The following is a 72,089-nucleotide window of genomic DNA, read 5'->3' on the forward strand; positions in this document are numbered from 1 at the left end:
AAGAAAGGAGAATTGTTCAGAGTGGTCCAAAAAGGTATTTCTGTCCTCACCAGGACTAATGAGATAAGAGTCAGAAGAGGAAAATCTGAGATGAGCATCAGGAAGAATTTCCTAACAGTAATGCCTATTATGCAGTAGAATTAACAAATAACTTTGTCCACTTTTATTTTATTTGAGTCTACTTTTGAATGATCTATCTATCCATCATCCAATCCTTTTCTGAAAGAGCTTGCTGACAATCTTTTCCCAAAATGGTAATCATTCTAACTAGGATTCCTGACCAGAAAATGTCTATTGATTTTAAATGTCCAGCTAATGCACGAGTGGCAAGTATTACATTTTGACTTGACTGCCATTTTATGCAAGGACAGCACCTAGATGTTCTGCTCCCAGAGCAAACCAGAAATGAAACTGATTGATTAACACAGTCTGGTCCCAGGCTCCCCTTTATGTGGGTTACACAAGAAGGGAGAGGTTAGAACCAGAGGGTGGCTACAGTCTGTAATACCTGATCTCCCCAGCTCAGCAATAATTCTTATCAGAAGCTAGAGATCCCTGCATCAGTACCAATCGCAGTTTTGGGAAGCCATGAGTGCAAATGACAACCTAAGGAGCCGTTGAGACACAGATGCTGTTTGGAAAAAATCATATCTACTCATATAGACAGCCCAGAAGTACATAAATGTTTCATGGTTTACAGTGTTGAACCTCCTGACAGTTAATGCAGGAAAGGGTAAAGGGCGAGGATTTAAGGTGGGAACAGATGGAAGAATGCATGAGTCAAAGCTCAGAGTTTCCTGTTCCCTGTACTGCTTTAGTCCATGCAGCAGATGATCTGACCCAATAGTCTGATGTATTCATTTGGCATCAGAGCATATAGAACTAGGTACCCACAGCAACAAAACAGCAGACATCATATATATGAAATTTTTTATTTGCCAAATAATTACTAGGCAAAAAAGCCTAGCTTTTAAAATGAGATCATTTAAAATGGAAAAAAAAAAACAGTATAATGCTTAAAGCATTTGGGAGAAGATGGAATACTTATGTTATAAGCCTGAAAACATACATTAGGCTATATAAAATGCATACAAAATTAATCAAATGAGTACATTAATCACTAAGAATAGAATAAATGGATCCAAGAACTGAACATTTATTGAAATGACCTAAGGTAAACAATGCTGTGAAAAGTTTTTGTTGTTTATTTTTCTTTCGTCAGTAGCACAAAGTGTATACAGACATCGGCAAATAACAGTGCTTACTTAAGGTTTTTTGTTGTTTTTAAACTGTGATAGAGAAGTAGAAGGGCAGACAACAGGGTGTTTATCTTCTTAAAAGGATAATTGTAAATCCATTTTATTTTAGATGGCTAATCTGTTTTTATTATGTCAATATTGGCAGGTCAGATAACTACCAAGCTCTTGTTCCTCAGCCATCCGATGGCAAGTAAGGAGCTGGAACATAGCCAGACTTTGTAGTATGGAAGATGAAATACAAAGAAGTCCTGTAACAAGATGTACACTTTCTAGGACATACCTTAGATCCTGGTTAGTTTTTATCAGAAATGGCTCAGGTAAGACCATATGATGTACATAGGTCTATAAAACTAAATATGAAATAAAGAACAAAATTCATATATAATGGCAAAATACCCCAATGTTAAAGGTAGTGCACCTTCTGTTTAGTGAAGGATTTTGAGATTTCTGAATTTGGTTTTCTGTAGAAACAGAATGAAACTGGAAAATTTCAAAATTCCAGGGACTATGGAAATGAGGAGATAGATGGTAGGTAGGTACATAGGTAGGCAGGCAGGTAGGTAGGTAGATAGACTCTCTATGAACAAAATTCATGCAGAATTCATGCTAGGCCTGCAGCCTTGGTCTTAAAATGTTGCCAAAGCTTAATTTTTGGCTTTAAAGCTAAATGCCAGAGATACCTGTTGAAACCAGAAACTTTAACTGCAAAATGTGCAGAATTGAACTTATATGGAAACACAAGCAGCTCTTTTGAACAACTTTCCCAGCTCTACTAAAAATACAAGAATCATGTGGGAAGGATTTTTTACTTCAGAAGGGTAGATTGATATCTACAACTAAATCTATAGGCCCCAAATTCAGATTTTCCCCTTCAACCCATTATTGAAAGCTTAACACTGTCTCAGTCTATAAAGCCAATTCCTCTACTTTGTTTTGAGTCATTCTCCTTTAGTGTGAGGTCCCATTAAAATTAGTGGGGGCACTTGGAGACTACTACTCAGTGTTGGGACAGTGAGGACAGAATTGGGTCCTCACACAGCAGCCATAGAACTTCACCCTCTGCCTGGTGAACTATTTCAGTCTACAGGGCCAATTCATCAGCAGTATGAACAAACAGTGCTGCTGTAAGACATATTGGGGGTAGTTAGTGTAACCAAGTAGGTGTATAAATAAATGGGTGTCTTACATATTGAGGGAACAAAAGAGAGGGGTAGGGAAAAAATGCAGCCATCTCACAGAAGTGTGTAAAATAAAACTCAGGAACAGCAGCTGGATTAGCTAAATCCACTTCTGCTCAGTCATAGAACCAAAACTCTGGGAGGACAAGACCACAATGGTACTTTCAGGTCATTGCTGCCTTCAGAAAAGTGAGAGATTTAGGCCATGTCTACACTACAAAGTCTTGTTGATGTAAGTTACATAGGCATACAGCCCCACAGTTAACATATTGCTTGTGCACATACATGATACACTCCCTACAACCATGCTGAGCATATTCACCAGAAGTGTTTGTGTCAATGCACACTGCAATGCACCATCACTAGGCATCCCATCATTTGGTGCCCTGTTTTTTTTTTGGGTAGCTTTTGCAATGCAATGATGGGGCAGAAATGATTTGGCAGTGGTGGCTGACAGCAAGGGATCAACGTTCTACAATGCAACATCAGGCATGCTAATGAAGTGAGGGGGAAGGGAATGGAGGGAGGAGGCCTCCTTCCTCATTCATTAGCATACCCGATGTTGCCCAGGGCTTCTGGACACTGCTACTGAAGCAATGGTAGTGGCCCAAGGCCTGGGACCTTGAAATTGCCACTAGAGTGCTGTGCAGTATGCTCCAGGTGACTATGAGGGCTGACTGCCCCAGCTCTGCATCCTCAATCCAAAAGACCCCATCCCTTCTGAGCACAGGGCCAGTCCCTCCCACACCTCACTCAGATGCCTGGCAAGTCTGTCGGCCTCCAATGCTCTCCTTTGCATAATAAAGCAGAAGCATGGAGAGGTAACTGGCTTGGGACATGGGGACATCAGTGGATGTGATATACCTTGACGTTAGCAAAGCTTTTGATACTGTCTCCCACAATATTCTTGCCAGCAAGTTAAAGAAGTTATGGATCGGATAAATGGACTGTAAGGTAGATAGAAAGCTGGCTAGATTGCCGGGCACAATGGGTAGTGATCAGCGACTCAATGTTTGGTTGGCAGTCGGTCTCAAGTGGAGTGCCCCAAGGATCGGTTCTAGGACTGGTTTTCTTCAATATCTTTATTAATGGCCTGGATGAGGGGATGGATTGCACCCTCAGCAAGGTTGCAGATGACATTAAGCTAGGGGCCGAAGTAGATACATTGGAGGGCAGGGATGGAGTCCAGAGTGACTTAGACAGATTAGAGGATTGGGCCAAAAGAAATCTGATGAGGTTCAACAACGACAAGTGCAGAATCCTGCACTTGGGACAGAAGAATCCCAAGCGTTGTTACAGGCTGGGGCCTGAATAGCTAAGTAGCAGTTTGGCAGAAAAGGACCTGGGAATTACAGTGGCTGAGAAACTGGATATGAATCAACAGTGTGCCCTTGTAGCCAAGAATGCTAATGGTATATTAGGGAGCATTAGGAGGAGCATTGCCAGCAGATCTAGAGAAGTGATTATTCCCCTTTATTCAGCACTAGTGAAGCCACAGCTGGAATACTGCATCCAGTTCTGGGCCCCCCAACTATTGAAAGTACTGGAGAGGGTCTAGCAGAGGGCAACCAAAATGATTAGGGGTCTGGAGCACTTGCCCTACAAGGAGAGGCTGAGAGATTTGAGCTTATTTAGTCTGCAGAAGAGAAGAGAGAGAGGGGATTTGATAGCAGCTTTCAACTTCCTGAAGGGGGATTCCAAAGAAGATGGAGAAAGGCTGTTCTCAGTAGTGATGGATGGCAGAACAAGAAGAAATGGTCTCAAGTTACAATAGGGGAGGTCTAGGTTGGATATTAGGAAAAACTATTTCACTAGGAGGGTAGTGAAGCACTGGAATTGGTTCCCTAGGGAGGTGGTGGAATCTCCATCTCTAGAGGTTTTTAAGTCTCGGCTTGACAAAGCCCTGGCTGGGATGATTTAGTTGGGATTGGTCCTGCTATGGGCAGGAAGCTGTACTTGATGACCTCCTGAGGTCTCTTCCAGTCCTAGGATTCTATGGCTATGTCTGCACTGTAGCCTTCTTCCGCAAAAACTTATGCAAATGAAGCATAGAGTGGAATATTGCCACGCTTCTTTTGCATAATTAATTAGCAGCCATTTTGCGCAAGAGGCTTTTGTGCCAAAAGGAGCTGTGTAGACGGCTCCTTTTTGCTCAAAACCCACCTCTTGCACAAGAGCCATTCTTCCTCATTTTTTCAGGGAGAACGTCTCTTGCGCAAGAGGGGGTTTTGTGCAAAAGGAGCCGTCTACACAGCTCCTTTTGGTGCAAAAGCCTCTTGCACAAAAATGGCTGCTAATTATGCAAATGAGGTGCAGCAATATTTCACTCCAGACTTCATTTGCATAAGCTTTTGCGGAAGAAGGCTCAGTGTAGACGTAGCCTATGATTCTATGGAGCCTTCACAGCTCTGCACTATTGTCACCAGCATTGCAAACATAGGAAACACTATCCTTTAGTACAGAGGTGGGGAACCTAAGGCGCAGGGGCCAGATGTGGTCCCTGGCTTGCCTGGATCTGGCTCCTGGGTCTCAGGGCTTCTCCTCCCCGGCACTGGGGAGCCCATGCTGGCACTGCAGCCCTCCATGTCCCAACCCACTGATTTTTCTGTGGGTCAGTGGCCACCAACTCAAAAAAGGTTCCTGACCCCTGCTCTAGTATTTACAAAGTCACAGGAACAGCTATGGGGAACACTGTGACTTCCTGGCAGGCAGTTTCCTGTGAGATACAGTGAGAACAATCCAGAGTCATTGATGGGTTTCATAGAGCAGATGCTGGAGTGCACTTCTGCAGCCAAGAAACGAGCATTGACTGGTGGGATCATATCGTTCTGTGGCTTTGTGATGACACAGTGGTTGTAGACCATTCAGCTGCACCAAGCCACCTATCTGTATCTGTGTGAAGAGCTCATCCTAGCCCTCCAACACTGCTCTGTTACATGGAGAGGTTTGCTGACAGTGGAGCAGTGAGTGGCATTCACAAAGAGGAAACTACAATGCTGGATTACTACTGACCCATGGTGAGTCATTTTGAAGTAGAGAAGTCCACTGTGGGGGCACTGTCATGTGCTGGGCAATTAATCATCTCCTGCTACACAGGACTGTGACTCGCAGCAATTTGAAGGACATTGTGGATGAATTTTCAATCACAGTCATCTCAAACTGTGATGACCTCCATCCTCATTTTGCCTGCATGCTGTGGCCAGTGACCCTACACCACTCCCAGAAGTGGCCAGCTGCTGGTACATCTCTGTATGCTCCTGGCAGGGAAGAGGCAGCTCCGCATATGCTGCCTTTACCCCAGGCAGCGCATGGAGACTCACAGCTCCCCGGACCCAAGATGCACAAAGATATGTCAACAGCAGTGCAGCAGGACTAAGAGCTCCCTGCCTGCTCTTCATCCCTCCCCAGAGCACCTTGCCACAGAGTACATCAACAGACAGAGCTCTTTTTCTATGGTTATGCAAGTGCTGGTGTATAAGTGACATCAATATTAGCTGGTCAGGGATGGTGCATAATATTCACCTCTTTAAGAATGCAGGACTGTTCAGAAGGCTACAAGTAGGGAGCCTTTTCCCAACTGGTGGATTACTATTGGTAATGTTGAAATAGTAATGGTCACCCTGAGGGACCTTCTTGCACCACTAGCTCATGAAGCCATACACTGGCCACCTCTACAACAGCAACGAAAGATTCAGTTACAGGCACAGCTGGAGCAGAATGACAGGTAAATGTTCTTTTGATACACTGAAAGGGAGCTAAAACAAGGTCCTGTGACACTGTGGAGACTAAGGCTGTGTCTAGACTGCATTCCTCTGCCGAGAGAAAGATGCAAATCAAGCACTTCGAAGGTGCAAATGAGCCCGGGATTTAAATATCCCGGGCTTCATTTGCATACTCACGTTCCGACGCTGTGCCAATCAGGCTCAGTGTCGAAAGTGAAAGTAAAGTGTAGCCACGGTTCTGCCGACAGTGGGGAGATTTTTTCAGCAGCTCCTGTACTCCTAATTTTTTTAGGTTAATCAAGTCAAGGTGGATGCGGCTCATCTGATGAAGTGGGTTTTATCCACAAAAGCTATTATGCACAAATAAATCTGTTAGTCTTTAAGGTGTCACAGGACTCCGGGTTGTTGCAGATACAAACTAACAGGGCCACCCCTCTGAAAGGGAGCTGACATTGTTTACTCACCAGACTGGATCACAGTGCAAAAAATAATCCAGTGGCTATAACTGCCTCTTGGATCCTGCATAATATTGCCAAGGGGGAACAATTGCTGTAGGGATGGAGGTGGAGTGGCTGAGTGTGAACAGCCACACACAAGCGCTATGAGACAAAGCTCAAGGAGCAAAGAGGCTTTGAAAAAGCACTTTCATGGCAAGCCACAGTCACATGCTGTGGTGTCCTGTGCTCAACCTGGGGTGGCGGTTTGGGGGCCTGTTAGAAACTGTGTGGTGCTGGCTGCACATCTGTGCATATATCAATGGCAGCGAACCTAAGGGTCTGCTGTACATTTATGACTATTACAGTGTTTGGCATTGAGCCAATGGGTAGTGAATGTACAAGACCACTACTTATACTGCCAGCAGGCATCATACACTGTGTGTTGTAAACTAATAGAAACGAATAACTTTTGAAACAAGAAAGTTTTATTCACTTAAGACACCAGCTGCAAAAATAATCAGAAGAAATTAAAAATGCATTTAAACACATTAAAAACATTTAGGAACCTTAATAAATAAACCAGAGGAAGAAAGATTGATGTTCGTTGTAGCCACAGATACATTTAACCATGGTGCTCACAGGTTAGTGCAGCTTAAGCTGTGGCTGTCCATGCTATCTCCTCGTGTGGAGTGGTAGGGTAGATGTGCTGGCTGGGAGGTCATGAGGAATGCTGGCAGGGGTGGGAGGCGGGGACAGGGACTATGCTGAAGTTCTCCACAGACTGCAAGAGGAGTTGAGCCCAGGACTCTTGAATCCACAAGCAACGGAGCCAACAGCCACCACAGGCCCTGGAGCAAGGTGTGGGGTGGGGCTAAGCCCTCAGGTGGAATGGGCAGGCTGGGGCAGCCAGCCCTCAGCCTGGACCACAGTGTGCACCCCTCTCCAGCTCTCAGAGCCACACAGAGTACCCGGGGTCATGCTCCAGCAGGGAATCAAAGAGTCCAGTGCTCCGACCACCACTGCTGCCACAGTAGCACTGGCAGCACCTGGGAGCTCCCTTTGCTTCAGACAAGAGTCTGAAACATCTGCATTTGTGGTGGTGAAGGCCCATTATGTCAGAGGATAAATTTCCATCTGTCTCTCCTTTGCTTTTCTCCTGTCCTCTCTTTCTTCCAGCATCCATCCACCAGGTCTTCTATTCAAGGCTGTATGCAGCACTGGCACAAAACATATCTTCCTGCACCCTCTTTTATCATCTTCTTCTCAGAGTCAACTTAAAAAAGGACTTGTCTAGCAGCCTCTGAAACTTTTTATCTGGGGGCACGTCTAAACTACATTCTTCTTTTGAAAGGATGTAGTTTAGACATAGCCTGGGTCAGTCATTCACATGTGTGGAGAAAGTCCCCCTCAAGGCCATTGTAAAACAAACAGTTACAGATAAACCAAAAAGATAAAACACATGGTCAGTACAGTAGGAATAAAAAGCAAAACTTAAGATTCAGAACTTCATTCCCTTGCTCCGCTAAAGCGTTAAACTGTCCGAGTCAGAACTACAACAATTGCTGCCCATCGCAGGAGAGCCATAGCCTGTCATACCTCAAAGGCTGGTATAGGGGGCTCTGTCTGTGAGGCGGAGCGCTTCCCATATAAGGGCATGTCAATTACTGATCTTCCCCTGCTCGCTACACCCACTGCAGTGAAAGATCAGCCAATAGGCTGACTTGTGGTCAGGCCTGCTCACTCCACCCACTGTGGCAAAATCCAATCTATGGGATGATAAGTCCTCAGGCAATAAAGCAGGCAGGCAAACCCCCCCTGACTGGGGATCGCATCGTGTCAACGCCTGGCCTGATCACCCAGTCACCTTGTACCTCCTGCTCTCGAGTCTGTTTGAGCATACCTCGAGTTGGTCGACCTGAGTGGAGACAGTTTGTGAGCATGTGGCTGGTACTCGTGTTCCTGCTGTCTTCAGAATCGGTATAACCCCTCTCCCCCGCGATTATCCCTATCCCAATTGATTTTTGAGTTCTCCTCATTGCCTATCAAGTAACAGTAGTTTAAGAAACAAAATACAGGACTATGTAGCACTTTAAAGACTAACAAGATGGTTTATTAGATGATGAGCTTTCGTGGGCCAGACCCACTTCCTCAGTGGGTCTGGCCCACGAAAGCTCATCATCTAATAAACCATCTTGTTAGTCTTTAAAGTGCTACATAGTCCTGTATTTTGTTTCAGCTACACCAGACTAACACGGCTACATCTCTATCAGTAGTTTAAGAGTTATTGTGTTAGTTCTTTTAATAGTGGTTGTTAAGGTTCTTAACTGTTCTTTGTGTAATATAGTGTAAATAGTTAGACTTATGAACAACACCAGTGTGAATTCAAGTGTTTCTAACCCCTAGGCAGTTATTGGGAATTATTATGATTTAGAAAAGCCTCAGAGAATTGTTTTATATTGTTTGATGGTTTGTTTGTTTTTCATTCTGATGATTATCTGGCGACCACGCATGTGATTAGGCGCCAGAGTCATCATTAAAATAAAATCAGTTTTCATTTTTTAAACCCCCAGTCGTGGTCCCATTCTTTCCGGCATCCCTTCGAACCTCGTGTATTGTGGGGACTGACATAAACAAGACCTGGTTATTGACACTTTGCTTTGGAGTGCTTGTGCCCAGTGCCACTCTTGGCTCAAGCATTGGTAGGAATGATGTTCCACTGTAAGCTCACGATACCATCTACATGTTCTGTAAGTCTATAAAGTGCTACCAGACTATTTGTTGTTTTTTTTAAGTTTATTAAAAATATTGTTAAGTATAAAACACTGTTAAGTTCCATCACTAGGAAACCAATATCATATCCTCCATCCTCCCCAGGAGTAACTCCACTCATTTCAAGTTGTGTCAGAGGGGCAGGATGGTTCAGCTGTTAGGGTTCTAGCCCAGTACTTGGGTTACCCAACCTCATTTCCCTGCTCCAATAAAGGCTTCCAGTGTGGTCCTGGGAAAGTTGCCCAGTGACTGTGTCCTTCAATTCCCCACCTGTAACATGGGAATAATAATTCTTCCCTACTTCACAGGAGTGTACGATAAGGATCAACACATTAACAACTTGTGACATGCTCAGACAGGGCTGGATTTAGGGGCAGGTGACCCAAATGATCCTGGGGTGCTAGGCTCAAAGAGCGCCAGCCTTGGGATGCTGTGAAGTATTCAGAAGTGTAACAAATGAATGGGGGAAGGACAGGACACTATTCATCTGGGGCACTATTTATTTGGTCTATGGCCAGCCCTGTACTTAGATAGTAAGTTTCTTGGATCTGGACTTCTAATACTCGTGTCATCTGAAGAAGTAGGTTGTGCCCACGCAAGCTCATGATACCATCTACATGTTTTGTTAGTCTTTAAGATGCTACTAGGCTATTTGTTGTTTGTAAAGTTTTTCCTGTTATAGACTAACTCGGCTAGACCCCTGAAGCTGTAGATAATACAGTATGGGGCAGGGGGTGGAGAACAGGGAGGAATACCTGTGTCAAAGAGATAAAATATTTTGCATTCCACTCCGGGATAAATTGTGGCCTTAACTTTTCTTGCAAATTCAAGTTGCAAATTCTTTTCTATTTGCTCAAAGTACTGGCACTAAGCAGACTAAAAAAGCAGTGGGCACTGAACAGATGGATTGAATTAAGAGCAGGTTCAAAGCCAAGTTCAGTCATGTCTGTGAATTGTGAAAAGAAGTATTCATCTCAAAGGCTTTCCTATTTCTTTTTTTTTCCACTCTCTTTCTCTCATCCCTATTTTCTTTCTTGTTTTACAATAAAAATCAATATTTTTACTTAGCTTCAAGACACTCTGTCTTGTTCTTAGGAAAGCAAAAACAAGAAGCTAATAATAACTGCATTTATTTGGAGAAAAATGATGATTTGGAAAATCTCCAAGGAAAAAAAAAACAAAGTTTATTTTCAAACATGCTATAAATGAATAAAGAACCTGTATGTATCTTGTATATGCACTAAATGAAAATGGCACCCATCATCTTAAACTGCTGTAACTAACCCACAGCTATCCACAGTTGTATGATGCTATGGGAACAGGCTACTGCTCAGCAGGTTGGGTGTCAATTGTGGTGCTAAATACTCGAGACCCAAGACTCTGCCTCTTCTCCTGGTTTGTACTTCTGACTGGACTTCTCTCATTCATGAAGGCATCTCATGAACTAAAAACTAGAAAGGGAGCAAGGTCACTTCATGGACTCTGGTCAAGAACCAGGGAGGAGTAGTAAAGATGTGGGTGGAGGTTGGGCAGAAAGTGGCAATTGGCCCTTGTGAGGTGTTTTGCTTTCTTTGGGAAGCAAGAGAAGCATTAAGGGTGTTCGAGGATTACAGGGGGTGAGGTACTTGTTTTGTTGAGAGGAGGAAGAAGGATCTGCATTGGTCTGGAATTTTAGGGAGGGAGAGAAAGCTAAAGAAAAGGTGTCTTGAGTTTTGGGATGTTTTAAGGGTTAGCAAGTAGGGAGACACATTCAAATCTAATAGCTAAATATCTGTTTAAAGCATGAGGAACATGTACACTTTTGAAAAAAATTTAGTTTATAAAGATATCATTCTCGGTAAATCAGAGAGAAATTCAAAGGTGGACACTCATTGCAAGTCAAATTTATCTTCTTCATTCTTGTAATGACTGAAAGAATAATGAAATCTTCATATGTAACCCCTTTCTTTTCAGAGGAACAGGCTCTCTTAAGTAGGGAATTCAAATTAAAAAAAGTTTGATACACTGGTAATATGACCTACTAATGTGGTTTCACATAGTATTGTGTAGTCATGGATTATGGATATCTGTAGGTTGTCATGTTACCTTCCTTGTTTTGTTTAAAGATACAATAAAAAGACAAGAAAATCTTCTCTACCTTTTAAATCATGTTCATGGTGCTGTAGGTTGCCTGCAATTGTAACACAAAAAATAAATTGTTCTTGTTTCTTTTAGATCTTAAATACTAGGAAGAAGGGAAATTTTCCAGTGAAAATTGATGGCTTGTGCACTGGAACACTGGTCACCCTCATTAATCTAGCTAGTGCTATATGCAATGATTTTGAATTCATACTGTGCTGGAAATGTCAGACTTGAAATCATTTCCTTTGGTGCCCTGATGTACCTAAAGTGCCAGCTGCCTTTTATTTTGAGAGTAGGGTTGCAAGACATAAGGTCAGAAACTAGGAAACCATATTATGTGTTGGCAGACACTTGCTCCAACAGGAATACCTTATAATAAGTCTGATGCTAGGCTGTAGTGAGGACAAGCCAGATGGGGGGTTTAAAACTGGACTAGATTCAACTGGGTAGATATAGGAATTGTCATCAGACTAGCCTAGACTGTATAATTAATGTGACTCCTCCCTCCTCTGACATTTTCTTAACTGTGAGCAATAGTTTCAGGGTTATGAAGTAATTACAAGATCTTAGAAGCCCACAAATGTATTATTTATGGAAACAGTGCTGGATTTTAGTTGTTATGCCTTGCAGTTCCATATTTAAAATCCAGTTTTGTACATAAAACAGGGATTTAGTAACTTTATGTCAAATAACACATATTGGCCTTCCCAAAATTACAGCACTTATTCTTTGGGCCCAAGATTAAATTTAAAATAATTGGTCTAGTAAGAAATGAGCCACCCAGTGTCAGACTGGTTCTTTCTCCTTCGTGAACAATATACACACACGTCAAATTTTCCTTACACTTAAAACTCATATATTTGTTTAGCATTAATGTTCATTTCCCTTCTCCTCCACCCCTCACCCCAGTTATTCTTCATAATTGAAAGGTTCTTCATCCAGAACTAATGAATAACTTTTGGAAGATAGCCAATATCAGCAGTTCAAAAAATCATGAGTTAGGCCTAAAAAAAAAAATCACGATTTTGATTTAAAATAATTAGATTTTACAAAATAATAAAGTGGGATTCTTTGTATTTGCTTTCTGACTTTGGAACCTTGAGGATTCTCATTTTCAAGTTTTTCTCTACAGGCAGGAGGACTAGAAATTTTCTTTTTTACAAAGGAAAGCTTTTCTTCTCAAGTATTCACTTTAAAAGCATCAAATATCACCAAAGACTCTCAATAAAATCATGAAGGTTGCTGTACAGCATCCTTTTCTCAAAACGGCTGCCATATGCATTGTTTTCAGTAAGACAGTTCATAAATTTCCTGTAGCTAAGTGGTCATTTTGAGAAAATCTGCTCTCCCGTTATTTTCAAGAGTTATTTTCTTATTTGCTCCATTTTCTTTCTGGATGCCTAAGCTAAGTTGACTGGTTTATAGTTCCCTGGGTTGTTCTTTTTCCCCTTTTGTTAAATAGGAACTATATTCACTCTTTTCCAGTTCTCTGGGATCTCTCCCATCTTCCTCAGTTTTTCAGAGATAATTGTCAATGACTCAAAGATCTCGAGCTAATTCCTTAGGTATTCTAAGATGAGTTCCTTTAGGCCCTGCTGACTTGCAAAGATCTAACTTATCGAAGTAATTCTTAACTTTTCCCTAATTTAGCCTCAGAACCTACTGCACTTTCACTTTGTTTTGCTGTCAAATAATGGATAGATCTTTCAGTGGAAATGAAACAAAAAGGGTATTTAATAGTTTAGCAATTCTTGCATTTTTTTTCTTGTCTTTCCTCATTGAGTAGTGGGTCAACCCTATCCTTGGTCTTCCTCTTGTTTCTCATGTAATTAAATATATAAGTTAATACTCTTTAAGACTTGACCTACACATTTTTAATATGTGTACATTTCCAAAGGTTTCAAGTGAAATTGCCACACTGTTACTACATAGCCAGTGTATATCATTGTGCAACAGACCACATTGGATAAGACTGCTGGAATCCAATACATTATTTTTTCTTAGATTATACAAAGCTATGCTATCTACCTATTCAAAACACATGTTACCATTGGCCATACTTTCAAGCCCATTATTGGCTGATAATGGCAGAAATTAACTGAAATTGCTGGACATGTTATAATTACTATAAAATACCTCAAAAAAATATTTAAAAACCCACAGCTATGGAGCAGAAGAAGTTTCCCAACATATTTGTACATTGTATATTTTAAAAAACAAAACAAAAAAACAAAAACTGACCCAACAACTTTAATATGACACTTCACACATAAATCTGTTCCTGCAAAAAGAGTGAAAGAAGGAACGACACATGTGACTGTCCATACATTACTCACATCACTTAATGAACTATTGGAAGGTACTCAGATACTATGGTAATGAGAATAGAATAGAATAGAATAGAATAGAATAGAATAGAATAGAATAGAATAGAATAGAATAGAATAGACGCAAGCTTCCATTATCAGACTCTATGTTAGCCTCCTATAATGATAGCTGGAAAATTTAGCTTGGGATTACTCATCAACTGAATAATCTGGTAACCCCACCTGATTCCATTTAATTACAAAATTACATCTATTTACTTGAACAATGGAGGATGCCGAGTTCTCTTCCCTTCTTATTTAATTTTAGATGGGAGAGTGATCTGCCCTGGAAAAGAAAGTCTGTTCATCACAGGTACACTACTCGTTTCTTCATTACTAGAAATATTGTTATTGGGGGTGGGATTGGTTTGACAATATGAATGTACCTCATTGGTGAGAAGCAACCAAACTACAGAATTGACACAGAGCAAATAGATTTCTTTTCCCTCATCAAAAAGTACTTCTTTTAGATTATGTGTGCACAAGTGCCTCTACTGAGTGAATTTTCCAACACAGTCTCCGACTATCCTTAGGAAGTAAGGAGGAATCATTTTACAGTGCAATTATTATAGTTAATAAAAACACGGTGAGAAAGTACAATGCAATAAATATTTAAAACTCACCATAATTCCTGCTGGGCATTGAGCTTTACATTATTTATAGGATATATGTTCTAGAAAAAACAAACATCTAAATTAGGGCTGGTAAAATCTCAAAGACATTTAGTGTGCTGAGATGTTTTCTTTTTTACTTTATTGCTTGAAAATGTACTTAAGTTCCTCTTCTCTAAACTCTTGTAATGAGCACCTGCTTCCCAGATTCCACAAGATATATTTTAACTTCTGTATAGAAAAACATCAACCCGTGGGCAAAATTCTACTGTACTTTGTTTGAGGCATATTCAAAGTAGAGCAAATAGGGGCAGCAGCTGAGTGAGGAGGCTTGTCTACACTGGGGAAAATTCTCCAGTAATTCTAACTGGATTTAAAACTGCTCTAAGTAAATTGGGTTTAAACTGGTGGGAGCTAAAGTCTGGATTAATGTAGGAACCAGGCTATGAGCACTCTGACCTAGTGTTTGGAAGCCAGGAACCAAAGCCAGAGTTGGATTATGCCAAACACCAGGCTGAAATCAGGGGCAGGAGTCATACCATCTTTTGAGACTGGTGCAGGAATTAGGGAATAGTTCCAGGGATCAAGCTGCATGCAGAGTCAGAGAGCAGTATCAAGGGTCAAGCAGGAGTCAGGGAACAATGCCAGGGTCAAGCCAGCATCAGAAATTAGGGTCCAAGATAGCAATAGCTGAGGAGTTCATTCAGTTTCTCGGACAATTGTTGTGGCTTTTCCTAACTTTGATAGTGCATCTGTGCCTGCAAGTGGGGCTTAGCGGGCAGAGCCACTGTGGATCACAGTTGCACTGGCACCCTTGCCTTCTGGTTCCAGAGAGCTGTCAGATGGTGGTTGTAGTCTGGGTACTGCCTGGGAATTCACAATCCTTCCCCAGTTAGGTAGCCTGAACTGGTTTGGGACCCATCACAAAGGTATGAATAAAGACATTATGGCTGTGTCTACACTGCACCCCTTTTCCGGAAAAGGGATGCAGATTAGACACTTCGGAATTGCAAATCCCCCGCGGCATTTGCATTTACATGGCTGCCGCTTTTTTCCGGCTTGGGGAAAAGCCGGAGAAAAGCGCCGGTCTAGACGCGATTCTCCGGAAAATAAGCCCTTTTCCGGAGGATTTCTTATTCCTACTTTCAAGTCCCAAATCCTCTTGTACCTGAAGTCAACAGCAGTTTTGCTACTAACTTCCCAAGGAACTGTGTGACCCTAAGGCATTTATAGATAGAGAACAAAACTAAAGAACAAAACCTCTAGCCCACTAAGGACTGATTAGTAAGCAACAAGCATCCAAAATGTGGTAAAATATTTTTAAAAAACCTTTTTATTTAAGCATTTGACATTATTTTGATAGCTCTAGAAATAAAAGCAACATGGCATGTGGAACTCTTTTGTTATTCAGAGAAAATGTGCATCTGGTCTACCAAAGGGTGTGTCTAGACTACTGAGTTTTGTCGACAAAAGTGGACTTTTGTCGACAAAACTATACCTGCGTCTACACTACCGCTGAGTTCTGTCGACATAACGTCGACAGAACTCAGCAGTTTTGTCGACACTGGTAAACCTCATTTTACGAGGCATAACACCTTCTGTCGACAGAAGTTGTTATTGCCTGTAGGGTTGTGTCTAGACTACAGGGTTTTGTCGACAAAGCAGCTTGCTTTGTCGACAGAACTGAATGTGTCTAGATGCTCTATGTCGACAGAAGTTTTATCGACAAATACTGTCGACAAAACTTCTGTCGACAAAACCCTGTAGCCTAGACGTACCCAAACTGTGGAACATGTTTCAGTAATACTGCCATGAAAATTAATCTCTATCAGACCCACTGAATCTGAATTGTTTTCCTTGATATTTGTATTTAACCCTTTTATGGGCATGAAATAAGCAGATATAACTTCATCCACCGCTATAATTTCTGAAACCATCATTAGTAAGATACTTAAGCAATTCCCTGTAGATCAACAGCTTTAGTATGCTGATTTTTAAGAAAATAAATCCTGCTAATATACAGTTAACATGTAGAATGTTTGCCAAGATGTGGAAACCATTTCAAAGTTCTTAAATTAACCATTTTTTGCTTTTTGTTATGATCACTCTGGTTGTACTGTATTAGGAAGGTAATAGTGTAGTCGATTAACCAATAAGCAAAAGCATCCCCGTCCCACCCTTGCCCCGGTAGTAAATTTTTTAGCAGGCTGGCTAGCAGTCCGGCTCAGTGCTGGCTTGTGACGGGTCTGGGACTGCGGTTCTGCATTTAAAGTGTATTACGACCTGGGTGGGCAGGCAGCCTGGCTCAGTTCTGGCTTGTGCTGGGTCTAAGGAACTCAGACACTCTCTTAAACAGGGGTTACTGCCACCCCCCACTGCTGCCCCTTTATCAGAGGCAGCAGCACAGGGGGACAGGCAGCTGGTCCACAAGGAGAGCTGGTTTTTAAACTGGCTCCCCTCATGGACCAGCTGTCGCCTGGCACCCCTCACTGCTGCCTCAGATACAGAGGCAGCAACGTGGAGTGGCAGAGGGTTCCTTGGGAGTGGGGCCCAAGCGCACTGTCTGCTGGCCCCACCCCCGGGGACTATAGAATAGTCAAGTAACCAATAAGAATTCATGAGGTTAATCAACTATTCAGTTAATCAATATTTAACATCCCGATACCATATCTCCTATGCACTACTAATCTGTTTTCAAAGAGGCTTTATAGTCAATACAGCAAGTTGTTCTTCCTCTTGCTTGATGTCTATAGCATGGTTGTTCATGGTCAGATCTCTAATGGGACAAAACAACAACAACAAAAAAGGCCATCTGTCTTTGACAGCTCTTCTGATGACAGTTCTGGTAAAGTATGCTGTTACCATTTGCAGCCAGCTGGCCACTTGTATCATTATATGTTACAAATGCTTCACAGCAAGACAACATAACATAAAATGGCATTTTAAAAAACATCACAGGATGCTCAGACTCTCAAAAGCACCAATATAGAGTACTGTTGGCTATGGTTCTCAAGCCAGCTTGTCCAGATCATATTTACTTATGCAGTCCTCATATTGCTAGATTTGGAAATTGTTCATCTTTTCTGAAATGCAATGGTTCATTTCATGCATAGAATAGCTGTGATGAAGAAAAGAATGGCCTAGCAGACTTTATAATTTGGCTTTAAATACAAATCAAAGGACCATTAGCTCTTAGATCCTGATTCTCTATTTCTAAGTTTCCTGTCTCTTTGTGCATCTTCGCTCCCTCTGTTTCCAGGTTGCTATTATAAAAATACTAGAAGATTTACCCAGCATTACTCAGGGTCCTTAACTAAATAATTTTTCTTTTTTGTCTTCATGTAACTCATTGCTCTGGGGTAGGGATGGGGATGAGGGATTCAGGCTGCCCCAAGGAGAGAGAACTGTCCCAGTCCATTCTCACTGCAGCAGCCTGGGGCCAAGAGAGAAGTCCCTCACCATGGCCACTGCAGCTTCCAGGGGCACATTTGGGGAAGGAATGCTGTCAAGGCTTATTCCCCACTCTAGCATGATAAATGCAGAAGTGGGGGCCCGCAAAAGTACCCCCAAACCTTCTCTTTCCAGGCTTTGGTATAAAATTTCCCCAAAAAATCTTAAAAACCTAGATTTTAGGGATAAAAGTCCACTGCCACCACCCAAGTAAAGATAAGAAACCAGGGAAGAGATCGCTTGGGAAATCTCAGCCCTAAAGTAAAAACCAGGACATAAAAATTAACCAATCCCAGGTTAATAAAAAAAAAGAGAAAGAACTTTTATCATCATCACAGTACTCCTGTTACAAGCATAGTGACTAGATAGAAAAGTCACCAATTAATAAACTCATGGGGAATTCCACCATGGACCAAAACTTAGTTACAAAGGAAGGAAAAAAACCATTTCTAAATGCGCAGACATCAGATTCCCATTCCCAAACCATAAAACAATAAAACCTAATGGATTTATCTAAACTTTATTCTACTTACAGATAGTGAAGAGTCTTTTCTTGGAGACAGACATGATGACTGTCCCCCTCAGTAGCTGGAGAGAAACTGCTTAGGGACAAAGGAGAGAAAAACCCAAAAATTCCATTGTCCCAGTTTGAAATCCCTATCTGCATTTCTATTGGCTGAGCAGATACCTTGCTAGGTAAAGTTAACCCCTTAGGCCCCCGGCTGCTGCCCATCCCTCATGGTCATGACAGATGCACATCCCCCAGCTGTGGCAGGTTAAGGTTCATCTGATTCTGTGCTCCCCCACCAGACTGAGGAATGCAGCAAACGGTGAACTTTCCCCTTGCTCCCTGATGAAGGGGAACAGCCAGCCACATTCCTGTATGAATGGGAGGGGGGCGTCACCTCCCCACACCCACCTTAAAGGGTGCTTGGGAGGTGGGAGGGTTGGCAGTCCTGGATGGGGAGAGGATGGGCCCACAGCCAACCACTTTCATTTGCCTAGTGATTCAGTCTCTTTTCAGTATGGTTTTATGTATCCCTATGCTGATGGAAGAGAGCTTATCGCACAGCCTCCTGCACAACCAAACCCTTGAACAAGTCCTTGAACAAATGGACAGACTGACTCACTCACAGACAAACTCTTTCAAATATATAGTAAATAGGCAAAACTGAATTAAAAGGAGCTATGAACCTATGCATAGCAAAGGAGAAGAGATCCTTTAAAAATAAGAGTTGAGATATTGTTTCAGTCCTTCTAGTTATTACAAATAGAAAACATGCAGGACCACAAGAAAAAAAAATGATGTTTTTGGTTTTCCTATTCATCACTTTGGGACACCACTAGATAAGACACTAATAAAATAGCAAAGAAGTCTACACCAAAATGTGATTTTTACATTGGCCTGAAGGTTGTCAATTAAGCAGGGAACAGCGAAGACCTGGGAAATTTTGTCTGATAATTTCAGGTATGGAAGGAAAATATAAGCAAGTGAATAGGATAGAGTAGGGTGGCCATTAAAAGGGTGATGGTTTGCCAGGGTTAGCATCTGGTAGACCGTCTTTGCTATATTTACCTGTGCCTCCACATTGCAGCTCCCATTGGCCACGGTTCACCATTTATAGAAATAGGAGCAGCAAGAAGTGGCGCAGATGGGGACACCATTTCCCACAGTTCCCATAGGGTGGGAACAGCAATCAGTAGCCAATAGGGGCTGCAATCACCCATACCTGTGAAAGCACAGGTAAATATAGCAGTGGTGGACCACCAGGGGCTAACCTTGGCAGACTGGATCCAGCCAGCAGGTCGGCATTTTCCCACCCGTGGGATAAAGAATGTTGAACTGAAAGAAGAAAATTCAGGAACTTTTTAGTTATCTTTTTGCTACCTCGCTAACTTTCGCTCTTTAATCCTAGTTTAGATGAGGCCGTGGCTGCTAATGGTGTTTGCTACAGTTCAAATTCTTTGATAAGGGGAACATACCATCCACATAAAAACAGGCAACTGAGCACTCTGCATTGAAGAAACTATTATTCTAGAGAAAACACATATGTTCCTTCCCTAAGCAAAAATATAGCAAAACCCAGCCTCCAAAACCTCCTGTAATTTGCCTGTTTCAAGTGGAAGTGCATATTTTTGTTCCAATAGCTGTTTGAGCAGACAACAGAATTCAAGACTGTGGCCTAATTTAGCAGTTTGAGAACAAACATTTGAGGAAAAAAATCCCATTGACTTCAGCAGAGTCAGGATTTGGTTTAAGCAAAATTCCCTTTGAAAACAATTGATTCCCAGCTAGAGCAATGAGCTTTAAGAAAATGAAACTCAGTAAAAATTGCCTCTATCTAAAAAGTAGATATTTTTCCAGGAGGTTGTGGTGAAGTGCAAGGAACTAAGAAGCATATAGCATGCTGATCATTCCCAGGCCAATTAGTTTACCTCTCTCCTATGTGGAGAAAGCTAATTGGAGTAATCAGCTCATCAGGCTGGTGGGCTGGGCAAGCTAACCAGCCAATTAGCCCACCAGCTCAAGATCGATAAATGAGGACAGGAAGGAAACACAATGGACAGGGAAATAGGTCTGGTTGAGCCCAGCCTCACAGAGACATTAAGGAAGAGAGACCTCTGCTCCTCACAGGTGCAAAGAGGTCAGAAAACGGGACATTGTAAATAGTGCCATTTCTTGTGGGTGAGAAGGTGTTGGTGGAGGGCTCCCAAATAAATAGCCTGGTGAATACACAGCCAGCACAGTCTGAGACAGCTTCTGTAGTGCAAAGGAAGCAGGAGTGGAGAGCATCCTGCTACAGAGAGCTATGTGAAAATGGTTTAAAATCCTTTTTAAAAAGGGTGAAAGAAAAGTTTGGAAACAGACATTCCATTAGAGCTATAAATCTGCTACACAACAGGGAAAAGGAGAAGAATGTTCAAGGATCTAATGAGGCTAATGCAGCTATTAATATCAAAGCTGTTGGAAAGAGTAATGAGAATCTGTTTTGTTCAGAAATAAGAAGTTCTGAATGGGAGGCAAACAGATATTCTTAATAACCAAGAAAAATCCTCTGAATTAAAACTACCCCATGAGTATCTGATTGGTACCAGATTCATTAGTAATTATGTTGATGTGGTGTCCTTTATGAACAGATGCTATGTGTCTCGAGGAGCATTATTACTGCATTCGTTATCACTGTTATAGTTATTATTAAACATTAATGACATTCAACCAGCAGAGTCGGCAGCAACATCGCCATGGAGTAATCAATTTTACATGTCATCATCTACTTCATTTCAGAAGCATCTGACAGTGTGGTAGGTGCTCTTCAGACGTAAAAGAAGAACATTCCCATTTCTTTTACATTCAAACAACGTCTACAGTAATGCCAGATATAATGATGCTGGCTTCTCACTGAAAAATAGCTTGAGTAGGCAGAAATCTACTTTTATTGATATTTTTGTTTTGTTCTTTATACAGCGCTGTCATTGCTAGTGGACATGGGAAGAAAAGAGTAAGAGATTAGAAACCTTAGATAATAAAGAAAACAAGAACACAACATGTCAAGGAAATATCCAGTCATCCAGACTCAGCCTGGAAAATATCTAACATATATTTAAAGGAGCTCAGAAAAATACCCTAGGTAGAATCACAAAACCCTTTCAAACAAAGGAATTTTGGAAATACTATGATATTATGGCAGACTGTTTTACACTTTTCTAGCTAGTATAATTTGCAAGGAATGAAAGGCTTCCCCCATGATGTCCCAAAACAACAAATTCTCCTGAGAAACATTCAGCGTGGAATATTGGACATTACCAGAGCACAAACCTCGACACTCTATCCCCCGTATTCATTAATGCTCCACTGTGATTTTTTGAATGACCTAGTCAACTGAAAGTTCACCAGGCATTTCTGCTGGAACCTGGCCTTTCGGGATTTCCTTTGCATAAAGTAGAAAGCAAATGTATTGTTGGTTTGCAATGCAGATGGAAGGTTCAAAATAAAAGTGGAATTGTTATGCTTGCATGGAAGTGCTGGAACTATAATCATCTCTGGCTCTTGCCTGAGTTGCCTAAGGTCATGATGGGAAGCACAATAGGTTCCTTGTGCTTGTGCTAGGGTCAGGGACAATTTGAACCATACTATCTGTCAAATTCTGTATTATGTTCACAACTGTAAATAACCATTTATTGGTTACATTACAGTATTAATTACTATATCAAAGTACCAAGAGGCCCTAACTGAAATAGGGATTTTGTTGTGCTAGGAATACATGTACATACACACAGTAAGAAACAGTCCCTGCCCCCAAAGAGCTTATAATCATAATGTAGTCCTTCTAAACTGCGGCTACACGCGGTACGGAGTAGGTAGTTCGGATTAGGCTCTCTAATCCGAACTACCGGTACACCCCGTTCCACGAGGAGTACCGGTAGTTCGGATTAGAGAGCCTAATCCGAACTACTTACTCCGTGCCGCGTGTAGTTGCGGGCACAGAGTCCGAACTACCGGGGCTTTAAAAATGGCAGCGCCCGGCAAGATGCAAATGAAGCCCGGGATATTTAAATCCCGGGCTTCATTTGCAACTTCAGTTGTCTACATTAACCACCCTAGTTCGAACTAGGGTGGTAGTGTAGACATACCCTCACAGACAGTTTAGACACACTTCTTGTCTATGACTGACCAGAGCCATAACTAGGCATTTTAGTCCCCAGGGCAAACAAGCATAGTATAAAAGAACATAAGATGGCTATACTAGGTTAGACCAAAGGTCTATCTAGCCCAGTATCCTGTCTGTCAACAGTGGCCAATACGGTTGCCCCAGAAGGAAGAAACACAAGAGGTAATTATCACATGATCCCTCTCCTGTCATCCATTTCCAGACAAACAGAGGCTAGCACCCCAGAGGTGAGGCGGTATGTGGGGTCATGTGCCCCCCACAGATTTTTGATTGCACCCCCAACACAAACAGGTTGGGTTGGGTGATCAACTAAAGTGAGTTGGGGATGGAGGTAACACTCCCTCCCTAATCCCATCCCAAGTCAAAACCATAACTAGACATTTTAGTGTCTAGGCCAAGCAAGCATATTTGCCCCCTCTACTACCAAGCCTTGTTGCCTTGATATTCTCCCTAAATATACGCCTTAACTGATATTGAAATAGGTTTTGCTCATCTGGTAGGTTTTCCCTCAAAAAATCTCTGATATGGCTGAGAAAGTGCCTGGCCCCCATTCAGCTTTCCCGTTACATTTTATTCATACATTTTAAAGTTTCATAGGGAATTAAAGGGAATGAGTTGCAAGCAGGGCTGTGTTTTTTATACACAGTCATTATCATCATTATTATCACTAGAGCAGATCTTTCAGAAAGATATCACATTCACCGCATCCTTAGATAATTTGTTCCAATGGTTCATTAGCTTCATTGTTAAATATTTGCAGTCTGAATTTCTAGTCTGAAATTACCTAGTTTCTGCTTCCAGCACTGGGCTTTATTATGGCTCCCGTCTGCTAGATTAAAGAGATCTCTACTATGAAAAATCTGCTCCCCTTGTATGTACATATATATCAAGATTAAGTCACCTTCTTTTGGATAAGCTAAATAGAGTGTCCACCTTAAATCTCATACTGTAATACAGGAGATTTTCTAGACCATGAATCATTCTCATGGCTTTTTCCCCAAACCCCTTTCAATTACTCAATAACCTTTTTGAAATGTGGACATCAGAACTGGGATACAATATTCTAGTACTGGTTTTACTAATACCAATACAGAGGTAAGCCCACCTCTCCAGTTTTATTTGAGATTTCCTTGTTTATTCATCACACTAATAATTTAGTCCCTACATCTTTTAGAGTCTTTGCTTTCCAGAATACAGTTCCCTGTCCTGCCAGTGAGATCTAAATTCTTTGTTCCTTGCATTATTGTCAACCAAACATGCTATCTCCAAAAAAAAAAATGAAGTCTCTAGTGTAGACACAAAGGGGAAGACAAAACCCTATAATGCAAACTGTGCAATATACTGATGAAGGGACATAATTATATTTGGTCCTTATGACAATATATATTAAATTCTTATCCACAAACATAAAAAAAAGTGGCCTGTAAGTATAAATATTTACTTGAAAAATTGATTGATGTATCTAAGGAGATAATAATAAGCCTGAATAATGAGCACAACCCTGTTCACACCTTATGTGTTTGCAGCCTTTTGTTCCCAATGAAGCTAAAAACCTTGAAAATAACAAATCTAGGATACCACAAAAAGCTCCAAAGTAAACCAGAACACACATTTGTAACATCCAAGACAACACACTTCTGTAGTATTCATATTCACTATTCTAACTGTAGCTTGAACTGTGTTTTTGACCAAATCTGTGCTTTTTGTCATGTTTACAATGATATGTTTTGTAGTCTTAGACACATGGGCTATATCTACACTGCGGGCTTTTTGCACAAGAACAACTGTTCTTGCACAAAAACTTGATGAGCATCTACACTGCACGTACATTCTTGTGTAAGTAAATTTACAGTAAAGCGTCGGAAAAGAGGGCTTCTTGCACAAGAGTTATTCCTCTCCCCATGAAAGAAAATATAACATCATTACTACAACAATTTACAGCAGCAAATAGACTAAGGAGAAGTCAGTTTTAGAAAGACATCTGTATCACTAGTTTATATGACCATATGGCTAGACTGGCATGATTTTCCGCAAATGCTTTTAACGGAAAAGTTTTTCCATTAAAAGCATTTGTGGAAAAAAGAGCGTCTAGATTGGCATGGATGCTTTTGTGCAAAAGCACTTTTTGCGGAAAAGCGTCCGTGCCAATCTAGACACGGTTTTGCGCAAGAAAGCCCCGATCGCCATTTTCACCATAGGGGCTTTTTTGCGCAAAATGGTTCTCAGCTGTCTACACTGGCCCTCTTGCACAAAAGCATTTGCACAAGAGGGCTTTTTCCTGAATGGAAGAGTCATTGTATTTGCGGAAGAACACTGACAATATTACATTAGACCGTCAGTGTTCCCGCGCAAATTCAAAGCGGCCAGTGTAGACAGCTGTCAAGTTTTTCTGCAAAAGCTACCGCTTTTGTGGAAAAACTTGCCAGTCTAGACGCAGCCTATGTGAACAACATGCATTTTAGTGCACCTTCTTGCACAAGAGCTCTCCCCACTCACATGACTAGCCACTCACATGACTAGCCAATCAAAGTTCTGCATTGGCTGTTCACTAGTTTTGCTTTTTCTCCATGAGTCATCAATCCATCACAATCCTGGCACATCCATAATTGGCACAGCTTTCAAGAAAAAAAAATAGATCACTACACTATTACATCTCACTTGAAAGTCAAATGCTGGCATGTATATGGCTGCATACATTAAGGCACAGTCACTGAAATAGATGCAATGTGTCAAAAGAATGTCTTTAACTAGGTATGTGTACTTTATGACAGGATAAAAAAAAGAGTTAAGATTTTATAATTGTGCTGAGTTTCTACATAGATTAAACGATTCTTTCTGGAATACACACAAACTCTGCAAAGTATACTAAAGAGTAAATATTACAATCCCACGATGGATAGAAAGCATTTCAAATCCCCTTTCAGAGAGGATAATTTTTCCTACCTATAGAGAAATTCCAAATTACTCAAATGCCTTTTTCAGAACAAACTGAAATCAAGTTAGTCCTTTCAACTGCATTACCTGAAGGTGAAAGAATGTGGCAGGAGAGGAGAAAAGGAGAGAGGGGCAAGATGGAGAAAGCAGCCAAATTAATGGCAGGGGTAAAAAGATAGTAGAGATAGAGAAGTGAGAACAATAAGAGGGCTATGAGGAGCAATAGAGACAGAAGGAAGCAATATTTTTACAGGCATTGTTTTCCAAAAATAGCAGAGCATTTGGAATCTGCTGGATGGTTTCCTATGCACATTTTAAGATATTTATCTCTCTCTTTTTCACCCACTTTCAAAGAAAACATCATCTGCGATTCACCAGAATGGAAACATCCCCATCCTCACATCTTTGGAAAGCTCTCTCTGTCAAATTTGTTTCACATGTTAACAACTATGAATCCATCACAAGCCATACTTTATTCTTTTTATATTCCTACCTATGTATATTGCCACTGTGTTTGAGCACCTCCCTTTCCTTGAAGCCATGTCAAGGAATTGCCAGTGGCAAATACCACTTTTATGTGTCTACTTAAGGTAGATAGGTACAAATCCGGCTGAAGCATCAGTGAGCACAGCAACTGCCCTGGACAGGTTTGTAACATTGACATTTCTGACAAAAACGTAGCTAGCTATTAGATATTTACACGTGTATTTATTTATTTTATTTAAATAAGAACTAAAAATGACACCATTAGCCTCACAATTAAATCTCAGCAGCATTAAAATAATCATTACCACAGGAATTCAGCCAGCCCCCTACAGCTCTCAGCTCTCTCAAAACTCCTCTCAAATGGATGTCTTTGCAGGGTGGCTGGAAGGTGACCAGATTCAGGCAACTTGAGACCAAGGTGGGCAGCACATTCTAGAGCAGGGCTACTCAACTTTTGAAGCCTTGGGGGCCACAATGATAGTCCCAGCACATGCTGAGGGCCGCAACTTGTGTTTAGTTGCATATACATGCAAATATATATGCAAATATCTTCTTTCACACTGATAAGCATGAATACAAAGCACTTCTCACAATGCTCCAGTGCTCCCGGCACCTGGGGGCTAGAAATGCTGACACCCAGTACCGACCTGTTCCAGCCATCCCGTCCCACAGGCCGTGTGCTGAGTCCCGCATAAACCCAAACCGCACCATGGCCCACAACCAAATAGGCTGCAAGCCGCATGCGGTCCGTGGGCCACGTGTTAAGAAGCCATGTTCTAGAGGCTCAGAGTTCTTACAGAGAATGTCCTGCCAGTCACTTCCACTCTTTTATAATGAGGAGTAATCAGCTTCAGCACTCTGAGGTACATCCACACTGCTACATCTACTCCCATATCTCCGTACTCAGCCTTGGACCCAGGGTCCTAGAATCTTGCAGGAGTGGAGGATTCAAGCCATAGTCAAGCTTGGATCCAGGGTTCAAGCCCTATTGCTTTTCAGCATAGACAGCCTCCCTAAGTTAGATCCTGGGAGTCTACCAATGGTATCCCACAATCACATGGGCCAACTTCCTGTGTCCTCTCTAGCTCAAGAATCACCAATCAACTCCAGGGAAATGGAAGCAACCCCCCTTTTTGTAGTCCAGCAGATCAGCGACTCACCTCATTTAATGCTTTCATTATTTTCTGACAGATGAACTGCAAAACACTTTGAAGTAGGAATAAGAGATCCTCCGGAAAAGGGCTTATTTTCCGGAGAATCACGTCTAGACTGGCGCTTTTCTCCGGCTTATCTCCAAGCCATGTTAATGCAAATGCCACGGGGGATATTTAAATCCCCCGCGGATTTGCAATTCCGAAGTGTCTCACTAGCATCCCTTTTCTGGAAAGGGATGCCAATGTAGACACAGCCCAGATGTTTGCCCTGTTTAGGATGGGCACACTTTCTGAAATCGCAAACATTTTCCTGAAATGGGAAAACCATTTCCTACCCAACTATAACATAGAACAAATTCAAGACAAGAAGGGTACTTCCATTGCAACTGTGATCCACATCAACTTAATGGCCCTAGGGGGCTATTAAAAGGCCAGGACAGTTCTGGGCACTATCACAAGTAGGATAGTGGCTTACATGGTCTGAGCCAACATGGTAATTTATACATACCTATGAATAGGAGTAACCATGAGACCGCTGCAACTTCTAGCCTAGTCTAGCCAATCTCCTTCCGTCCCCCCAGATTACTACAGTATCAGGGAGCACAAAAAGGTTGATTAAAGCCACCTTTGGATTGACCTGTATACTGGGTACCAGAGTTATTCTCTGCTTATTGCAGAATTTTTAAAACATTGGCATCTTCCATCATGAAAACTGTTTTCTGGGACCCAAAATATGTTGTCCAATCCTTCAGCTCTTGCCCATTCACCTTTGCTGAAGCCAATGGTTATACTCAAAGACTTAATATTTAATAAGCTCCCAAGGCAGTTATAATATATGAAAATACTTGTGTGATCAAATTCTGTCTTGAGTTAAATCTATCTGAAATTACAGGCCCAGATCCTCAGCTGTTGTCTAATCCACTAGATCACATTACAGCTCTTCCACTCCTATTTGCGAGCCTATGCCAGACAGAAAATCTCTCACAAATACTTTAGGGAAATTCTCTGTGGCCTGGTCTACACTAAAAGAGAAGGTTGACTTAAGATAAGTAACTCCAGATAAGTTAATTATGTCCACACAGCAGGAGGTCGACAGGAGCAACTGCTCCCATCGGCTTCCCTTACTCCTCTTGAGGAGCAGGAGTACCAGCGCTGATGGGAGTGCCCTCTTAGCTCGAATTAGAGGGACTTCACTAGACCCAATAAATCAAACCCTGGAAAGTTGACCATGGCAGTGTCAATCTTCCACATAATGTAGACATGGTCTGTGCTCCTTTCCTTATTTAACATGAATAGAAATGTGCTATGGTTTATTAAATAAGAATATGGATTTAAGATAGAGGTTCCCAGACAACAGCTATAAAATCAATTTAAAATGAAAACAATTTTGTGCACAAAACATCTGCACCTGTTATTGATGTTTTGGAGAATACCGCTTGAGGAAACAAAAGTTATAGAGCATAATTGTTTTTGCAAAGAAAAGTGATAGCAGCCATTTTTGAGACTGTTGAACACAACAGAAACCCTTCCAAGTCACAATGAGAATGAAGAGGGCCATATTTGGACATTCTCCTTTCACTAATAATAATAACAATATTTAACACTTTTCTGGTACAAAATCATTAACTCTTCTAGCCCTTGCAACAGCAAGCTAAGTTTTATCATCACCTCCATTTTGCAGTTGGTGACGCTGAGGTGGAAAATTGTTCCAGGTTGCAGAGTAGGAACCTGTCATAACCTGGATTAAAATTTGTTTGCTTCCAGACTAATGCTCTGAATTAATGAGCTATGCATGTCACATTCAGAGGAGAATGATAATAAAATGTAAGTTCCACGGCTGATATGTTTTAGGCCTTAATATGGACTTTCCACATTTTTTCAAGGGGTCTTTTTTTAAAAAATAAACGTTATGGCTATCATCACAAGAAATGGGAATTCAATGTGCTTTGTGAAGAATCCTGCTTAATATAGATTTAGAATAATAATGTTAATATTTATTTTATAAACTACACTTTTTTGGAGATGGGAGAAATCTAGCTTAATTTTTTCCATTTCTGGTTTCACCAAGTTGCTGCTATGCAAGCTGCCTCTTCATATCTGTGGGAATTCTGATGTAGACTAAAATGATTATAAGGCATTATGTTTATACACTGACTCTCTGGGTATGTCTAGACTACAGAGTTTTGTCGACAAAAGTGGACTTTTGTCGACAAAACTATACCTGCGTCTACACTACCGCTGAGTTTTGTCGACATAACGTCGACAGAACTCAGCAGTTTTGTCGACGCTGGTAAACCTCATTTTACGAGGCATAACGCCTTTTGTTGACAGAGTTCTGTCGACAGAAGGTGTTATTACATCTAGGGTTGTGTCTAGACTACAGGGTTTTGTCGACAAAGCAGCTTGCTTTGTTGACAGAACTGAATGTAGTCTAGACGCTCTTTGTCGACAGAAGTTTTGTCGACAGTATCTGTCGACAAAACTTCTGTCGACAAAAGCCTGTAGTCTAGACGTACCCACAGACTATAAATAAAAATTGAACTCTGTTCTCTAAAAAGAATAAATTGATACCTCTAACAAAGCAAAGCAGGTGTACAACCAGACTGCTAAACATGTAAGTGGCATAGTGCCTGAAAATTGTGAATACATAAAAAGGAGGTTATGTTGTACAAAATATGACCTTATGTAGTTTCTGGGCCAAAATCTGAGCTCATGTGAATCTTGGGGCTGCACATTGGCATGAAATAGCTCAGAATCTGTTCAACAAAAAGATTCCCACCCTTGCTGAATTGCTCTGTTTTCAACCTCCACTGGTATCTTAATCCTGGTTTTCCATCAATCTATCTACAGCAGGAGTGGGCAATAATTTTTGATGGGGGGGGAGCACTCCATAATTTTGGAAAGTGGTCAAGGGCCATCCCCATCCAGGATATTAATGAAAGAATTATGGGATGGAAATTGGGTACAGAAGGGAGCTTGAGTGAAGGAACTGGAGCACAGGAGGGAGAATGGGATCTGGAAGGGAGTTTGGATGAAGGAGGAAGTTGTGACCTAGGGCAGGGAACGTGGATGCAGGATTTTGGGATGTGACCTAGGGTAGGAGAAGATTGTGAGCTGGGGCAGGAGACTGGGGTGCCAGATATGGGAGGGGGTATGGGTGGAGGAGGGGGCAAAGGGTTTGGGTATGTGGAGGGGGGGGGGCAGAAGTTTGGGTAAGGGAGGGGCTGGGGTGCCAGAGCAGACTGTCTGGGAGGAGCTTACCAACAGAAACCTGAGGCAAACTGTCTGTTGCAGGCTGCTCACTGCTCCACATAGCTACACTCCAAGCATAAGAGGGAGAGGGAGGGGGTCAAGGAGCGAGAGAGATGGCTTCCTACACTGACTGTGCTCCCAGCAAAAATTCTCAGCTTCTATTAGATGGAAACTGAGAGATTGGCCAATGGGAGCCAACAGATTTTGCTGGGGGGCGGGAGCAGCATGAGAAGTCTCCCTCCTCCCCAGCCCTTCAGAATGGAGAACAGCTGGATTTTTAAAGCGTGAACGGTTCTCTGCCTAAGGATTCTGGCGAGGCAGCCACAGGCCAGATCTGGTGGCTTGGTGGGTTGGATCCTGCCCGCTGGCAGCCTGTTACCCACCCCTGGTCTATAGAGTTCCAGGAAGAAAATAAGTAGATTTTAAATAAATAAATAAATAAATAAATAGTCAATAATCATGTTGGCTTTCATCAAACATCACAAAGCAGAGGAAATAAAAAAGCACAACCCTATTTTTTCCCTTTCCTGGGCAAGAAATTCTTTGTAATATTTTTATTCCATAACTTTTGGCACATTCCAGGTTATTTTTATATTTGCAGTGCTCTGAACAACCAAGCATTTAACACTATGCAGTTATGGTATTATTCTAAACAAATACATTAATTTGGTCAGTGCATACTCTCTCTCTCTCTCTCTTTCTCTCTCTCTGTGTGTGTGTGTGTGTATGTGTGTGTCAGTAGTTCAAAAATAGGCCAGACCTGAAGTCTGCATAAATAGACATTACTTCAATGATCTCAAAGGAGCTGCAAACATTTACACCAGCAGAGGATCTGGCCCAGGGTTCTCAATACTTTTCTTAAGAAGTTGTGCAGTAAGAGTTTCTGTACTTCTCAAAGAATGTGACTCTGTTCTCTTGACTTGGCTTAATGTTACACACATGTTTTCTCACTTAAACTTTGCCTCATTTGGCTTTGGTTTTTTATGCAGCCTTTGAAACCATTTCTAATGGAAAAATGCAGCTGTTAGCAAGATTTCCTAAAATGTACATGGAACTAATTTTCCAGGCATTTCTCTCAAGGACTCTGATGTATCTCAAGGAGCTGTTATGCCAAAGGATTTTTCATGTAACCAAATGAGAAACAAAAGGACTGAGAGAAATCAGCCACTTGTAAGGCCAACATGAAGGAAAAATTGACTCCCAGGAGTTCACATTACATGTTTGTGTTAAACTTATCATGTCGGAGATTCAATTCACAGCAAAATTATTTTACATCAGGTCAGTGATTTTTGCAGTCTGTGAATTGCAATGAACTAATCATGAACAAAGGTGCATATTAATGGGAAATAATAGACCATTGTGAATACCGTCATTGTGTAACACTGTTTCCATATGCAGTTTCTCAGACTTGTGTTGTTTTATAGATACAATATGGACCCACACTAACTGAAATCACTAACACACAGTAACCATTCATTATACAGTAGGAGTATAAAGATACAGGGCCAGGAGCTTTGCTGGTATACATTGGCACAGCTCTATAGAAGGCACAGGAGTTATAAAGATTTATACCAAAGACAAGGGTATGGATCGTTTACAAAAGGGTTAAATCATTTATGGTGGGGCCAAGCAGAGCCAGATATTCAGATTATGAAGGGAGTGGTTTGGCAAAAAAACATATTTGCAGAATGTGTTCTCCTTGGTATTGACTATTTAGAGCCGTAGGCTACATCTAGACTGGCCCCTTCTTCGGAAGAAGCATGCTAATTTCTAACTTTGGAATAGGGAAATCCGCGGGGGATTTAAATATCCCCCGCGGGATTTAAATAAACATGGCCGCCGCTTTTTTTCCGGCTTGGGGAAAAATCCCTTTTGCCCTCTGCATAGTAGTTCCAGGCTGAATCTTTTGCTCAAGAGCATCCTGCCAGCATGGACATTCTCTTGCGCAAAAGTGCATGGCTCTTACGATGCACTGTGACCAGTGTGGAAGCTCTCTTGTGCAAGTACTTTTGCGCAAGAACTCTTGTGCAAAACAGTTCTTGCACAAGAAGCATACAGTGTAGACGTAGCCTTATTATAAAACTGATTCATTTCACTATCTCATTATAAAATAAATTGGACTAGAAATAGTGTATTTACATTTACATTTCATTGCATAGTATATAGACAAATATAAATAAGTCATAGTCTATATGAAATTTTAGTTTGTACTGACTTTGCAAGTACTTTGTCTGTAGCCTATTGTAAAATTAGACAAATATCCAGATGAGATGATGTACCCCGGAAGACCTCTATGTACCCTGTAGGGCACATGTAGCCCTGGTTGAGAACCACTGGCCTAACTTGCTTTTAAAATTGTCCAGTAATAGAGATTCTACAACCTTCCTAGGCAATTTATTTCAGTGCTTAACCACCCTGACTGTTAAAACATTTTTTTCTAATATTAAACCTAAACTCTCCTCACTGAAATTTAATCCCATTTCATATTGTCCTGTCCTCAGAAGTTAAGGAGAACAATTTTTCTCCTTTCTCCTTGTAACCAGCTTTCATGTACTTGAAAACTTTTATCACGTCTCCCCTTTCCCCCCACAGTATTCTCTTTTCCAAACTAAACAAACTTAATTTTTAGATCTCCTCTGATAGGCAGTGTTCCATCTAACATTTTCTATTCTTGAGCAGGTTGAATTTTCTTTTGGGCAGTGTAACGGAATGCCACGACCCCACACTCTAAAAGCCCCCACGCTGGCCCTGTATGGGACGCGGCGAGTGGGGGTGAGCACATGCGCAGCATGCTCAGACGCCACCAAGCAGCTGAGGGGGTGGGAGATGGAGCACCACGCGGATTGTGTAGGGGACACGGTGAGCGGGGTGAGTGCAGGTGTGGCGTGCTCTGATGCCACCAAACAGAGGAGGGGGAGGATGCCTAGGGTGACGTAGGCACTGCCCCATGCGTTAAGAGGGCGGACAGTAGCTAAGAGGAGGAGGGAAGTAGGGAGACGTCAGCCGGGGGAAGGGGGGGGGCCGTGGGAAAGCAAGTTGCCCAACCCAAGCATGGGAGATTTAAACAGGGGGACTGGCGAGTTGGTGCGCACAGGAGGAAAGGTGCAGCACGAAAGGCCAGGAGCGGAGGTAAGGGGGAGAGGAAGCAGCCCAGGGCAGGGCATATGTAGATAGCCCGTGGGCTGGTATGTTTCGGTGGGAAGCCCCGCTAGCCAGACCAGACCCAGACAAGTCTGCTTCCTTAGGGCCCTGGGCTGGGGTCCGTGAATGAGGACGGGCCCGGACCCCCCTCTCCCCACTGCAGTAGAAGGCTTTGTCATTTGGGTCCCTGCGTGGGGCAAACTGACCTACTGAGTGAAACTGAGGGAGGAGACTCGGATCGTAAAGTTATGGGTGCAGGGTGCAAATAGGGCCACAAGGTGGTAGAAAAACATCGCAGGCAGGTTGAAATTTCTTATGTGCAACAACATTATTGAGATTGTATGTGGTTGTGCACCACCAATACAAACAAACAATAAATATATAATCATAGAAACATAGGGCTGGAAGAGACCTCAGGAGGTCATCTAGTGCAGCCCCCTGCTCAAAACAGAACCAATCCCAACTAAATCAACCCAGACAGGGCTTTGTCAAGCTGAGACTTAAAAACCTCTAGGGATGGAGATTCCACCACCTCCCTAGGTAACCCATTCCAGTGCTTCACCACCCTCCTGGTGAAATAGTTTTTCCTGATATCCAATCTAGACCTCCCCCACTGTAACTTGAGACCATTATTCCTTGTTCTGCCATCCATCACTACTGTGAATAGTCTTTCTCCATCCTCTTTGGAAACCCCCTTCAGGAAGTTGAAGGCTGCTATAAAATACTCTTCTCTTCTGCAGACTAAACAAACCCAAATCCCTAAGTCTCTCCTCCTAGGTCATGTGCTCCAGCCTCCTAATCATTTTGGTTGCTCTCCGCTGGCCCCTCTCCAATGCATCCACATCCTTTCTATAATGAGGGGCCCAGAACTGGACACAATACTCCAGATGTGGTCTCACCACATATATTAAACAGTCCATAAGTGTAGAGGAAAATATATTAAAACAAGAGAAAGTTAGCAAGGAGCAATGTTTCTGATATTTAATAACCTTAATCCTTAACGCCTCATAAACTTTGTTTGAAATGTAGTCAAGCAAATGTCCTCCTATCATATAAACACCCCATGCTAGAACATAAGAACATAAGAACGGCCGTACTCGGTCAGACAAAAGGTCCATCTAGCCCAGTATCCTGTCTACCGACAGTGGCCAGCACTAGGTGCCCCAGAGAGGGTGGACCGAAGACAACGATCAAGCGATTTGTCTCCTGCCATCCCTCTCCAGCCTCTGACAGACAGAGGCCAAGGACACCATTTTATCCCCTGGCTAATAGCCTTTTATGGACCTAACCTCCATGAAATGATCTAGCTTCTCTTTAAACTCTATTATAGTCCTAGCCTTCACAGCCTCCTCTGGCAAGGAGTTCCACAGGTTGACTACACGCTGTGTGAAGAAGAACTTTCTTTTATTAGTTTTAAACCTGCTTCCCATTAATTTCATTTGGTGTCCTCTAGTTCTTCTATTTAGGGAACTAATAAATAACTTTTCTCTATCGGCCCTCTCCACACCACTCATGATTTTATAAACCTCCATCATATCCCCCCTCAGTCTCCTCTTTTCTAAACTGAAAAGTCCCAGTCTCTTTAACCTCTCCTCATATGGGACCCGTTCCAAACCCCTAATCATTTTAGTTGCCCTTTTCTGAACCCTTTCCAAGGCCAAAATATCTTTTTTGAGTTGCCTGCTTTCCCCTCCAACCCTCCTTCCAACCCAGCCAGCCAGACAGGACTGCAATCTGGACTGCAGCAAGTGAGTCAGGACACCCCCGAACAAACTCATCCATGCCTCCACCTCACTGTACAGATGTCAGCACCACCCTTTCCCCCCACCCATCCCGTTCATTCAGTTTGCAAGCCCAGGAGGCTTTAGGAGAGTGCTAGGTTTCTACTCTCTCTCCTCACGCAGATTGGACTCCCTGAACTCCCTTCCCCTCCAACGCCTCCTTGCCAGTTACTCCCTCCCTCCCTGCTCCTCCTCTTCCCAAAGTCTCCTACCCTACAACTCCCCCCCTCCCCAGCTATTATTTCTCTCCTTATCTTCCCTCCTTACCGGTACTTGGAGGTGCTCCATTTGAAGCAGGCAGCCCTACCAGTCAGCTGCGCTTCTGCACAGTGCTCATTGAAGGGCTGCGTGGTCACTCAGCTGCATAGCTTACAGGGAACTCAGCTTATAGGTCATGTTTTCTAGGCATTACATCTTTTTTGTTGTTGTTCTCTGGATTTTCTCTAATTTAGCCACATCTTTCCTGAAATATGGCCCCCAGAACCAAATACAATATTCTAGTTTCGGCCAAGTAGTAGTGCAGAGTAGAGTGGACTAAGAGAACCAGGCAGAGGAAAAGATGGGTCAGTGAAGGAAAAATAGAGCTCAAGAACAGGTATGTGGAGCTGGAGAATGAAGAAGGGGTACAGCAGGTAGAAAATGAAGATGGAAGGGTAAGGAAAAAGAGAAAAGTGGCTAGTCCCATAGATAAAGGGGAAGAGTTAATGGAGACAACACCAATAATGAGCATTAGGAGGATACAGGATGGGTTAAAGAGGATTACAAGGGAAAACAGGAATGGCAAGCAAAATGCAGGACAATGTAGCACTTTAAAGACTAACAAGATGGTTTATTAGATGATGAGCTTTCGTGGGCCAGACCCACTTCCTCAGATCAAGTAATGGAAGAAAACAGTCACAACCACAATGTTTTCTTCCATTACTTGATCTGAGGAAGTGGGTCTGGCCCACGAAAGCTCATCATCTAATAAACCATCTTGTTAGTCTTTAAAGTGCTACATTGTCCTGCATTTTGCTTCAGCTACCCCAGACTAACACGGCTACATCTCTATCACTATTCAGGAATGGCAAGGACTTGCAGCCAGAGGAAGCAAGAGATAGACCAGAGAATCACACTGTCTCTAGGAAAAGGCAGCTCTACATGATTGGGGACTCCTTATTGAGAAGAATAGATAGGCCTGTAACCAGAGCTGATCCAGAGAATAGAAGGATGTGCTGTCTGCCAGGTGCTAAGATATGGGATGTGGAACTGAGGTTGAAGAAGATTATTAAGGGAGCAGGAAGAAAGCCATTGATCATCCTTCATGTAGGAACAAATGATACAGCTAGATTCTCGCTGGAACAAATTAAGGGAGACTACGCTAGGCAGGAGAGGACACTCAAGGAAAATGAGGCTCAGATGATCTTTAGTGGGATTCTGCCTGTTCCTAGAGAAGAGCAACTAAGATGTGACAGGATTATGATGATCAATAGATGGCTTAGGCAGTGGTGCTATAAGGAGGGCTTTGGGATGTATGGTCACTGGGAGGCATTTATGGACAGAGGACTGTTCTCTCGGGATAGACTTCACCTAAGTAGGGAGGGAAATAGAATTCTAGGATGGAGGCTGGCTCAACTGATTAAGAGAGCTTTAAACTTGGAATTTGGGGGAGACAGTTGGGAGATGTCCAGGTAATCTCTACGCCGGATTTTAACACAGAGGAAGGGAAACGAAGTAAGAAAGGATATAGCTGGGGGTAGGAGAATGTACATGAGGAAGGGTAGGGTGGATACTAGTCTAATAGGTCTTATTGGAGGTACAACGTCCGTGCCAAATTGGGTAAAGAATGTGAGTGAGGCCACAGCAAAAATTAAGATGTTTGTACACCAATGCGAGGAGCCTAGGTAATAAAATGGAGGAACGAGAGCTATTGGTCCAGGAAGTGAAACCAGATATTATAGGAATAACAGAAACATGGTGGAATACTAGGCATGACTGGAGTACAGGTATTGAAGGGTATGTGCTGTTTAGGAAAGATAGAAATAAGGGTAAAGGTGGTGGAGTCGCATTGTATATCAAAGATGAGGTAGACTGTAAAGAAATAAAAAGTGATGGAATGGAGAAGACAGAGTCTGTTTGGGCAAAAATCACATTGGGAAAGAAAACTATCAGATCCTCCCCTGGGATAGTGCTTGGGGTGTGTTACAGACCACCAGGGTACAATTTGGATATGGATAGAGACCTCTTTAATGTTTTTAATGAAATAAATACTCATGGAAACTGCGTAATCATGGGAGATTTCAACTTTCCAGATATAGACTGGAGAACAAGTGCTAGCAATAATAATAGGACTCAGATTTTCTAGATGTGATAGCTGATGAATTCCCTCATCAAGTAGTTGCTGAACCAACAAGGGGGGATGCTATTTTAGATTTGGTTTTGGTGAGTAGCGAGGACCTCATAGATGAAATGGTTGTAGGGGACAACCTTGGCTCGAGTGCTCATGAGCTAATTCAGTTCAAATTAAATGGAAGGATAAACAAAAATAAATCTGAGACTAGGGTTTTTGATTTCAAAAGGGCTAACTTTAATAAATTAAGGAAATTAGTTAGGGAAGTTGATTGGGCTAAAGAAATTATGGATCTTGAGGTGGAGGAGACCTGGAATTATTTTAAGTTAAAGTTGCAGAAGCTGTCAGAAGCCTGTATCCCAAGAAAAGGGAAAAAAAATTATAGGCAGGTGTGTTAGACACAGCTGGATGAGCAAGCATCTCAGAGAGGTGATTAAGAAAAAGCAGAAAGCATACAAGGAATGGAAAATGGGAGGGATCAGTAAAGAAAGCTACCTTATCGAGGTTAGAGCATGTAGGGACAAAGTGAGACAGGCTAAAAGTTAGGTAGAGTTGGACCTTTCAAAGGGAATTAAAACCAATAGTAAAAGGTTTTATAGCCATATAAATAGGAAAAAACAAAAAAAGAAGAAGTAGGACCGCTAATTACTAAGGATGGAGTGGAGGTTAAGGATAATCTAGGAATGGCCCAATATCTAAACAAATACTTTGCTTCAGTCTTTAATGAGGCTAATGAATTGCTTAGGGATAATGGTAACATAACAAATGGGACTAAGGATATGGAGGTTGATATTACCATATCCGAGGTAAAAGCCAAACTTGAAGAGCTTAATGGGAGTAAATCGGGGGACCCAGATAATCTTCATCCAAGAATATTAAAGGAACTGGCACATGAAATTGCAAGTCCATTAGCAAAAAATTTTAATAAATCACTAAACTCAGGGGTTGTACCATTTGACTGGAGAATTGCTAATATAGTTCCTATTTTTAAGAAAGTGAAAAAAAGCAAGCTGGGTAACTATAGGCCTGTTAGTTTGATATCTGTAGTATGCAAGATCTTGGAAAAAAATTTGAAGGAGAAGGTAGTAAGAGACATTGAGGCTAATGGCAATTGGGACAAATTACAACATGGTTTTACAAAAGGTAAATCATGCCAAACCAACCTGATCTCCTTTTTTGAGAAAGTAACAGATTTTTTAGATAAAGGAAATGCAGTGGATCTAATCTACCTCAACTTTAGTAAGGAATTTGATACAGTACCACATGAGGAATTATTGGTTAAATTGGAAAAGATAGGGATTAATATAAAAGTTGAGAGGTGGATATGCAACTGGTTAAAGGGGAGACTACAGCGGGTCATATTGAAAGGTGAACTGTCAGGTTGGAGGAAGGTTACTAGTGGAGTTCCTCAGGGATCAGTTTTGGGGCCAATTTTATTTAATCTTTTTATCGCTGACCTTGGCACCAAAAGTGGAAGTGTCCTGATAAAATTTGCGGATGACACAAAGTTGGGAGGTATTGCCAATTCAGAAAAGGATCGGGATATCATACAGGAAGATCTGGATGACCTTGTAAATTGGAGTGATAGCAATAGGATGAAATTTAATAGTGAGAAGTGTAAGGTTATACATTTAGGGATTAATAACAAGAATTTTAGTTATAAGCTGTGGACACATCAGTTGGAAGTAACGGAGGAGGAGAAGGACCTCGGAGTCCTGGTTGATTATAGGATGACTATGAGCCGCCATTGTGACATGGCCGTGAAAAAGGCTAATACTGTCTTGGGATGTATTAGACGAGGTATTTCCAGTAGGGATAAGGAGGTGTTAGTGCCATTATACAAGGCATTGGTGAGACCCCATTTGGAATACTGTGTGCAGTTCTGGTCTCCCATGTTTAAGAAGGATGAATTCAAACTGGAACAGGTACAAAGAAGGGCCACTAGGATGATCCGAGGAATGGAAAACCTGTCTTATGAAAGGAGACTCAAGAAGCTTGGCTTGTTTACCTTAACCAAAAGAAGGCTGAGGGGGGACATGATTGCACTCTTTAAATATATTAGAGGGATAAATACCAGGGAGGGAGAGGAATTATTTAAGCTTAATACCAATGTGGACACAAGAACAAATGGATATAAACTGGCTAGTAGGAAGTTTAGACTTGAGATTAGACGAAGATTTCTAACCATTAGAGGAGTGAGGTTCTGGAACGGCCTTCCAAGGGAAGTAGCGGGGGCAAAAGATCTATCTGGCTTCATGATTAAACTAGATGAGTTTATGAAGGGGATGGTTTGATGAGATAACATGATCTTGGTAACTAATTGACCATTATCAGTGGTAAATAAGACACTGGAGGGATGATAGGAGTTACTATAGAGAACTTTCTGTGTGTCTGGCTGGTGAGTCTTGCCCACATGATCAGGGTTTAGCTGATCGCCCTATTTGGGGTCGGGAAGGAATTTTCCTCCAGGGTAGATTGCCAGAGGCCCTGGAGGTTTTTCGCCTTCCTCTGTAGCATGGGGTACAGATCACAGCTGGAGGATTCTCTGCATCTTGGGGTCTTCAAAGTATTTGAGGGCTTCAATATCTGAGATATAGGTGAGAGGATTATTCTAGGAGGGGGTGGATGAGATTCTGTGGCCTGCATTGTGCAGGGGGTCAGACTAGATGATCATAATGGTCCCTTCTGACCTTAAAGTCTATGAGTCTATGAGTGGAAGGATTACTTCTCAAGTCTTTCTTGCAACACTCCTGCTAATACATCTCAGAATCATGTTTACTTTTTTGCAACAGGTCACACTATTGACTCATATTTAGCTTGTGATCTACTATGACTCCCAGATCCCTCTTTTCCTTCCTACGCTGTCATTTCCCATGTTGTATGTTTGGAGTAGATTGTTCCCTCTTAAGTGGAGTACTTTGCATTTATTTTTATTGAATTTCATCGCATTTATTTCAAACCATTTATCCGGTTTGTCCAGATCTCTTTAATTTTATCTGCCAGTGCAGTTGCAACTCCTTCCAGCTTGGCATCATCTCCACACTTTACAAGTGTACTCTGTATGCCATTATCTAAATCACTGATGAAGATATTGAACTTAACCAGTCCAAAACTGATCCCTGATGGACCCCATTTGATCTCCTTAGTAAAGTCAAGATATCACATTTAGCATTCCACACCCCCATGCACGAGGCTTGCTATCCTGGCAAATAAAGTTATTAGGTTGGTTTTACATGATTTGTTCTTGAAAAATCCACGCTGTTTCTTACCTCCTTATTATCCTCTAAGCATTGCTTAATTGATTGCTTAATTATTTGCTCCAATATCTTTCCAGGTACTGGATGGGTGCTGTATTTGTCCTTTTCCAGTCCTCTGGAATCTCTCCTGTGTTCCATGGAAAACTTTGTTTCTTAATCTTTCTTTCACCACTCCACAACCTGGTCACACAGAGGTTATTAGGAGAAAATTCATTCATGACTGTGAGGCTCTCTGATAATACAGTGATGGGGCACATAAGCAGATATAAGGCAGATAGGACAACAGCTTTCAAAGAAAGAATTATTATTGTATTTTTTAATTGTCTGTGTCTGAGTGCAATAACCATGCAAATTGCCACTGAAATTTAAATCCTTTACTAAAAGAATGTGTACCACTGAACCCAGTTAAAAACAAACAAAACAATGAAAAGCTGTTGAGATCGGACCCAAACTTGTTCGATGTTACTAATGCAGACAGAGCTACCAACAGGAGGGACAAAGGGGCAACTAAAGGGCCTAGGAGTCCAGGCCACCACTACTGCAGCAGCAGCAACACCCAGAGCCTCTGGCCTTTTAAATCCCCACCAGAACACCACCTGGTGAGCTCTGCGTGGCATTAATGATCTGCAAGGGGGGGGGCGCGGAGGGCAGCACGGCAAGCTCTGAGTGGCACTGAGCGCTGGCCACCTCAGGCTCCACCACCTTTTGTCTGAAGCTCCACCCCTTTGGGGAATGCCAGCTATCCCCCTCCACCCCCCCACACACCTTTCCCAGAGCTATCAGCTCCCCTAAATGCAGTAAGAAAAAAACCACAAGAGCAACTATCACGACAGTGGCGGTGATAGTAGATAGCAGTAGGCTACATAAAGCTTCCCATGAAAAAACAAATATGAATGGGACAGAGAGGGCTCATTCCCCACATAGTGTTTGTGTTTTGGATCCTTTGGCAAAGGCAGAGTTGAACCCTGCCCCCTCCCCCAACCTTATGGATCTTTACATTTGCCTAGAAGCAACCTTTAATTCTGTGGATGCTGCAGAAATGTTGCTCCCCTCTCTAACTCCCTGGTTACTTTTCAGGCCTAGTTTACCAGAGCAATAAAGCAGCTTGATTGACTTTGCAGACCAGGAAAAACTTAATTCAATTTATCACCCAGCAAATAAATAGCTGTATTCAATTCAAGACAAAAGTGATGAGAAAGAATAAAATCAGATGAAAGGCAGATTTTTTTTAAAAAGAGAAATACTATTAGCAAAAAACGTAGATAAAAAAAGAATAGAATTCGACACTATTTGATAAGCATCATTAACAGCCTTGATCTTATACATGACACAAAATACAGACTGTTTCTGATCTGCAGAACGTAAAGCACAAAAAAGACAGACACAAAGTAGAAAGGATGCACTGGGAAGAGGAGGAACCAGTGAGGATTTTACTGAATTAAATACAGTCAACAGAACTACCCCAATTTATACCAGTTGAGGCCCGGTCTCTAAATTAATTAATTATTTATTATTAATTATTATTATTATTAACAACTCTTCTTGTGTGTGACATAGAAGATGCAAGTTTTTAAACACACATGTCAATAAAGACGGGAGTGGTGGTTTGATAACCCAGACTATATTTGCATGTATAGTAAGAGTGTCAGAAACATTTACACAAAAGAGCATAAAGCTGTAGAAAAACTTTAAGACCCAGGGTATGTCTAGACTACAGAGATTTTCTGGGATACTGGCGGTATCCTGGAAAAGCTCTGCTGCGTCCAACGAACGTGTCTGCTTTTCTGAAAAACACATTTTTTTGGCATCTCCGTAAACCTCGTTTTACAAGGAACAAGAGATGTTCTGAAAGAGGGTGTGTTTTTTTAAAAACATTTGGCCCCATGTAAACAGGCCAAATGTCAGAAAAGCCTCTTTTTGAAGAAAAATGGAAAAAGATACACAAATTGCAGTTCTCAATTTATTTATCTTTTCCTGACTTTTCTTTGTAGTGTAGACATAGCCTTCAGTCACCAACTGAGATGAGATGGGATGAGAAAAAACTTCCCCATTAAAAATTTGCCCTTTATAAAGATAGTAGGGGTCCCCTACCTCTCCAGAAACAGCAAACCGCAGTCAGAAATAGATTTCTTTCCTGGACTAGAGGGACCCCTGACTTGAGTCAATGTGGAAATTACGGTGTAGAATTTTTAAAGGATTTGTCTTCTATTTCTTAAATAAAGTGAATTTAAGAAGACAAATAGGGAAAATTAAGGTGTTGATCAGTTCCAAACACATTGAAATGTTGGATGAAATTGGAATTAACACAGAGAAAGCTTGGAAACAGATGATTGTATTGTCTTTTCAAAAAATTAGATTCACTACTTTCACCTTCGTGCGTGACATTCTCTGGCATTGGTTCAAAGCTGACATCTGCATTTTTTGGCTCAAGTACTATAATTCAGTAACTTCATTTTTTAAAATGATTTTCAGATTATTTCCATTCTAGTCCAAACTATCAGAATCCTCACCATGCTAGACTAAATAAACATGTGCTACATGATACCAAGTCTGTAGCCATAGGCATATCCACTGTAACAATAGAAGTTAATCCATCAGAAGAAAAACCTCCGTCCCTCCATCAGAAATAACACTTACCAGTAGCATCTTTGCAAAAGCAGAACCTGCTGAATGTGTTTGCACCATGTGGAATTTGCTATTATCTACTAACTTCCATATGCAAAAGTAAATCAAGGAATAAATTATTGCTCTAAAACAAGTGCTCACATGGGCTGGCTTGGCACCTTGCAATTTGGTCCAATGGACAATGCATAGCTGTACCTTCCCAAGAAGCAGAGCAGGGACCAAACTGTGACACAAGCCCTGCTTCTTCAGTGCTCCATGGGAGTGGTAAGCTACACTAGCCTTTTTCCTGGAACAGTTCATTTCCCACTTGACCCAGCACAGTTGTTCCAAGCAAGGTATTGGGAATGTGCCCATGTGGCATATTAAGGACTGTATTAAAATTGCAAGCTATCACTTTAAACTCAAGAGAGGGGATGAGTGAATGGGTGGGAGGTTTCCTGCTCCTGTTTCTTAGTTTGGGTGAACTGTGGGGAAGTGTGTGGTCAGTCTGCAAAGAACAAGGTGGGGTAAGTTGTGTGTTTCTTCCTTAGAACAGCTGGCTTAGTCTTTTTGGATTACTTGTGCCTCACTGTTCTGGATTCTAAAAAATAAAGTCATATCATATTACAATCTGCCAGGAAAATTCTTTGATGTTTGTTATCTAACTTGTGTGTGCCTGCTGCACACCCCCATCCCTGCCTGCCCTCCCAGCACGTGGTGGAGCGCCAGTCTGCTATTGTCAGCTTTCCATCTGTAAAAGGTCTAATAATGCAGGCAGGTGGCAGTGGGGAACTAGAGGGTCTCTTAAGCCATCTTAGCACTCCATAACGCAGCTTTGCTCATAATTAAGCCGAAGGGATCTGCGTACATGCAAACCCCTGGGAGGTGGAAAGAGGATGCAGCATGGTGAGGACCTCAGACTGCAAAGACTACAAGCATAGGCCCATCAACAAAATCCCAGGTCTTTTGCCTCTGAGAATTGTTCACTTTTTTGCTCTGAACTGCACTGGAAACTGACAGAGTTTGCCAGCAACTAGCTTGGTCACCCCCACCCAACCACAGTGGCTGTTAACACAAATACCTGCCATTTCATGTTTGTACTTGCAATAGCTGTACATTAGTGCCTCCGTCTGACAGATGTATGCCAACATCCATGAGAATTTCCAGTCCTCTTGTGGGCCCAATGCACTACGGAGTGCCTGCAAATCCGATATTGCATATGCTCAGTGTAGCTTCTGAAGTAAACAAATGCATTGGGTTCATTATGGTTTGGCATTCTGTGCTATGTTTTCCTTGGTGCAGACCTAAGTCATGTAACATCTTGCTTTCCTGCACCTGCTGTGGTTGAAAGACCAGAGCAGCCACCCACATTGCTGCTCCCAGCCTGAAAAAATGAGCACTACATTTTAAGCTCATGAAACTTGCAAACACACAAACATTTGAAAACTCAGGTCTTGGTGGGGGGTTTTTTGTGAGGAGGAGGTTTGCTTTACAAAGTTTGCCACTGTGTTTTCCCCCAGAAATTCTGCCCTCTATGGGTGCATCTAACAGCACCCATAACTCAAAATAAGCTATGCAATTTGTGCTACATATTTCAAATATGTATTTGAGATAGCTTATTTTATAATTCGGTGCTGTAGAGGCAGCGCCAGATTTTGAAATAACTCGCTATTCTGAAATGCCACTTAACCTTTGGGAATGAGGGTTATGGGATGTCGGAATAAGCCACCTGTTATTTCGACGTCTATTTTGAAATAACAGTCTGCTTCAATAGATGTGGAATATCTATTTTGAGATACTTCCGGTATCCCAAAATAGCTCTGCAGTATAGATGTACCCCTAGAGACCTAGGCAAGGGATCTATTTTCTTTTCCTTCCTTGGAATGAAAGTTGATTACTGGGGAGGATGAATCTTTTATTCTGTATTTTAAATTTAAACTGAGTCATGTAGGAACCAGATTTCTGTGCATGAGTTTTGTTCTCACTGGATGTATTTGATACCTTTGTTAAGGATGAGATTTAAAATATTAAGCAAATAGTTTGCAGTTCTATTATTTTTATGTTGTAGTTAAAATCTTGAAACTAAGTTTAGTGTAAGTCAATTTTGTTTGCTTAGCATGTTCTTTTGAAAAGAAAAAAAATACAGTACCATTGCTAGGATATTCCTACCCCCCATCTTATTAAGCTGATGGAAATGGGTGCATTCATATGCAGGTGACCACAGAAAGCAAACAAACCCAGGTTGATTTTTAATGTGGGTTAGAATCATATTCCTTCTGTGCTGAACATGCTGAGAACATAGACTGATGTGACTGTGATCCCCTTTCATGGTTGTGCTGCACACACTCCGCCATGGGAAACACATCCTTTGTTCAGAATACACAGCACCTGAAACGGTTTCTGCTCTCTGAGGGACCACTTGAATTGGCACAAAAACAGTGGTGAGGAATATAGGGATTTGTTTGGTTCAAAGATCCCCTAAAAGACTTTGGGATTTATATCCATAGTTTCACTTGTAAGCACAGGGAAGTTCATCCAGAACTGAACAACACCCCCTCCCCCAGCAATCCCGTGCCAGCCACTCTCTATGCCTCTTCCTCTTTTGTAGCAGCATAGACCATCTATTTTTATTCCATCCTACTGCGGGATTGCTCCCTACCATCTGTAGCTTAACAGAGTTGTGCTCAGTTTAGTTTTAATTGTGCCAAGTGCCAGGATATCTACCACTTCCCTCGGGAGATTATTTTCAGTCAAAGGTTTTCCTGATAACTCAGCCTAGATGTTACCTTTCTTACTTTGATCCCATTACTTCTATTTATACCTCTGTGAGTTATGCCAGATCTCATTTCTCATTGATGTTTTCCCTCTACAGATATCTGTAGTCTCTTCTCAGACCCTTTAAAGTATTGCAGTTGCGAAGAAGTAGCTCATAGCTGTAGGAGATGGATGAATAATGGGGGAGAAATATTCCAATTTTCATTTGCTACCTTCATGTCTTGTTTCTAGCCACTTTTCGTAAATTTTCAGGCGAGCCGAGCTTTGTTTAGATGAGCAGAAATGGAAATTATTTTGGGGCTTATGGGCAGGACTCATTTTGGGTGGCTACACATGGCAGAAGATACCCATTTTAGCAGTTGGTTTGCAGGGTTGGTAGCAGAGGAGCATAAGCAGCAATGCAGAAAGGGGAGAGTGACACTATGAAGGTTGATAAATAAAAAAGAGAAAGTGGAGTAGGATGAGAAGAGACAGAGATGGGCCATTGACATTGACACTTGGCTGAGTGAGTTTTCAAAGGCTGCAGAGGCAAATCACCCTCCAGGGGCCTCCTCTAGGAAAGGCCGCCCTGCCAATGAGGATAGAATGAGTCTGTGAGCATGACAGGTTCAGTAGCTACTCTCACCACATTTTCTGTTTTACAGAGAGGGAGTTAAAAGACTGCATAAGTCACAGAGCACGGATACAACTATACACAGCACTGGTGCCCCTCCACTTATACAAGCTTGCTTCCAGGGCCTGTTTACATTCTAGTGCATGATGTGGGGCACACCAATGTCAGTGAAGTCACTGCTCCCAATCAGCTTGCTAAATCTAGGCTAGAAAATAGTCTTGCTGATCGTATGCAAATCTCCTCCTAGCCTCTGACAGCAGCTTGGAGAGGAACCAGCCAAGGCATTTGGAGAACATAAAAGAGCCAGTACCAGCACTTGGGAGAAGGAGGCGAATTGGCAGCCAGGAAAGGTGGACTGCGTGCGCCAGCAATCAAGGCTTTGCTCTGCCTGCCAGTGCTTGCTCTCTAAACTCAAGCTGGCACTTTGTCATAGGACTTTGCCCCGCCCTATCACCTTGAGTGCAGAACCAGGGCCAGGAGCCACAATCCAGCATTTAATTAACAGCAGGGAACCCAGAAGGTCAACAGAGAGTCTCTATTAGCTTAATTTCAAGTTTCATGCTTTTGCCAAAAGGAAAAGAATCGAATAGTCAATAGAGAACCATAAGCTTAACTATTCTAGCAAGCAGACAAATGTGAATGTATGCTGCATTTTAAAACTTGAATTAACATGGTTGCTTGCACATTCTCTTTGAATTCATCCTGTTCCTTAATTTGGCTAGAAAGGGCAGAGGGAGTTAATCAAAGGATATTAGACCAACTCCCATGTGAATCCATCTGTCTAGGTTCTGACACTGAAACATCATCCAGCGAGCAAACATTTGTATTAGACTATTAGAAAAAAAATCACGCTGCACAGTGCAACAGAAAACAGTTTCTGCCTGAAATGTGCAGACCCAACCACCTGCACGTTGAGCTGATTGTTGCCCAAGCACTATGGGGAGAGTTATGAGCCCTTTAAATATAGCTTTGCTCTAGGCCTTTAATTAACACATGGTTCTGGCTGACGTAGAACTGAAAGCTAATTAAAGTTCACATTTAAACGGAGTTTACATGAAAAGCACTGAGCAACACCAAGAGCAATGCAATGTGTGTTACCCCTGCGGGAACCTTGAGCAGTTGGAGAATGAGCAAAATGAACAGCTTGGATTCTGTTCCCTTTCTTGCACCCTTACTATTGAAAGCCAGTGAAAGAGGCCCATTCAGGTAGAGGAGCTATATGCTTATACAAATTCTCCCTAAGCCCCGTGCATGTGCAGCTTCCATAGGCAGTAGCAGATGAACATAGGGCTGGAGGAGGCAAGCCTCCACTTCTCTTGGGAGCCAAGCCCCCTCCCCCCCACCATACGAGCAAGCCTTCAGCTCCCCATGGGAGTCTCCCTGCCCTGGAGCACAGGGAGGGTGAGCGGCTTGACCCTGGAACACGGAGTGGGTGGTGCGTAACCCAAGCCTTCCAGGCCCCGGAGCACAGGGAGGGCTCATTGCCCCAGCATCTCTCGCCTCAGCATGGCGAAACCCTGGGGCAGCAACACTCCGCTTTCAGAACACCTTCTGCTTCAGCATGGCTCCTGCCGGCAGCCGTGTTGAAGCAGCAGGCATTCTAGGGCACAATGTGGGTGGAACAATGCCTGGCAGTTTGGGAAGGCTTATACCTGCCACCCATGGCAGCGTCCCATTGAGCACCATACCGGGGATCTCTCTCCCCAAGTCCTGAAGCTGCCATGGCTAGCAGGAAGGAGACCTCATCACTATCAGCTCCAGCATGGAGCTGCTGCAGCCAGAGAAGAGGATCCCACTCCCTACTGGCCTCAGCATGGAGCTGCTGTGGCCGGGAGAAAGAGGACCCTTTTTGCCAGCCCAGCAGGGAGCCACACAGGTAAGCCTGTCACCCATCCCAGAGCATCCTCCTGCATCCCAAAGCCCCCAGTCTTGAGTCCCATCTCAAAGCTGGATCCCTTGTCCTGTCTCCAAACTCATCAACCCCAGCCCCTTCCCAGAGCCTTCAGCACCAGCCAGAGCCTTTGCACCCCAACCCTCTGTCCCAGCCCTGAACCCCTCAATCCCAGCTCCATCTTGCAGCCCACACCCTCCTGCACCCTAACCGTCTGCCCCAGCCTTGAGCCCTCTCCCACACTCCAAACAAACCCTTTGGCATCCCTCCCGCCACATGAATTTTGCTGTGTGCAATGATATGAAAATGATGCATCACACAGCACCTTCACATTGGAGCTCACAAGAAAACTCATTCTGGTCGGAGAGGGAACAAATGAGAGGGAACAATGACTATAAACATGGCCCTGATTTTATAAGACAGGGACAGGCTCTTCTGACTTGAGACCTCAGACATGATTGAGTTAGGTCTGCATAGACATTCTTTTGTGTCCATTGTGGGATAGTTTGAGTAGCTACTCATTACTACTCCAATTTGGTCAAAAGTTGGAGCAGAGTCTGGTCTCAGATGAGTCTGCTTCCCACTGCTTTTACTATTGTTTATTATCTGTATAATTGTAGGGCCTACAAGCCCTAGACATGGATCAAATCCTGGTATACCAGGTGCTGTACAAACACAAACAAAAAGGCAGCTAGTACTGCCACTTACAAACATTAGACCCAGAGAACTCTTCTGCAGTTCCTAGTAATTAGGGGTACCCAATCTGTGGCAGTATCTGCATCTGAGGATTACAGGCCTGAGTGGTACCATGTGTGTTTAGATCTGGAGGATGGGATGAGAACTTAAAGAGTTGCAGGGCTGGAGAGGGAAGCAAAGGGGAAATGTATATCAATGTGCATGTGTCAGAGCTTGTGTAACTAGGGTGAAGAATGGGAAATGGGTCTGCAATAGACTAGGAAGTATGTAGGCAGGAGATGAGCTTTTGCTATCTGTCCCTAAGGATAGAGGACACAGTGGTAGAGTGCAGTGTGTCCTTTGGGGCAGAGAATGAATTGGACTCAATTGTATTGAATATAAAGGGACTGGGTACCATTGGTTAGGACCCCATAGTTCTCTCTGGCTCCTAGCTCATTGACTAAATCCTGCCTATACCTCACAGAGCCTTTTTGTGAACCAGGCAGTCACGGAAGGTGCTACAGATTACACCACACAGAGAAGAGGATCATAGATCAGGTTTCTTCCTGCCCCTTCCCCAAAGGGCAAAACAAGGAAGGGCTGATGGGGCACTGCTTGAGCAGGAGCATGAATCACAGCAAGGCTAGCTCTGTTCGTTGTATTCCTGGTGAGTTTATAATTCAGTTCTGCCCTGATTGAAGTCAATGGCAAAACAGACCCCTTCTTCAATGGGAGAAAGATTAGACTCCTGAGAAATCTCACACTAACTGATAGGGATAGAACAAGGAAATTGCACAGCAAGGCAATTAGATAGCAGTATGAAATAATAACCTGCAAAATGTATGGGACATTTTTCCAGTGGAAAACAACTGTATCCAGATCCTCTCCCATGGTAACATGTACAGACATTAGCATAAACGTTTCCATTTATGGTATAGTTTAACTTCTAACTGAAAAAGTACCCCCTGGAATAAGCTCTTTATTTGCAGCAATACGCTTCCTGTAATAAATATCTTGAGTGCTCACCAAGAGAAAGCATTTTCATTACATTATTTGCACATTATTATCACTGAGTTTGGATCTATTTATTTCTCCAAAGCACTTATACCGCTATATGGATCAATACAATGATAATGGATGCAGACACATTAAGGTGATAGCACTCTCTGTTGCATGACTTTGCAATTCCCACTCCATACATACAAGTACATCTTTTGAATCTTCTGAAAAAAATCTAAAGCTTGCATTCTGAGAAGTAGCTTATCTTTCAAAATGATAATTTCCCAACCACTAAATCTGCCATGGGGACGACAATTCAATTTTGTGACAACTGTCAAAGTTTCAATTTTTGTTTTCATTCCCCACTGGAAGAAAAATAAAACTTGCCCAGTGTTTTAATAAAACTGAACTGTGTCAAAACAGCTGGTTTCTGAGCAAATCAGGGAGATTTTTGATTCAGGTATGCGTGGTCAGAAATGACAAGAGAGTCCAGGATCTAAGAAGACTGGGTCTGGCCCATGAAAGCTCATCACCTATTAAACCATCTTGTTAGTCTTTAAAGTGCTGCATAGTCCTGTCTTTTGTTTCCATTGAAAACTTTGTCAAAATGTATGTTTCCGCAGAACACTTCAGGTACGGTATAACAGCAGCACATTTGGATGACAATATATTTTATTTAAACTATTCCAACTAGCTCTCCAGACAACACAGAGGCAGAAGAGACCCTTTTTACTAATCATTCACCCATAAGGAAAATCTGCTTGTGGTTTAAGACAATAGTATGAGACTTGAGACCATTTGCTTGTTTTTTTTTTTTAAGTTTACCCTGTACAAACTAACTTGGCTACCCCCTGAAACTTCCCACTCAACCCTGCTCCCAGAGCCCTTAGGCTCTGATTTTTCAAAGGTACTTCACTGTTGCTCTATTAAGCAGTGCCTAGCCTACAACTTTCTATTGTCCTAGGCTCCTTGGTCATTTAAATCACCTAGGTCTTGCAGCCATGAGGAAAGCAATGGCTAAATACTTCAAGCATCTGTGCCTTAATCTGTCTCTGCCTGTGTTCTTGATCTGTGAAATGGGAAAAATAATACATATCTTTCTCCTGATTATTTCACCATAAGCTCTTTTGGACAAGGACTATGTCTAGCTATGTGTACTTGATCTTGGCTGGGCCTCTGGCATGACCATATTCTTTTTTTAAGGATCTTTTTTGTTTTGCTCACCTTTTTCCCTGCCAAATCAGTCATTCCCCCACGCCTATACATCTGTTCTGGAAACATGGACATATTGGCCTGGGCCACAGATTTGGGAGTCAATGGGTCTTAGTGCTCAACCTCTCCCCTCATTCTATCCCTATTCTGAAGTTTCCTGAAGGCTCCCGCAGCAGGCTGTCGCAGCTTGCAGACTAATGACTCTTTCCCTAAAGTGGATCTGTTAAATTAAAAGCAAAAAGCATTCCTGCTTGCTAGACCTATTAGCATAAGATTGAACCCATGAAAGAGCCATTAAGTGGTAATGAAACCATTTAACCGGCATGTGCCAACCCTATATACTGGCAAAAAGAGTTGTGTATTATTAGGTCTACAGGTCCTGATTTACAATTTGCTTAAAATATTTCACTAGTTTGTGACTGAGGATTATAAAATCATTTCTAAAAAAATTCATGCATAGATATTTACATGCACAATCTGCGTCTTCAGTTTTCTCCTTAACTGCTTGAATCTTCAGACCTATAGTTTTTTAAAATAAATTATTCAAAAGATCATCCTTCTCTAAATACACATTTTAATTGTAACTATTACAGAAAAACTTATTTCCAAAGTCTTCCTGTCCTTTCTATCCATTCCTAATCTTCTTTCATCCCCCCTCCTCTGCCATGTTGAATAGAACCCCTAAAGGGACAACATTATTTTTTCTTCTAGATAACTGGACAAATGAGTTTCCCCTTTACTTCCATTTGATGAACAAGTTTTAAAAGAATCCTCCACCAAAATTAGCAACAGATATAAAATCCATGATATGCCTAAAATCTTTGGAAATATATTCTAACAAACATATAGTGAAATTCCATAAACATGACTTATGACAATCACACAAAATAAATTAGTGTTCCTTTTTTCTAAAAGTAACAAACTTTATAAACACACTAAATTGCTCTTACTGTTTAATTTAAAATAAGGTCTTTGTTTCAGAGAGATTCAATGTGTAGTATTCTGGAATGATTACTTTATGAAGGTTGAAGGGTATACTAAAAACAAAATCAGCTTAGAAATACTGATGAAGAAAATGTAAAACAGAGGAGGGCTGCATCTTGTATTCCATAATATATCATGTATTTCAGCAGGACAACTGACCAGCTCTTACTACAAAGTTTTTGCAAATAAATGACAAGCTTCAGAATATATCAGAAAACCTGTGACTGACATTTTTATTCCCAAATTTCGTAGAATCATAGGGCTGGGAGAGACCTCAAGAGGTCTTTGAGTCTAGCCTCCGGCCCAAAGCAAAACCAACCCCAAAAAACCATCTCAGCCAGGGCTTTGTCAAGCCAAGACTTAAAAACCTCTAGGGATGGAGATTCCACCACCTCCCTACGTAACTCATTCCAGTACTTCACCACCCTCCTAGTGAAATAGTTTTTCCTAATATCCAACCTAGACCTCCCCCACTGTTACTTGAGACCATTGCTCCTTGTTCTGCCATCATCACTACTGAGAACAGCCTTTCTCCATCCTCTTTGGAACCCGTCTTCAGGAAGTTGAAGGCTGCTATCAAATCCCCTCTCACTCTTCTCTACCGCAGACTAAATAAACTCAGATCCCTCAGGCTATGTCTAGACTGCAGGCTTCTTTCAGAAGAAGCTTTTCCGGAAGAGAGCTTCTGAAAAAACTTCTGAAAAGCTTCCTCTGGAAGAGCGTTCAGACTGCCAAAGTGCATTGAATAAGCAATCTGATAGCATCCATTCAGTGTGGACACTATCTCTCATTTAAACTGTGATTACTATGGATGGAGTAGCCACCAGGGCAACTGTGCTTTTTCCTCATTCCTCTTCTTCCAAAAGAACTCCCTCTTCCCTGTCCATACATGCCTTTTTTCCAAAAGAGCTCTTTTAGAAAAAGGCTTCTTCCTCATAGAAAGAGGTTTATTAATGCCAGAAAAACCCCTTTGTTCTTTTAATTTTCTTTTGAAAGAATATGATTGCAGTGTGGATGTAATTGAAGTTTTTTCGGAAAAATGTTAGTTTTTCCAAAAAACCTCTGTATTGTAGACATACCCTCAGCCTCTCCTCGTAAGTCATATGCTGCAGCCCCTAATCATTTTGGTTGCCCTCTGCTGGACCCTCTCCAATGCATTCACATACTTTCTATAGTAGGGGGCCCAGAACTGGACGCAATACTCCAGAGCCGAATAAAGGGGAATAACCACTTCTCTAGATCTGCTGGAAATGCTCCTCCTAATGCACCCAATATGCCATTGAAAATTTAGTGTTTTTAGTTAAGTATCTTCTGCATGTTCACTCTTTACAATCTGGCATGCAGTGGGAAACATGCTCCATTTTCTTTAGAAGGAAATTTTAGAAGAGTAGGGTTTTTTCTAATGTCATTTGCTATATTTGGTTCAGGATTTGGCTGGAATGGGTGGGCAGAGAGAAGAGGAGGCAGTGGAGTGAAGGTGGGGCAGTGGGGAGGGTCTGGATAGAGGAAGGGTACGGTATGGGCAGGGCCACAGGCTGAGAAGTTTGCTTTCCAAGCAGCAACGTCACTCACTGCCCATGGATATTGGGAATGTATCTTTACCCAATCACCCAGTTTCAAGCACATTATATTTATTTATTTATAAACGTAGAGTAGGGAAAATGCCAAAGACACATCTAATACACAGATGGTGCCTCCACAGCTTTTCATCTTAGTCTGGGAGCCATTAAGATAGTTTACTACATAAATAACACAGCGGATTAAATATTTGTCTTGTATCAGCACCATATGTTAATAACAAATTTCTTTATAATGTTTATTTAAATAGCTGATATTGGGATGTTCTAGTAGATTAATCGGACTCTAAAATGCTTTAGAAATTTTATCAGAAGGGCCTTTTAATATATAGGAAATAACATTGCTAAGAAATTCTCTTCAAAAAGTACTAAAGAAAATGTAACATCTCTAATGCTTGTACAAGCATAAATTTATTTGAATTCCCAAACAACTTTACTGGGTATGTGAATTGATCAATCTCACTGAAGTTTATGCACTGAATTTATTTCTAAGACAAACAACAATAAATGCCAGACTGTATTATTAGTCAGTGGTCTTCCATCATTAAATAAAAACCTTCTGCATTACAGCAAACTGAAACTTGACATTTACAAGTTGCTGTGTGATGAGTAAGGGAGACCATAAATACTGTTGATAATGGAAGTTGCCTTGGCTGCAAATTAGATTAGTAAATCAAAAAGTAAATATGTGAATATTCCTTTTGAGGAAAACAAACAAGCACATTATTTTATGCAACCTAATATTTCACAGAGAAATGTGAAATTCAGATTCATTTCATCTGGATCTTCTGTAGATTAGAAATATTTCCATGAGCATTAGTGAGGATGGGTCATGAAATTATTGAGCAACTCATTGAGCATTTCTGAAACAAACATCAAAATAGGTCAGTTGTACATTTATGTTCATTATTTTCTTCAAAATAATTCTGTGTTAACTTTTTGTGACTGTTGAATCTTTACGACACCATTCTGCAGGAGAGATTCTGAGGCTTCCTACAGCACAGAAAGATGTCGATTTTGTGTCTGGATCCAGGATATTCATCAACAGAAAACTTGGCTCTGACAGGGACAGACTTTCAGGAGTTTTTTAAATTGAGCTAGATATAAATAGATTCACACATCCTGTACCCAGAGAGTTAATGCGTTGGACTTTTTGATTGAATGCAAGCCAGAAAAATGTAATGTGCTGTGACAAACATCCACCTACCAGTAGTTACATGTTGACCTATGTCTAACCCTTTCTTTCTACTCACACACTGTAATAAATGGTCCTGGATTTTGTCTTCTTGGTTGGCTATTTCAGATTCAGCTCTCTTCTTCACTTAGGTCCTTGAGTATGGGTTCTTGTTGGATGACCACTTAAAGTTCAAGTATTTTATTGGTGCACTCCTCTTCCTCCTTTTCACAGAGTCAGTCCCTGGAGTGTGAGCTGTTCATGACTAACAAAGCAACAAGTCCCTCATCCTAGAACTAAGCTCCAGGGGTAAGTTTAGATACAGAGTGCTCATCTGAGGAACTGACCTAATTTGGTCTATTTCTTCATTACTTCACACCAGTTTGGTGACTTTGAATTACACTGGCACAAATCAGTGAACTGGTGAACTACAGTGCATTAGAATGAAACTGGTGTATCTGGCTGGAGTATCTAGACTATTATAATCAAACTGATTTTGGCAGCTGGCTTGAATACAGTTTGCACTCATGTTTCTACCCAGAGCATTCAGCTATTCATGAGTAGAAGGGAAAATTTAATCTGCTTGTAATTGTCTACATTTTTTGGGCCTGCCACTGTAAGTTTTCTTGGGCTTGGCCAATCACTTGCTTTTGAGTTGTATGACTCGGAAGTAGCTTCTTTGATGGCAATGAATTTATACTAATGTAAAACCAAAGCAAGACAGAGAGGACAACCAGGCCCTACACATTCTAGTTATCTATAAGAAAGCTACATAAAAAAAATGTTCATGCTGAAAAATCACTTAGGAAATACCAGGACTAGAATTGCCCTTACCCTTTTCATTTCTGCACTTTATGACATACGTTCAGAGATACCATTTCAGATTTTGGTAGAGGGGGGTCGACTTATACATGCTGTAATGTGGAGATGGGGGGGTGGGAGAGCGACAGTCTGGGGGGTGGCAGAATGAGGACAGAGGCTTCAGCAGTGTTACTGAGCATGCTCAGTACAAGCCAAGCACCGAATGGAGAGGGAGAGAACCAACCCCATCCACCCTCCCCTGCCCCACTCACATATCATTTCTATCCAGGGGTTACTACGGCACTGGAAAACACTTTTTTTGGGGAGGTGGGGAAGTAGAGCATACAACTTAGCAGTTAGCTAATAGGAGCACTGTATATAATTCCTATATAAATGAAAGAAAATTAAATAAATATTAGACACAATCAGCTCTAACATGAACATATTCTGACCTCTAGTGGCAAGTCACTTAAGGGACACTGGCTAGCCTTAAAATGTTAATGTATATTCTTACTTTGTTATGAATTCAGTGGAGAGACACAGACCACGTTGTCGCAGAGGAGGTCCTTTTAACCATGGCCTCACACGCACATTGCCCATTCTGCCGCACTAAGGCCCCTCACAGAAAATGTAGGCCGCTGAGACATTCTGAGAAGCATAACTTGTAAGCGCACAATGCAGTTTTCACTGGGTAGCGGGGCTACCACCACATCACCGAACCAAGTTGCAACACTCGTTAGGACTCCTGGGCTCACTCTCATCTCTGGAAGAAGAGGGGGGTCTAGTGGGTTACAGCAGAAGGACAGATACATTTCAGCTCTATATAAGAATGACCATATTGGGTCAGCTCATAGACTCATAGACTTTAAGGTCAGAAGGGACCATTGTGATCATCTAGTCTGACCCCCTGCACAGTGCAGGCCACAGAATCTCACCCTCCCCTTCCAGAATAATCCTCTCACCTATATCTCAGATATCGAAGCCTTCAAATACCTTGAAGACCCCAAGATGCAGAGAATCCTCTAGCTGTGATCTGTACCCCATGCTGAAAGGTCCTTTTGGCCCAACATGGTGTCTTCCAGCAGCTTTCTGTCAATGCCAGGTGCTTCTGTTTATTCTTTCTTAATGAGAAACCATCATGATCCATCCCAACCAGATCGTGACCCTGTTATCCATTCCCAACTTCTGTCAAACAGAAACTAGGGACACCATCCCTGCCCATTCTGGCTAGAACCCTATACTCCTTGAACTTATTTTGTTCTTATTGTTATAGCTTAGGCTTTTCCATCATCTCTTCACAAAGAGTTCCACAAGTTGATTGTGTGAAGATAATTTATTTTGTTTGTTTTAAATCTTCTACCTATAAATGTAATTGGGTCAGCTTCTTGTGTTTTGTTAGTGAAAGAATAAATAGCATTTCTTAACAGGAAACCACAATGATTGCAAGATCTGTTACTTGACTGGTCACAGCTATTTTAGACCCCGTTAATTTTTTATCTTCAGTTAGGATTATATTTTTCCATGTGCATTACTTTGCATTTCTCAACACTGACTTCCATTTGCCCTTGTGTTGCCCAATCACCTAATTTTGTAAGATCCCTTTGTAATTCTTTGCAATCATCTTTGGATTAATCACTGTTCACCCCCTTTTCAGGAACATTTATAAGTTTAACATAGTGATCCAAATGCAAATCCCAGTATCCCAACACTCATTCCTACTCTTTGTCTCCCCCCTCCCACCACGATCTTTCACATGGAGTACCCAGCAATGTTTTCATGATGATCTAACGAGCCTTCAGTTACTGGACTGCCCAGCCTTTTGTTATTCTTAACCACCTCACCTCCCTCTTTTTATAACAAACTCACTGCCCCGAAGGCAAAGCTGCAAACAGCTCACGCTCTGTTGCATTTACAAACTGCCTCTGGAGCCAGTATATGGACTTTAAGCAGACCTCGAGTATGAAATCCAGGGGTTCCAATCTCAGAAGGGGAGACTGCTGTCCCCCAGTCCTCCATAAATGGTGCCCTTGATTATGTGATTATGTAAATAAAGACCATCGTTCTCCCATAGGATCCCAGATATTAATGACAGACTTACAGGGTAAAAAGAAATACAGAATACTACTCATTCAGTGCACTAAAAGGGTACGTCTACACTGCATCCGTAGTTCAGACTAGGGATGTAAATAGAGACAACTGAAGTAGTTAATGAAGCATTGATTTAAATATCCCGCGCTTCATTAACATGATCTTGCTGGCACGCTAGTTCAAATCACACCTGATTCAAACCAAGAAGTGCGCGCTGAGACGTGTTAGTTCGGACTAAAGCCCTTAGTCCGAACTAACGTTACTCCTCATTTTTTTGAGCACGGGATATTTAAATCCCTGCTATAGGAGTAGCAGAGAGGAGCACTATCAGGCTTAGAAGTGAAATCAGTCTTGCTTTCCATTACTTGATTCAGAAAATGGGACCAAGTATATCTGAGTGCTTCATGAGACAAACAAGTCCAAGTCCCTTGAGGAAGCCCAAACTGTACCTAGGCAACCCTTACAAAAAGCAGAGTTTATACTGAAGGCAGCCCTGAAATATGATATTTTAATATTTTCCCACTATATTGTTTGAAGTGGAGCCACTCAGTCCACTTTGTGCAGCCTGCCAATTTTTAATCATGAACTGAAATTTGAAATATTCATTTTATTAGTACAAAAAGGGCAAACTGAAAACATTATTATTAATAAAAAATAATGTTTTGGTTACTTCACCTCAAAGAATGTTGTAAAGTCTTCAGATCATAAATTTGAGAAGATTGAAATGTATGCAACTGGTTTTGGATTGTTTTGTTCAATATGCAAGAAGTGGGAATTTGTAATAAAATCTTAAATAAATTAAAGACAGCATATACAACCAAACAAGCTATAACCACAAACACAATAGATCTATGAACTATCCATTCTATATTATCCCATTACTCTGAAAGATTATTTGATCATTTGTTGCTCTCCATAAAACTTACAGGACAATACTTACTTCTCAGAAACTCCTAGTTATCCAGACATTTTTTCATTACCCCCTTTTCTTCCTCTCCTTTTTAAAATTATTCCTTTTTCCAGTAATCAGTGTTTGGTAACAAGCAAGTCAGTGAATGAACTCATTGCTTGATTTTAGCTTCACTATATATCTGTATTCATGGTTGAGACAAAAACCAAGTAAATAAGAACTCAAACTAAATTAAATAAATTAATGGAGATTGCCTATCTCCTAGAACTGGAAGGGACCTTGAAAGGTCATTGAGTCCAGTTCCCTGCCTTCACAGCAGGACCAAGTACCATCCCTGACAAATTTTTGCCTCAAATCCCTAAATGGCCTCCACAAGGATTGAACTCATAACCCTGGGTTTAGCAGGCCAATGTTCAAACCACTGAACTATACTTCCCCCATCTAATTTATCTACAAGTCATAGCAATGTGAGAAGTTATATTTTTCCATTCCTCTATCCACTCCTTCCTATTTTAGTAAAAATAATCTGCTCTAATGACTTGTCTTTTTTGTTCAATTGCTGCACAAATATTTGACTTGGTTTGCCCTGTCAAGCTTCCCAGCTCACCAAATGTCTACACTGCAGAGAAGATCAAAGCTGCCGCTGTCGATCTTCCAGGGTTCGAATGAGCGAGTCTAGTGAAAACAGGTAAACCTCATTTTATAAACAGAGTAAGGGTAATTTTGAAAGAAGGGTTTTCTTTCGAAATAACCGTGTCTAGACTGCGTTTCTTTTTTCGAAATAGGGTATTTTGAAATAGTACCCGGATGCAATTATGCAAATGAAGCTCAAGAAATTCAAATCCACGCTTCATTTGCAATTTCTCTCGGCTGCATTTGCATTTCTCTCTTGAAAGAGGAATGCAGTGTAGACATACCTAAAATAGAGAGAGTAACATTTTCCAAAGATACTAGATTCTTTTTTAATCCCAACAGGCAGTCATCTGAATTCTCAGATGCTTCAATACCTTTAAAAATCTGGCCCTAGTAGCTCAGGAATTTAAGGCAAATTTTTCACAGATCTAAATTCCTATGTCAGACAGGCATTTTGAAAATTTTATTCAGTGATTCTGGGAAGTCCAATTGCTCAGATAGGTGCTGCATAACACTTTTCGGGTGTATGAAATATTAAAGGCAACGAACTTCAAAAGCATATTTAATTTATGCAGCTTCTTACAGATCACAATACAATACTGAATTCTCCAGAATAGCCTGGCTATATTATATTTACCAAATGTAATTTCAGTGGTACTTGTAGACAATGAAGGATGCATGACTGAAGCTTGTGTGAATTTTTAACTGGAATAGAGAAGCCAGTTTTGTAAATCAAAATCGCAATCCTGTCTGAACTAAATTAAATACAGACGTGTCAGACTGTGAGTTTTGATTCACAATTTTGAGAAAAAAAGTAAATATCAGAATTTTTGCCTTTAATGATCTATTTTGGACTGTTTTTTACTGTAGTTTTTCATTTTTGGTTTGGCTTTTGGGGGAAGGGGGGAGAAGAGAGAGATTATTTATTTTATTTTATTAAAGATTAAGTCTCCCCTTTCCATTCTAGATGCTGCTTTGTAGACACCTTCCCCCACCTTTTTTCATTTTTAAAGAACATGTTGTAAATTAATAGAAAGTTAAGCTACAAGTTAGGTCTTATTTTCTGCCTTCTTAGCTCATAAAAAACAATTTTTCAACAACATTGTACCCACTACATTACAATGACAAAAGCAGACATTTCAGTCACAGAGATGAAATAATAGGCCTTCAAACTTATGTCTCATATTGTGGAAAAACTCCCAAAATCAAATATTTCTGGTCTCAAATCTAAGAGTATGCCTACACTACAAAGTTAAGTCAATCTATGATAGGTTGACTTACAAGCACCCAGTGGTTCGTGTTCACATTACACCCATTATGTTGGTGGTGCGCACCTTCACAAGCAGCACTGCTACTGACTTAAGAGGGGCAGTGTGGGAGGCACAGAACCCAGATTGCAGCTCCACATGCAGTTCCCTGTTGCCAGGAGCCCAGCTGCCCTCCCAGGTTCTCTGCTTCCCACTCCCCACCACCGGAAGCTCTGTTGCCATCCTGGCATCCCAAGACTGCTCTCAGGCTCCCAGCAGGAAGCTGGGAGTATTGGTGCAGCTGTCGGGCTCCCCATGGGGACTCAGGAGTCTCTGGGCAACCACCAGGCTCCCAGTGAGGAGTCTGGATTCCAGGGCACAGCCTGGCTAGAAGCAGAGAGCAGGGATTTGGATGGGTGGGTACAGACTGGAGGGGAGTTGGGAGCCCAGGGGTCAGCTGGAGTCTCCTGCCCACTCTGCAATGACAGCCCAGCTTTTATGTCAATTTCATGGTGCCAGTAAAGAGCTATGAAATTGACAAGAAGCCAATATAAGTAATGCAGTGTCCATATAGGCACCACGCTGCCCTAATGGCGTGACATAAGCTGTATGTCTCTCATGGAGGTGGAGTTATATCAGTTTAGTAGGACATTTGTTCCAGTGGCAGCTATGCTATAGTGTGTACACAAACATAATTAGGTAGACATGAGGCATCTTATGTTGACCTAACCCTGTAGTGTAGATCAAGCATAGGAAAGTATGAATCCTATTCCAGGTAACATCTGGCATGGTTATACTCATAAAAGCAATCCAGATGGCTTCTTGTTGCTCTAGCAATTATGCAATAAATTGTTGTCAGACCCTGGAAATCTTCTGATGTGCCCTCTCAGACTGCATAGTAATTTGAGATCAGGTATTTCTGAATCAGCAAAGCTAATCTGTATGCAGAACAAGTTAAAAAATACTCAACTTGCAATCAGCACTGTCTCAAGAAGCTGTCAACAGCATCTGTTCAAAAAGTTTACATTTCTTACTGATCACAATTCCTTACCTTACTTTGTCCTGTCAGAATAGTTGGGGCCATTTTAACCCTACATCATCTATAACAGATAGATTTGTACTTTATCATAATGAAATTCACCCCATGCAGAGAATCTATGAAGGTCCTTATTCCTGAGTGCACCATTTTATCTCCATGAAGGACAATATCAGCTATGAAGAAAACACAGCACAGAGAGTACAGATTCATAATGGGATTCCATTTCAGTTGAAGTAAAGACCTGTGGTAAACTCTGCCTTTGCTACTTAAGCTTCTGTGGGACAGAATTAAGAGGTGCAAATGAACTTCTACTGGCCCTTTGGATTTTTGTGAATGTTACCATCGAGGAGAGAACACTTTGAAAACAGATATGTAGCCTCAAGCCATTTCAGGTGAACAAAAACTAAGGGGTTTCAGATTTCTCTCTTCTATATACTTTCCATAAAGAAAATTGGTGCAGCAAATGGTAAGTCTGAGGACAATACAGATTTGACTACCGAAGCCTCAACTTGGTGACCAGAGTTCCAGGGAGCCACACTGGGCTGTTCAATTAGGGCAAACTGTAAAGAATGGGGCCATCCCCCTAACTGGTGGTTATTCCAGGACTTGAATTTACCAAGCCAGCAACCTAAATTGCTTTGACACTACCTTATTTATTACACAGAAGCAAGCAGGAGGAATGGGGGGTGGGCCCCAGCAGGAAGAAGCTGAGGGGATGGAGTCTCAGCAGGAAGAGGCTGAGGGGATGGGCAGGTGGGGCCCCAGCAGGAAGAGGCTGAGGGGATGGAGTCTCATGGAGCATGTTCTGGGCACAAAGGCCCTTTCTGTCTGTGAGCCTGTCACCACAGCTGCATTGGTACCATTGTAAACCCTGTACAGAGCATCTACAAGTCTGGACAGAGTGGCTGAGTTACACTGCAAAAGCTACAGTGGGTCATAATGTCCTTTAAACTAGGATGTCAGTGAGGATAGCTTGATTTTACCATGAATTACAGTATATTAATGTCATTATGTAGCTCATTACCATTTTCATAAGGATTTAAAATTGTTAAGGTAACAATGACAGAGCTAGTCAATAACTAGCATCTGAAAAGAGTGTATAAATATGCTGAAAATATCCCTCCACCAAATCGGACACAGCTAGCTGCACAAACACTCCCCCTCCCCCTCCTACCTCCAAAGCACCCACCATCAAAAACGAAAGTCAGGGTCTGTGCACAATAGAGTTACTCTTCTGTTACTCTGATATTTGTAGTGCCCAAGCCACTCTCCCAGTGAAACAGGCTCTTGAGACCAATTCTTTTATGTCGGTGGAGTGCTCTGTGAAATTGACACATTGTTTGTGTCACCGTGCTGCTGTAACAGAAATCTATTTTTCTGGTGTTGCCTGTGTAGACACAGTAAATCATTTCCCCTGGCTACCATTGCTTTTGTGAGAATGAAGCCAAGGGAAAACTTTAAGTTGTTATGAGGATGACAATGGCTGGCAAAGATAAGTTATAGTGCAGTAAACAGAGCCAAAGAGCACGCTTTGCACTGCTCCTAACAGTGATGGATTTTCTGCTCTAAGTTACAATTAAGGAAACTTTGAAGAGCTGAAGGGCTGAGAGGCATTTTACCATTTCTTCCTTTTACTCTGTTCTCATTTGAAACCTCCTCTAAATTAAAACATAGGTGTACACACACACACACACACACACACACACACACACACAATATAACTTGTATATTATACTGATCCTATACAATATGAAGTATTTAATTCACAGTAAATGTTAGTTTAATGTATTGTCCTCTCTTTTATCAGTTGACAATTTCCTGAGTTGCTTCTGCTTCCTTCCTTCCAGGGCTGATGTAAAATCCTAACCACATGTAGCAGATAGAAAAGATGGACTAATAGGACTTATTAATATTTATAATTTGTGTTACAGTATCAGCTAGAAGTTCTAAGACAGCACACCCATCCCCACTGAAGAGGGGACCATAAAAATCACATATTAAAAGAGACAAATCCCTGCCTCTAAATAGCTTGCAATAAAAAGGTAAGATGGAAAGAGAGAAAGCAAAGAAAGGATTTCACCCATTTTACAGAAAGTGAAGGACAGAGAGCTTGTCAGATTTTCAACAGTGCAGTGCACAGAGCACCTTTCACTGACAATCCTGTACAGAAAGTCTTTAGCAAGTAGGTCAACCTTCTTGTCTGCTGTTTCTATCAACCTGAGACCTCTTCCTCTCTTCAGATTTCCCATTTATCATAGGATTGAACCTTGATTATCTGAACCTTAGTGATCCAAAAAAGACTTTATATGAAATACATTAATCTGCTCTGATGTGCGTTAAATGTTATACAAAAGCGGCTACCCCTCTGATAAATGTTATACAAACTCTCCTTTATTGGAATTCATTGAAAATCCCCAATTTCCTTCAGTCAATCATAGTTTAACTGCAGCTCAAATGCTGACCCCAGGAATTCTATAATAAAATGTACAATGTGGGATCATGTCATCTTTATTTTACAATACTAGAAGAAAGATAAAAGTACCACTGTTATAGCTCTCTTGTTCTTTGCCATGTTGAGCTTCTAAATAAAAAATAATGGCTGCTGTTCAATTATCTTCCTGACTGTTTATTTCCAGATGCCACCCATCTTACCTTGCACTTGGCATAAAGAAGACAGAGTGAAAAGACAATTCACCCAGCAGAGAATGAAAAATGTGATTAAAAGCAGAGACTTCAACCTCTTGAACAAACTGACTATAAGCCATTAATTTGAGATTACACTACATTGATAAATTTCCTCATATCACATGCACCCTGATATTTTTTTCCAGAGACATTTAAAAAAAATCAATCCTTTCTATCTGACATCAGAAATTGGTACTGTCCCACCTGCGTGCTGAAACTATTGTAAAAATCACAGACAGGAAGTAACATAATCACATATTTAAAACTACATCCTGTATCATTTCATTACTATTGACAATGTAAAACACATTACTTTGTCACAACATTACAATTTGTCAAAACAGACGCTTTAGACTCTTCCTTAACCCCCGCCTCCGCCCTTCCTTTCCCTTTCCTCCCCCTCCTCGCCATGGTTTAAGTAGAGATGGGTACATAGGAAAACCTTGGACACAAATACTATCTAAACTTTGGATCCAGATTTGGATCAGAATTGGGCTGTTTAGACCCATCTCCAATTCTAAACATTCTTTTATTTTTAGGCTTTTTAAAAAATGTTTTTCTGATACGAGTTAGAAAATCCAGTTGTTAGTTTTATTACTCTGCCTTAATATCAATTCATTTTTAACTTCTCAATTTACTTGTTAAATTTACAAGTTTGAGGAATGGTTAAAAGGGAGTTAACCACTAGCCCAGTTATTTTTGTTTGTTTCCACTTACTCACAGCTCTTGTTTTACCATACTTTCTGGGACAGTTCACATTCATAGAAAAATTTACTTTTTCTAGACCTCTTATGAGATTAAAGACACCCTCTTTGCAACCATTCTTTAATGAAATTGTGCCCAATTTTGCACCTATTAGATTCAATTGCCATCAACGTCAACGGAAGCAGGACTGAACCTATTGTTAGCTTATAATTTCTACCAGAGAAAGGCCAAATATCAATTCTGCTTCTGTCTCCTCCTTACACTTTCAGACAATAGACTATTGCAAGGTGAATGAGAACAACAAAATGATAATTTTGTTTCCTAATCTCATTTGTCTCTAGTACAGGGGAGGGCAATAAAATGGCAGTGGTTCACTAGGGTTAGCCTCTGATGGGCCACTGCCACTATATTTACCTGAACCTCTGCAGGGACGGATGATTGCAGCTCCCATTGGCCAGGAAAAGCAATCCATGGCCAACAGGAGCTGTGATCACATTTATCTGCAAAGGCACAGGTAAATACAGTAATTTGGGGACACACCAGTGTCTAACACTGGTGGACCGGATCCAGCTCATGGGCCGGTATCTGCCCACCCCTGCTATAGTACAATATTCTCCATCTTTCTCAATACTTTAGATTATTAGCATAACTACAGATTGAATGCCAGTGTGAACAATATCATTATGTGGAAGAAAACATTCCTCATTCCAAAAAGCATATCATATTTTCTCTCCAAATGTCTGGTTCTGTAATACTTATATAGCCGAGAAAACCTTTCAAGTCAATGGAATCACTGGAGTGAACATAAATAAATAAAAAGTTTCATACTAGTTGCTTGCTAATATTAGGAAAGTGAGGGAGTTAAAAGTATGAGAGTGACATGAAGGAAAACCAATAATGAGAGTGGTAGAATGCTACGAAGTGATTATGCAAGTGACCTTGGATGACACACTGTCACCACCCAAATGCAAAGCATCCTTTGAGAATCTGGGAAAATGCACTTGGGAATTTCTTCCTGTGGGGTACCCTCAAACTCTTTAACCTTCCCTCTAGAGAAAACTTAAAAAAAAAACCCTGTACATTACTTAATAGCTGACTGTGTAGTCTCAGGCATGTGCACACAGAACCTCCTGCCTTCTAGGACACAGCAATCAGATCATAGTCTTTAAAAGGTAAGTTTATTAATGAAACAAAGATGACATACTTGGTAAAACATTATTTGGTTGCTAAATGTTACAGAGCAATTGAGAAAAGGCTAAATTAAAAACATGGAATTGCTTCCCTGGGGTTCAGTTTAAAAGTTACAATATAAGGAGGAGGAGGTAATATGCGCTCAGCACAGAAATCTAACACACCCAAAATAAAGAAAATAACTTGATTGTGTCTCTTTAAACATTCCCTCTTCTACTCACATATCTCTTGTTCCAAAGTTTATTCCTTCCCTATGTGATATGTGGTCAATCGGAACTGTGATGCCCCATACCTGTGGAGGCGCAGGTAAATATGATGGTGTGGGGACTCACCAGGGATTAACCTTGGTGGACTGGATCTGGCCAATGGGCCAGTATTTGCCCACCCCTGCTCTCATGGATTCTTCATGCCTTGCTTCCTGGCTTAATTCGTATCTATCCAGCTCTTCTTCAGTCATGCAAAGACTGCCACAGGAAGATCATTGTTTCCAATTTAAAACCCCCCACACTGTTTTCTTTGGCTCTCCTGGCTTCCTGCCAACACTTCCTGCTTTCCTAGAGGCTCTCTAGGGGCCCACTGTCTATGGGTTTTAAATGGTTGGAATGTCCAGAAAAGGGTAGTATCCCTCCTAACCATCACATGGGCTTTGCAGGTTAGTGTTAGAAGTATGAACTAAGGCTAGAGGAATGCTGCAAAAAATTCAAAGTAGGAAGTAACATGGTCAGATGTGCCAGATAAAATTATCATTTTAGAAGAAAATTGTGGGTTCAGCAGGATGACATAGTAAGACCCTTAGGACAGAATTGGTGGCAGATGTTAGGACAAGAAATGACCAAGAAGTGGACAAGTTTTTTGTAGTGGAAACAGAGAATAAAGAATGGAGTTTGGCTATGTCGTAAAGGAAGAACCAATAGGATTCAGTAGCTGCAATAATTCAATGGGAGTACGAGCTTGAATAAAACCTACTACTATGATTGTGGATTGCAGAATTGTGCCCATAATCACAGCATTTATTCTCAAGATTACCATGTATATAGGTCTTCTCCAAATCAGTGTTGTATTTATGTGGTCATGTTTGTTTTGGAACAGCCATATGAATATTGCATAGCACTGTGCAAATATATTATTGATGGCTTCTCTGCAACATTATTCTAAATGAGCCTAATTCTTTTGCTATGCTGTATATTTCTTCATTATAACAGTTTCAAGTTCTCTGACTCATCGATTACATAAATTACGTTGATTAGAAGTAAAGGACACAAGTTTCCGTCTTGAAATAATTGATTTCTTTTGTTCCTTTAGGCATTTCATTCAGGTACACGATTTTGTTGTCTATTTTTAGAGTTGATGCATTCCATACTAATGCTCTGAACTGTTTTGTAAAAATCTTACTTTTGAAATCCTTCTGCCAAATTAAATCATATTTTGGGAAGTTTTATCGCATGTAAGTGAAGCTAAGAAGTGTTTGTGGTTTTTTATATTAACAGCTAATTATCAAAGAAAAATTCAGGTTAAATTTCTTATTTAACATCCACACTGGGTTTTGTTTTTAACTAAAAAACAAATCTGTAACATTTGTTTCTAGTTAGTAAATAATGGCACAGTTTGCTTTCTCTATGTGCAAGCTGCTACTGTTAGCTATTTTGATAGTTTGGACTTCCCTTTCCCTCAGCTACCCAGATAAAACACTGAAATATTTTGTTGATATTAAAATAAATTTTCACTGAATAATACACCTTCACTGAATAATACATTCAATGTATTATTACAATACCCAATGTTGTAGGTGTTCAAGTCAGACACAAAGTGTGAACTCTAGACCATGAAATTTAGGTGAAGATTCCCACTGATTTCAAGGGCTCCCAGATTTCACTCAAACTTTTAATTTTTTGAGAAGTAAACTGATTATAGATATGGTCTTAACATGACCACCAATCTATAACAGTGTTAACAGGAGTCTCCTACCTACTCTATAGCTTTCTAAAAATAACCATAGAACTGGAAGGGACCTCTAGAGGTCATCAAGTCCCATCCCCTGTACTCATGGCAGGACCAACCACCATTTAGATCAGTGTTTCCCAATTTTATTTGGCCACAAAATCCTTTTAAACTCAAAAGAATTTTGCAGAACTTCCTAATAACAGTCATATATGGAGCTGAAAAAGTAGACCATAAATAAATAAGGATAGTAATAAACAAATGCTAAATAAGGTCATGAGATGAATATTTAGTTTAATGGCACAAAAATTAATCTATCGTAGTCAATTTATATTTGTCACGTTAAAAATTTTAAATACAAGAAATCACATGACTATACTAAAGTAAAGTATTCACGAGAGCACTGCCTGTGCACTCCCATACAAGCAACTGCTTTCACAGCTAAAGTTTCGATTTTGTCCGACACTACACTAGTATATTCGTATTCAGTTGCCCACGCGATCCACGCTTCCTGAGAGTGAGTTGGGGGATTTACGGTGGTATATAACAACTGATTGCACCACTGACTGACTGCGCACGCAGCGCTGAGTAGTGACATCATCATCCCCACTCTCTGGCTAAGCTGGCATTACACAGGGACACTTATCGTGGCAAACACAAATGAAAATTATTATCAATAAAATTCATAAATGCTTAAATATTATTTTTAAGCCATAAAATGTTATTGTAATGGAATTTACTCGCGGAACCCTTATTTTCACTTTGTGGAATCCTGGGGTTCTGTGGAACACCATTTGGAAAACACTGATTTAGACCATTTGTGGCTGGTGTTTGTTTAACCTGCTCCTAAAAGTCTGTAGTGATGGAGATACCACAACCTTCCTAGGCAATTTATTCCAGTGCTTAACCACCGTGACAGAGAGGAAGCTTTTCCTAATGTCCAACCTAAACCTCCCATGCTGTAATGTAAGCCCATTGCTTCTTGTCCTATCAACAGAGGTTAAGGAGAATGGACTTTTCTAGACTTTACAATAATGGCTTACATCTAAGGAAACTGAGGAAGTCAAAACTCTTTGCAAACCTTTGTTACTTGTATACTAAAAATTTGCATCTAAACATCCAGGATCTTGTGGGTAAAACTCCAAGATTTCATATCTTAATGCAACTATTAATAGTGCAGTATAAAGGAATTGCATACAAACCATCACACAAACTATTTGTCAACTTATCTCAAACCAAACACAGTTACAATCAGAAGGAATTGGGATTTATTTGAGATAAGCTTATAAAACCTCTGATTGCTCAGAAAAGATTATATAGATAGGCATTTCTAAAAGATCTTATCTAAAAACTCCACTCCTAACTGAGATATGACTTATCTGAGAAGAAATTACAACAGAACAATTAGATAGGTTGCAAAAATAATTATACATAGTACTTTGAATCAATCTGCACATTGATATTCAATACAAATCCCAGTACTAGCACTGGTAAGAAAATAGAGAAATCATTAAAGATTTCAAATGTTCATTTTTGCTTTTCATTTTTAAAAGGTTTCCCAACCAGATCTATCCAATATATCTAGTTTAAAGATAATTAGAAATGAGTGAAATGGTTCAGTTAAAATATGAAGCGACCTATTTTTCTGCCCCGGGCTTAAGCTGAACATGAACAGCATTGCAGAAAATGAGGTAGGGAAATCAGAAGGAACAAATGCCCACTTAGAATAAAAGGAAATAAATCAACATAGGCAGCCCTTATATAAAAATATATTTCAAAAGTCATCTGGGTACAACTTCAACTGCCTATCATCCTGAAAGTTAATTTACAAAACAAAATCATAGTCTCTATACAAAAAACTTCACAATTAATTTTAGGAAAGATAGGAAGAGAATTGCAAACATCAAGGGGAACAGATTGAGTAAGGACAGTATAGTAGCAAGATTACTTTTTGTTCAGTTTTACTGTCATTAATTAGCATATCCACGTCTCTGTAAATTATTCCTTCTTGCCTCCAAGGAGTTGTGTGCTTTTGCTTATAAGTGAACCCTTTAAGAAGAGAAGTGTTAAGTCATGAGTCACTCTCATACTTAATCTCAGCTCTTTGTGAGCTTCTTCCAATTGGCTGACCTGTATAAGTGGAGAACCAGTCAGAGATATTTCCTGAAGGAAATGCCAATGGAGAGTTGCTGATTAGTTCAGGCTCTCTCATAGGGGTAGGGGGAGACCAGAGGAAGAAAGTGCAGATAAGCATTCCAACCTTTGAATACTTATCCAAGCCTCATTGGTCTGGAAGTAAGACTAGAAATAACTCAAACAGGATTTCTTGAAAGATTTCCAGTACTTCTTGGTTTTGGCCGAGGGCAGTAATACAGCAATAGCCTTTCTTGGGATATTTTGGTAGTGCTATTTCCTGTCACAGACAAAACCAGAATCTTCCATCTTTTTCTTTTCTTCTTTTTCCTTATCTTTTACTTATTTTAAGTTTACCAAACTATTTTATAAAAGTTTCAGAAAAGTTCAGGCTAAGTTCAGTTCAAGGTGAGGACAAACTTTTGGTGCCATCCTTACTTGGTCAGAATGGATTTGCCCAACATGCTGGATGAGCTGCAATTTTCGAGAACACTGAACACTAGTATTTCCAATATTCCACACAGAAGTACAGGAATAAGAAGAATTTTTGGTTCAATTTGGCAGTGAGAAACTAAAGAATATTTGATTCAGTGGTACATTTTTCTCTCCTCATTATTATTACAGCCGCACCCCTTCCTGTCTTCACCCATAGCCAAATTCTGCCCTCACATGTGCACTCAGCTCCCAGTGAGGCATGGAAGCCACACACGTGCATCTACGGGCACAAGGTGAACCCAACAACTGATTATTTTTAATGCAGTCACTTTAATTACAAAGCTCATTCACCACCATGTACAACTGAACCTCTGACCGCATATAACGTCATGTAATTCTTGGTGTTGGTGTTGCTGCTGTTCATTTTCTGACTTAACAGGCTGCAAACAGGAGACAGAAAAAGAGCACAATGCCAAAGATGCTTATTTTTTCATTGCATGCTAGCATTGGCACCAGCTTTTCCCTTCCCCGGGAACTAATTATTGCACTCATGACCACACAGGCTGTGCCTGGCAGCTGAGGAGCTCATAAACCAAGCTCTTTAATCTACTTTGCCGGTAACATTTAGTTCTCTGCTTATGACCAGGATGGTTCTGATGCTGACTTAACTAGACTCTGTCTCTGTTTACATGTAAAGGTTTGGCTGCTGCACCTAGGCTGTCTCTTAATGGACTGTTCCAAGAGCCCAAATCGGGCATAAACAATCAGATTTTCCGTTGTCTGATTTGTCCATTTCTAACAGCCTACAGTTCAAAACTAATTATTGCAAATAAATAAAAGTGAAGCCACTTTGTTAATATGAG

Source organism: Pelodiscus sinensis, chromosome 1 (assembly GCF_049634645.1).
Source record: "Pelodiscus sinensis isolate JC-2024 chromosome 1, ASM4963464v1, whole genome shotgun sequence".
NCBI classification, from domain to species: domain Eukaryota; kingdom Metazoa; phylum Chordata; order Testudines; family Trionychidae; genus Pelodiscus; species Pelodiscus sinensis.